Raw genomic sequence first — 72,089 nt, 5'->3', positions numbered from 1 at the left:
AGAAGAAGTTAAGAAAGTCACTTTCTCGCAAACAGAGCCCCTKATTTTCCTTTGCTGGTTTATTCTGTGCAGTTTTGTTGGAGGCTGTCAGTCCCCAGTATGACAGCTTAAGGCTCATTCTAGTTTTAACCCTGTGAAGCAGAGATCAGAATCTGGTGTTAGAAATAATCTGGTACATGTTTAGCAAAGTGCAGATGTTACTTGAATATAATAAACTTTTGCCTATGTATAGCATATAGGAAATATAATGGCATGATTTGTATGAGTGTGCATTATTTGGGTGAGATTGTGAGATCAGTGGGGTTACTTAAACAGGGAAAAGAGTGATGCTCCAATCCTGTATTATGTATGTTGGTGGTATTTGCATTTAAATGGACCAGTATTAGAGTTTTTCTAGGATACTAGAAAAACTACAAGGAAGGTACAAGTGAACATTATTACAGCTGAGAGAGGTTCCAGAATACACATGTGTTCAACCCTTTTTGGGGGGTTCTGTTGGGAGTGCCCAGAATTTTCCATAAATTCAGAATAAATTTTTAGGTGCACAGGGACAGCAACACAGTATTTTGCAGCCATGCGGTAGTGATAATGCATCTAACAATGTTTTACTCATGTCATCTGTGATAAGRCACTTGGAGAATGAAAAAAGTCTTATTCAGTATATATTATTAATTGTAATTTGCAGCAAGATTAGCCTTACTTCAAGCAAGAAAAGGCTGATCATGAAGCTTTTTTTTTAGTCTCTCCCTTTCCAAAAAAAAAAAAAAAAGGCTGGATCTGTAGTTCAGGGCACTCACTGACCTTGGTTATAGCAACAGGAATTTGGAGTATGTTGGAATCAATATGGATTTATGATAGCCTAATTAATGGCATAGTATATAGCCTTTGCATCTATGAAAATGATATATATTGCCTCATACCATGCCACAGTAAGTGGTGCACTATGGTTCTGAATAAGATAAAGGTCAAGAGGAATCGATGCACAATGAATGCTAGTTTTATGGCACTTATCCCATTTGCTGTAATAAATTGCATGTTTTATTGACAGGTATCTTATTAATTATATTTACAACTGTTGAACTTTTTAATGATTTTTTTCCCATATGGTTTCTTTCTATTAATGGTACAATATAATACTGCAAAGTACAGAATTCATTTAAAAGCTTTTATTTTGATCTTCTGATACCATATTCATGAATATGGTTAAAATAGCTGGAGACAGTCTCTTCTGTCTTTTCTGCCAGAGGGTGTTTCCAAARGAAATACTCACAAAATAACAGAGTAGGTATAAGGCTGGTAGAATTTCCCTGTACGGAAGGAGTTTAAGTTAACACATCCAGGAAAGCAGGTGGTTATTTCACTGTATTATGAAGATAATGGGCAACATGTTGTTATAGAAAACTTGACCATTACAAAGGAAAATAATTTAGCTTGCATAGTGCTGATCAAACAAAACGAAAAAACGATTTGGCTTACAAAAACCTGCATTGTTTTGTATTGGGAAACATTTTGTAAGTTCAAGGCTTGTATCTGAACATATTTATTACCTATGCAAATTTTTTATGCTTTCTGTAAAGTCAAAACTGGGCAAAGTATGTGAAGTCTATTTTAATATTATGGATGTTCCTCTGTTCTGTGGTCTCTGCAGATTGCAGTACACTGTGAAAATTATTTTCTTGTGGTGCTTTTTATGAAATTTTCTACTTTGAAATATTACCTTATTTTAAAAATACTGTTTAGACACTTGTCTCTTAATATTATATTTTAATATGTTTTAAGAGAACTTGACTGAGATAAAAATGATAAATAAAATAAAATKATAAAAATTCATTGGTATCCTTGTTCTGTTCTGAGGAAGACTAATGGTGGTTCTTGGGTTTTTTACCACTGACTCTTTTGGGGTCAGTACTTCACAGATGTTMTCTGAGTTAGTCACATGAGCTTGCTGAAGTGGCACTGAACAGGAATAGCAATAGTGGACATTTCTGGAGATATTGACTCTGTCTGCCTTTGTTCCCATGGCTGTAGCAGCAGATCTGAGAATATGAAAATTGTCATAAGAGCAGTAGAGTTTATCCTGGTTATGGCTAGTGCCCCAGTGATGCAGAGAAGAAATTTGTCAGGCCCTGGTGCTTCATAGGCTCTCTGTTGTAKRTGAAAGCTTTTATGGGRCTGTGGGGGGTCCAGATCAGATTGYTKCAGTAGCACAGCTATGCTTCTSTCAGGGTCTGGCCAAGTTAAAACTCATGTGTTCTCAGTAGAAACTTTACAAGTATTTTAAATTGTACATCTGTTTCTTCTTTTTGGAGATGTTATTGTTTATTGGATGTGAATGAAAGAGAGGTRCTGTCAAAAAGGGATTACAGACATCATTAACATACCCTAAATTATCCAAGGATAAAATCCAGAGGGAGGAGAAAAGAAGTAATTGTGAAATGCTGTTGAAAATAAAACCATCATCCTCCAGGCTGGGTCAAAACTGYCCCTTCTCTTCTGGCTCTCAGCAGCTGACACTGTTTATGCCCTTTCCCTAACAGCCCAAACCATCTTGGTGTTTGTCTGCTCTCCACAATGGCTCTCTCAAGAGTCACATTTCTCTTTGGGGGTSTGACATTCCCTTGTCCCACATGTACAGGTCTAGAAGCACATTGTGTGACCAGGCCTGGCATCCCTTCCCCTGCTTGGAGGGTTTTTCTTACAGTATGGCTCTAAAGATATCAGCTGTGTTAGTGGCAGTGCCTGTGCTGCTTTTGCTGTGCAGCCTGGCAAAAATGAGTACTGAGTAGGACTTGAGCATCCTCTGTCTGTACCTGTGTTCTGCTGTCTGCTTGTGGCTGTATAAAAGCCAAATGACTGTAAAAGAGGGATCCAAGAAACTCGTTTGCATTAAATAGTAGAATTGCTATTGCTAAAGCAGAGTTTCTTGGCCAGCTGCCGCTTGCACAGCCTTCTTCAGCCCTTCCTTGGAGCTCTGCAGGCACATTGTGACCTGCAGGATTCAATCACAGGCTCCTCAAACAGAAATGAGCTGCTCTCCAGACACTCTAGTGGGATCCACTTAAATGGCATCTCTTGAAAGTAGCCTTAAAAGGCTGGATGAAATTTCCTCTCTTGRGGGGTATTAATACCTGGCTTTAGCAGAACCTTCAAGTAAAAGCCTGTCATGTTTAAATACATACATACATACACATATATGTATGTGTTTATGTAATCTCTTGGTCTTGGTTAAATAGTATTTTCTTTAAAAGAAGAACTGTGGAAAAAGGMTTTAAAAAAGTTCTTGCATCTTCTCATACAATCAATGTCTTCAACTTTCTTCTTCATTTTTTCACTGAAAATATAGAAGAAAGAAAGGGAAATAAAGCAGTGAAGATAGGGGGAATGGAGATAGAAGGAGAGAAAAGTGGAAGAAGAAAAAAGCRATCTCCAGTGTTTAGGTAATTTAATGTATAGGAATTTAAACAAGTTTTTGTCAGAACTTTTGGAAAGAAATTCTTGGGCTTTCAATCAGTTGTATTTGAACATTTGTTCAACTGAAAATTTGATCGCATTTGGCTTCCTTTCTGTCTCTTCATTAAAGCACTTCCCACCCACCACCTTTTGTAAACTAAAGTAACATTAGAGTATCCTGARTATGCTAAAGTATTTTGCTCAGCTGGAACATTAGGTTGGGTAATTTTTGTTAATTAAATGCCAATTTATACTGGGAATTCTCTGGATATATGTGTGGGTTTTGACATGAAAACCTCCGTTTTCATCATTACCTCTTAACTCWGTTTATATTGGGAACTGCTTCTCATTAGATAAATGAGCCTTCTCTGAGCTCCACGTTATCATCACTCGACTGTTAATGGTACCTTTAATTCTCCTTTGGGCATTTTTCYATTATATTGCAGTCAATAATCTACACATGTACTAAGTGTCTTCAGGAGCTCAGTGCATATGGAATGTTGACAGAGTGTTCTGCTCGCAGTTGGTTTTTCCTGACTTGCTTCATTGTTTTCAATCACAAGCGGTATTCAGTTCAGAAGTCCATATGACAGAGCTGGGCTTTCAAAGCAAGTTTGGCCTGGTGAGTGATTTAGACTGGTAATCACATCTGAGTTGCATGATTGCAGCCTTCTTTTGCAGAGTACAAAAAAAACTTCTGAGAATACTCAGAGATTAAATGCAGGTGTCTTGAGCAAAGAGCTRGAGGTGCTTTACATCAAACTCAAATAAAAGTCTCATACTCTACTCAGAAGGTCAAAAAAGTAAAAAGGTTTAGTGTATACTGTAAAATACACTGTTTKTTCAAGGAGAAGTACATTTGTTGGTTTTATTAGGAGAGGAGAATGAAAACGTGTGCCTTATACCAAGTAGAAAAGACAAATTGCTTAAGACGCCTTTATGCCTGAAAATGCTCTATATTTCATTTCTTCTTAAACTTGTACCTAGATTTGTTTAAACCTTTGCTTCAAACTACTGCTATATGCAGGCTTGATTCGGGATAAAACCTGTGAGGGTATTTTTCCCCTGWGTGCCAGACAAATGTAATGAATTTCAAACACCACTGATCAATCCTTGAAAAATTGTGTCCAATACTGCAAGTGTCCCAAGAGATGCAAGCTCTGTGAGCCAGTCAGAGGCAGCAKTTGTTATCCTCAGCTGCCTCAGCCTCCTGAAGCCCTCATCCCAGGGTGCTCAAGCTTTCCCCACCTTTTGTCCTTRCTAGAAGTGTGCAGTGACAGCTGTGTTGGGGGGAACAGCAAATAYTTGGGTTTGACCTGACATAAATGTTTTTTCCCTCCAATTTTGTCCATTATGCCTTTTGTGGTTAGCTATGAGGCTGAAAATCCACTGTTCCCACATTTCCACCCGTGATGCGCACTTTTGCTTCTGCTCTCTCAGGTTTGGTGTGCTACTGGTGTTCTTGGTGTGTTAAATGGGGTTTCAGTTCTTGGYTTGCTGTCAGCAGGCTTCCCTCTCATGTTCCTCAGTGAAGCACCCCATAAACACCTCTGAAAGCTCAGATATTGCATAACCAAAGATGTTTTGTCCTGTTTGGACCTGTACAGCCTTAGGAGACAGGGAGGTGGCATTTTCATACCTAGAGATGACCTGTTTCCATGACAGTGCTCTTGCAGCATTTCACACCTTTTGGTATCACCGCTTGCTCTTGAAGTGTTGATGTCCTTGAAAACTTCTTTCAGGCTGTGTGTTTGCACATGCATGTGAGAATTCACTTCARTCCTGGGAGGAGAGGGAATACCTCTTTTTGTCTTACTTTTTCAATTGCTCCCAAAGCCAACTATGTAGAAAAGATCTGCTTTCATCCAGTCTTCCTGGCATTTGGTTTCTAGAGGCCAGAACACGAGGTGTGTTTCCTACCCTGCATATAAGGGTATWTATTAACCATTATTATTGGTGTGCTACCAATAAAATATATTTCAGAATTGATAATCTCAGAATTTGGCCAGCTCTGCGGGCATATTTAAATTACAATGCAGATATCAAAGTCTTTGAAGATTGGTTTCTGTCCASRTTGARCACAATATTCTTTGATAAGAAACAGATTGGARAGCACMTGGAAATACTGATGAAACACCCTGGGATGGCTCTGGRAGAGGGACTTTTGCTGAAGCTCAGGAGTTGACATGACTGAGGGTCCTGCTGCAGCCTGGTCCTTGTGGAAGAAGGAGTTGGTGGCACCTGACCAGTCCCTGGACATGCCAAGCTTTRGGAATGGGGTGTGTTCAGGCTGTTTTGCTGTTGCAGCATTTTTATTGCTCACTTTGGTACTCCTATGGGTAAATAATGCTTTCCTTGGAAGGTTGCCTCTATTCAGTGCTGTATCTAGCAGTAACTTAAGGGGAATTTGTTCCAGAAGCCCAACCTGGTTTGAATATCTGAACAAAATGCCTAGAAATTGCTGATCCTGTAGCATGGAGATCTTCACAAAGTGGGCTGAGTTTTCACAAATCAGTGGGAGCCCAGGACACATCACTTGGTAATAGAGATTTAGGCTGGAACTGTAACAGATACTCTTAATCTTTGTACTGTAAAAACATGCTAAACCCAATGCAAATATCCAGGCTGAGGTCTGTATTAGGGATCGAGGTATTCTCATGCTTAGTCCTGATAAATAAAAACTATTCCTGACATAACTCAGAGAAAACTTCATTCTGTCTGTACTGTAGCTCACCTCATCTGTATCCATGCCACAGTGCCTCCCAGGAAACCAGCAGATTGCAAATTTACTGGACTTGATGCTGATGGCAAAGTGTTGAGGGCTTCTGGTCTCATGCATTGGGATTTATGGAATGAAACATAAAATCTCTCCTGCAATCATTCTTTCCAGCCTTCTGAAAGATCCCCAGGGATTTGCTCTCTTCTAATAGATAACCATTTTGAATCAGGGAAGATGCATCACTGAGGTCTGGACCCTTGTTTCAAGGAACAGATAATCTGTATTCAAGCTCTCAGTCCAGATTTCAGGACTAGGATACCCTTATCCCTCACCAAAGCAGCAGAGTAGCCCTGTTAACAGTGGTGTCTTTGGGGCTGGGCAGTGGCCGTGGCTGTCCCGACACCAGGAGGATGCTCCAGGCTCATCCCCAACCCCAAACACCCCATGTCCCCATCTAAAAGCAGAAATTCTCACACCCAACACTGGCATCTCCTCTGCTACAGCAGCCCTAGCCCATGTGCAGGAATATCCCTCCGAACTTCACATCCTTGCAATCAAGCCCAGCCCTGGCTGCAGCATGTGCCCAAGCAATGGGGTTCCCTATGAGCAGGAAAGGCTGTGGATGGGGCTGCAGGAGCCTATTGAGGAACAGAGCCAAGAAAGAGCTTTTCTGGTGTCCGGGCCACTCAATGGTGATTGTGTTCACATTGCCCCAGAGGTGCTTCTGTGCCCATCAAGGCTGCCAGCAGAGGTTTGTCTGCTGGAGAGGACCTTTTATTTGTTCCAGTGAAAAACTCTGAACAGGGCAAGGTCTTATTTATCACTGCCTTGGCTAAGCAGTCATAAAAGTGGCAGTAATAGTTGATAAGAGCAGAGAAAAGGCAGGCCTCCAGCCCTGGGGAAGGTTTTGACAAATGGCTGCTCACTAGACTGGAGTTGCTGCTGGCTTGGAGACAGATGGRCTCGTCAGTTGTATGCAGGTGATGCTACAGGTAAATGAGAGAAATTACTGTAGGCGTAATTGAGGTCATTACAGCAACCTCTTTATCTGCTATTGGCATTTTTTGCCTTCATAGCTAACACATTTTTCTTTGAAAGACCAGGGAGTGAGGGATGAGTGAGCTCTCTGGGCACAAAAAAAAGGATGCCTTTTTGATTTTGGTGCCATGCATTAAAGAGCTGTGCTGGTGACAAATCTTTGCCTCAAACAATTTTGTTGCAAGTTACATGGACTCCTGATTTGCAATCAGTTAATGACAAATTCAATCTCCTTATTTTTACAGATTTTTGTCTTTTCTCTTTCTTTAGGTGTATCAAAATATGTATCAGCTGGTATTCACTATAACCATTAGTTAAACATTTCTGTACAGATTTTGATGAGTGGTAATTGAGTGTTAAACCCCCAGAGAYCCTTTCAAAAGGAGACAAACACACTGTCTGCAGCTTGTCTTGCACAATGCTTTGAACAGTACAGATTTGTTATTTCTGAAGAAAGCCAATAATTGTAAAAGTAAATGTGATGTTTCGTGTAGGTTTTTCAGGGGCTTGAGTCTGTTTCTGAATAGGAACATCCATGCTAACATGCCTGAGGTGCCCTGAGGTCAAAACTGAAGTTTTCAAAGACTGAATTAATCTGACAAAAGAAAATACTCAGAGTAGAGACTTTAAGAATGAAAACAGAGAAGGTCACAGTCACTCCCTTCCATCATTTTCTGTGGATTCCAGCTAAACCCTCAACTTTATTTGATACAACAATATGTGTTGGTTATTTTATTAGAAAGAAAAGGAGTGTRTGGGGGAAGAAATCTGGTAATTCTTACATCAAAGACCTTGGAAATGTTTTTTGATTTAAGCTTTAATGGTAGAAATATTTAGGAGTGTTTCAAAAGGCAAATTGGATGGGATTCTGTACTCATGACGTTTGCTTATTTTGATTTGTCTTTTTGCAGCTTGTTCATATTTTAAATTTGAGAGAAAATTGAGGAAAATATTTCTCATGGGCAGATGAAGAAGTTCCTTAAGCAAAAGTAGGCAGCAGAGATCTTCAAAGATTTTTTATGACATTTAGGACACTGGGTATTTTTCCCTTTTTGAGAGCTATTAGAACTAGGTCTGTATCAAGGAAGACAAATGTGTCATCTTCAAACATCTAAAAGTGAATTAATGTCCAGTTACCTATTTTGTCAGACCGGTCAAAAAGGAAGCAGCACCTTTGACAACCCAGCCAAAGACTGGCAGGACAGGATGTGTCACTCCCCCTTGTCACAGCTCACCTTGTGCTATTGAGTCACAGCTTAGAGAGCCCCATTTTGAAGAAAAGCTGTTGCCAGGCTTTTGGAGGTTTTCAGAAGAGGCTCTGACACTCAGAGCCCAGAACACTGAGCCCATCATACAGCCTRAAATCACTGTGGGCTACTCTGTGCACTGTGGATGATTATTTAGCTCTTTCTGGTGCTCTTTGTACTTATCTCCAGATTTCTTAAAAAGGGCTGAAAGCCCATTACCACAGCCTGTGTTTTCAGTGCACTTCTTACCATCCATAGCTTGCTCTGTGAGCTCTGTGCTCTTTCTTCTTCATAAATCTAAAAAATGTGTGTGTCAGCATAGCAATTTTTACTATAAGGGTAATGAATTCTAATTGTTTCTTTGTTCTAAAGAGAACAAAATTTGCTGGGCATGGGATAGACAAGGAACGAAAATTGAAATACAGAGCAAGGAAAATACAGCTTGAGCACRGGGTAGCATATCAGATGGTCTATTTGCCTGTAATTAGACCATTCCTTAATCTTCCCTAAACTGAGAAGACTATTGCCCTTCCTTCTCTTTCAAGATTACAGGGAGCTGTGCTGGTTTGAAGGCAGAAGTGAACAGAGCTTGATAAAATGTCAGACTTTTAAGGGTGATGTCTGGTCRTTTCCTTATCTCTGCCTTTCATATAAATTTCTGATATACTGATGAGATTATTCATGTACTGTAATTTGATTCTGAAGTGCAGAGTCTCGAACTACATTCACGTTTCCCTGCTACATTCTGTAAAGGAAGTGTTGCGTATCCTTGGAAATGAACATGGAACCATTCCCTGGCAATGATCTGGTGGCCAGTATCACCAGCTGGGGTTTTGTTACTGCCACAGCCCTCCCTAGCAGTTTATGGTTGACCCATATCAAAGTCACGGCACTGGCTGGATCACAAATGCTCTGTTCTCATTTAGATTTCAGGGATCTGATCACAGAGTGCTGGTGTGACTGCTCAGGTGGCTCAATCTATTTGCTTTCTCTGCATTTCAAAAATGGGATAAAGGAGCACTGCACCACTGCAGGGGTGTTAGGAGGGTAAAATCCACTCCTAATGTCTGTGAGGTACTCAGATGCAGTGGTAATGAGGCTATATGGATGTCTGGAGTATGTGCTTCACTGCACATTTGAAGCAAAACACGTCTGTTTCCTTGGCAACCCCTCTGCATCTGTACCATTGTAGCTGCTCTCCACTGGATGTGGAAATATCAAGCATCATTACTGAATTGTGCTCACATTTTCTCCATTCTTATTCTGCTGTTAAAAAGATTCTGTTTGTTACATTGACACTGTGGGCTCTGAATGGTGCAGGCCTATTCCTCCCTCTTCCTCCCCATGTCCTCCACCTCCCTTCCTCCAGCCCCCCTTTTCCTCAGCTTAGCCCCCTCCTCTGTTTACAGCAAAAGCCTCGAGGTCACCCCACCTTTGGTGGGCAGCAGCAGCATTTCTCTAAGCAGTGCACAAATGTGGTAATATGGAAACACATCATGTCCATGTCCRTGTGCTGCCCTTGAGGAAATTAAAACAACGTGAACTTTCTGAACAACAATTAGTGCTGCCATCTGTTACTGCCAGCAGACGTACGTGATAACCTTGTGTTCGCTTTCCTGGAAAGAGCTGTGTGTGTTTCACTTATGTTATCCATAAAATCCTTTCCTTTTAGCCATGTAGAGATAAGTGATATTATCAAGCAGTTTTATCCCCCCATGTGTCATGGTTGTATGGATGCCTTTACATAAACCAAAAGCCACAGAGATCTGCAGCTTTGAGCTGTATGTGGTCACTATTTCTAGACTGGTGAGAGTTTATATCCCATGCAAGCCAAGGACTGCTCATGTGGGAAGGTGCTCACCTCAGCCTGGAAACTTTCATCCTCATCCTTGCAGCCTCATCCTCCTMATGTAGCCGGTGTCTGTCCTTCAAAACGCCATGTGTTAATTGATGAGTGGTGGCTGCCAAAAATCCCATCCTACATGTGGGAAAAAGCAAATTTGTTGTGTTTAAATAGTTTACACCATTTAAAATAAAAACTTCAGGATTTAAGTTTTTGGTTCTTTTCACTGTCAGTCTGGCCAAATTGCCATGAGAAGATATAAGGGAATTATAGCGAAAAAAAGGTGTTGAAAACACACCTAAGTTCAAATGCTGGTGCTCTGCTTATTCCTTCCACCTGCATCCTTTCAATTCAATTTCTCTGGGTTGCACTGCTCTGAGCACTACTTCACTTGCCTTCATTCTGCTCATGAACAGGTTTGCAGTTCTGTGCATCTGCCATGGGTAATGTACCATGAAAAAATGCCAAACAAATGGGTTAAGGTGTTGCAAGACTGAACATGAGAATCAATTTCTGGTTAARAAATGGAAAAGGAAGCACAGAATGTGGGTCACAAAGCCTGTTCTGCAAATCTGCCCAGTCATTCAGTGYTTATCTGAGCATGATATTACCACAATTATACCTTCAGTGTGAGTGAGACCTCTGTCCATTTTCTAAAAGCTGGAATGTGAATACATACAATGGAAATGAGAATCTTGCTTGTTTCTGGCAAGCACTGAAGATGGATGAAGGAGACTTTTCTCTGTGAGATCTGGGAAGATTATTTTAACAGTTCCTCCTTACAGCTTAATGTTTATACATCTGCTTTTGCCYAAAATAGGTTGGTATCTACCAAAATCTCTTTCTTAGAGCAATATCTGCTGTAAATTAAGACATAAGGAATTGCTCTTCAGTATCCTGTGAGACCATTTTCCATTTTGAAATCAATGCTAATTAAGTGTATGCACTTTAATGTTGACATAAATCAGTTCCAAATTTACATGCTGCCAATACCTCACAAAACATCATTTACCTTGATGCTAATGAGATCTTCCCTCTGTGTATTTTGTGCAAATAAATTAATTGCCTTTGTTTTTACATAAACATAAATACATACACACATATTGTATCTACACATGAAGAGAAGGTAAAGAATAATGGGCATTTAGGTCCTCTGGCCAGATTTGATTGAAAATCCCCTTAGCTGTAGGACTCTTCTAAAATGAAATCTTCTAAAACATCCTAAGTAGRCTATTGGGAAAAATGAGAAATCTCTTTACATGTGTTTGTGGGAAATCACTGACACAGATGTCTAATTYCAGCAGAGCAGTCACTTTCTGCATCTTTCCAGTAAGAATTCAAATTCCTGGAAGAAATGGAACTTCTCCCCCCCACTTCTTACTGTTTCATGCAATCAGAAGTACTGATTTTTGTTAAGATGTTCGATTTCTCTGAAAATTATTAAAGRACCTGAACATTTTTCTAGTGGGTGTTTTAAAAAGCTGAGCAAGGACACAGCAGCAGAGCTGCACTATAGGAAGTGTACAGAGAACAGCAGAATGTTCTTTGCATTTGACAGAGGTAGCAAGAAAGCTTTGGCCATGTGACAAAGAGATTTTATGGTACACATGTTTGCTTTAATGAGGGGCAGGGTAGGAGAACATATATATATTTATACCCATATATATGTGTGTGTATATATATACAGACAAAAATATACCCCAGAAATATGGGAGCCATATGGGGAAACAGAGTAATTCCCTGTACTGGGAAAAAGGCTCAAGTGTTGCAGAAATCTCAGTGAAAATAAACTTTGGGATTCAGTAGGCACTTCTGCAAGGGATTAACAAAGCAAATGTAGACTTGCCTCTAACGAGAAACAGAGTCCCAATTCAATAAAAAGCAATTAGACTATTATATTTAGGTCATGGCAAAACTGTGAGAATCAAGGAAACAAACCCTTTCATATCATAGTTTGCTGTAGTTGTCCACCACATTTCACATTGATTGGACTTCTAGATTGCCTCCAATCAATAAAAAACCCAGCACTCTCCATTGTGTGGTTCCTAATGAACTACATTTCTTCAGGGAATCGAGTCAAGCCTGTGTGCTGCCTTCAGTGGGAAGGATGGTTTAAGAAACTCCTTTCTTTCTTTGTAACAGCCATGAACAAGAATTGCAATGCTATGCCAAAGTCTTCCACCTCCAAGTTGTGAAGTTATGGCTGTTTCTGAGGCCATGCTGCAAACCRGGTCACTGAAATGTTTAAAATAGTCACCAGAAGCTCCAGGGCAGATGGTTCTGAAGGCAGCTTTGTCATCACCACTAACACTGCATAACTGCACAATAAATGTCATAACTGAATGCAAGTCCATGAAAGAAACATGGATATCCAAGAAAGAACATGAAGAATGAAGAATGCAGTGTACCCTTGCCTTCCAGCTATATGGTAAGCAGCTACTGGGTAAAGCTGCCGAGAGGAAAAGGAGCAGCATCCAGACCTTGGTTTAGTTATACACAACACATCTGATCATACCACATCATGGCCAGCTACAGATTTGTTAGCAGTTCTTTCAGAATTTCATCTCGACTTTTAGAACTGTTGGTGGGAAACTCTTCTTTATGATTATTCTCAGGATGATTTATTCTGTCTATGCCTGAATAGAATGGTTACTTTTAATTAAAATGGCTTCTTTCAATTTATTTCAAATTAAGAAGAACCAGCAAATTTAATATGCTTTTACATATAAAAAGGTGTTTCATTGCATCCCAGCTCATCCTGACCCTTCTGCTGAGAGACTTTGGCGACTGTTTGAAGAAGGAGCAGCTTAAAAACTGATGTAAAATCTTGTGTGGACATTAATGATTCTTCTTTCAGAAAACTGCCTTTTTGCAAATCCAGCAGTGATCTTTAATACATTGACTTATACTTTGACCTATGATTTCAGCATCTTCTAAACTATAATTGGGAATAGCAGCTTTCTTGTTGGCAGCTCTCAAACACTGCTGTGGATTAAGSAATGCAGTCATAGTGTCCAGAGTTCTGATTTTGCAGATTTTACCAAGCTCCTAGAAATGTACACTGAAAGCAGCTTTGGGACATTCTCACTTGAGTTCCTGCCCCTACAAGCAGATCTGGACCGTGGAAGTTAAACATTTCTGTCCTTCAGAAGGAGAATCATTTAGTACAATCTCAGTGGGGACATGCCATAAGACACAAAGTTCAGTCTCTGTGTTACCTTGGACCAGAATTTACTTTCAAAGGATGCAATAATGCAGYAGTAACCCAAGTCCTTTGCTGCTGGTGGGGCTACAAACCCCTTCCAAGAGATTTCAGTGGGTGTGATGAAGGCAAGATATGGGCAGCTCAGGTCACTGTAGRTGTGCCCAGTTATAATGCTGGGTCATCACAGGCACACTGCGAATGGAAATTCAACCATGTACCAAAGGGTATTGCTTTCAGCCTGTGTTTTCCATAAGTTCATCTTCATTTTAAGTGACTGTCAAGTGCTATAATCTATCAAATTGAAAACTATTAATCCTCTGGGTCTATTCTTAAAGAGGACTCATCCTTTCCAGTGGGCTGAAAGAGTTTAACATCATCAGCTGCTCTATTCCTGGATCACTATGTATGGGTAATTGCCTGGAATCCCAGGCTTTCCCATCTGCTTTCWCTAAAGGACAGTGCTTTTCTGCCTTTAAGAGATTAAAAGCAGATGCTCTGCTATTTGGGYTGTGACCATCAGGCATCAGAAGGAGACGAGAAGAAAATTTTCTTTGAAACAAACGAAGTGTAACAGGTTTMTTGGGTTGAATTGCAGTGTCTGTGTGTGTTTAACACATAAATGATGCTTTATGCTTCATKGAAGCCAAATTCCAAAATATTCATAGTATTTGCACSATTTGAAACTGTGTCCAAAGAAATACCTTAAAAACTCAGTTGAGAGGAGTATAAATCTTCATTTTTCACTTTAAAGACAAAGATTGAGCTTTCCTGGGGACAAATATTAAAATAGACGGTCATGAAGGATTTCAGTTAGGGTTTTTCTTCAATTAATTTGTCTAAATTTGTCACAGAGCAGTAAGGAGGTTAAATGCTTGGTCAGGTAGAGTCGCTACCATTAGAGGACACAACATTTCACAGACTATCGAGCCTTTGAGAGACAGAGCCCTTGAGTGGTAACAGGGGAGAAAGCAAAACACACACACAAAATATTACCTGTATCATTTGATACACTGCTGAAGTTGTCCAGATCCCGTGGTATTCAGGAAAATACAGAAAATATCATATTATTTTAGCTTCTTCTTCTTCTTTTTTTTTTATTTTTTTTTTAATCACTCAAGTTAGGTGTTTTTATGGATTTGTACTTATACTTTGTAGTCTAATTCTTCTTGAATTCAGACAGAGACAACCTTCTTCATTTGCTTAAAAAGCAACTGCATCAGGGCRCTGAAGATACATGGAAAAGTATTGAAATCTCTGAGTCTGAAGACTTGCATTGTGGATAGTCCTGGTTTCCACCTGTCTTTGATTCCGACTGCTCCTTTTCAGTCAAACCTCCAGGACACACACATGGCCCAGAGGCACAGCTCTGTGTTTGCCTGACATTCACCTCCCACTTGCATTTTCTGCTTCCCAAAGCTTCCTCCTGGTTTCTTTGTAAAGCACTGGTGATATTCAGGATGGTGGTAGTTTCACAGACTTTTAAAATACCGTGATGGCAGATTTGTTTTTATAACAAAAAAGATTTTTTATAATAAAAAGATTTTTATTTTCTTCAGTAAGCTTTGAAAGAGAGGCTAAAACAAATTGATAATCAGTCAATCCCAAGCARGATAGTGCAACACATGAAAGTTTAATTCTGCCAACAAAACCMATGGCAGTGTTCCCATTGACTCCACTGGGGCAGAATCTGGCATTGGATACTTGACTTTTTGTCTTCTAAAGGCAAAGAGTTTTTCAGTGAATATAATGAACACAAAAATGGCCAYTAGAATAGCAGTACAGCACTCAGGAACTAAGAAACTCAATACTCCTTGTACTTAATTAAGAACCAACAAGAAAATAATTACATGTCATTTGCTCTGCTTAAAATAGAATCAGATTTAATTGTATTTTTGCAAAGTTTTTTTTTAAAATAATGACTTAAATATCATTATTCAATGAAGTTGAATAACCAATACTGCTACTGTTTCTGTTTGTTGCACTCCAGGGCATCACATGGGTAAGCAAATGAAAGAAGGCTGTCAATACATATATCTATTCAATACAGTACAAGATGTGTGTGCAGGTGTTTGTGGATATGCAACGTGTGTGTTATATATATATATATATATTCACATTAAAATTATGTGAATGAAAGGATATAAGCATTTGCTAATAATTGTTAGGAAATGTGCACAGTCATACCAATCACTGTGAGCTAGAAGGAAGCATATCTTAGCCTCTAGCTTGCAATGCTGCACTGGCCATGGAAGTATTTGTGTTTATTTCTGAAGTATTTGTGTTTAATTCTCTACACATTAGAAATACTACTGGTGTTTTGAGATACGCAGATTTCAAATGCTAATTGTTGTTACAACCATTAAATATACAAATATCACTGTCACTTTTTCACAACAAACACCTCTTAGAGTTCTTACCATGTCATAAATATCTGGACATGAGAGGTTCTTGCTTTATAAGCCATAAGAACAATAAGGTTTTGCAGTGRTTATCCAAGGTATCTCCTTGAAGAAAAGAACAGGTTAAGCAGCTGTTGCTGGCAGGCTTGTATCTACCTTGTGGATGCCCAGAGCCCCTGGAATAAGCTTAATACAGCTTGTGGTTGTATTGTGGAGAAAATAGTGTGTTGTAGATTGCCTTTTCTTGCAGCTTTTCTTGCCCAACATTTTTTCATTGGTGTCCCTTCATTTCTTGGTGCCCCTCTGACTCCRTCTCGCTGCTGAAGCAGAACAGGAACACAGGCAGCAATGCTCYCCTACATGCACCAATAACAACATGGAGGTTCAGAGGAGGAAACACAAATTTCAGCCCAGGATGTCACTTTCATAACAGTATAATTTGCAGTAAATAATGGCCTTGGCTTTTCTTTTTGTATCATTTTKGATTGATCTTTTTAAGAAATAGYTACTTGTAAAATTTTCCAAWKCAAAACCGATCAGTTTTTCTCCACGTAATTCTTTTTGTCGGTAGAAATGTGTCATTACCTTTGTCAGAGTCTGAGTGCGTTCACACTTGCCTTTGCACAGCTACTTGAGCTTTCCAGAGCAGTAGCAGGTAAGATGAGGGTCAGTAACCAGAAATTGGGGTCAGTTTTCCAGATATCACATTACATAGCTCAATCACTARCTCTCTCTAGAATGTTTCATCTAAAGACCATAAAGTTTAGCTGCCTTTTAAAGCAAGGTCACTCAGTTTCTCCTGATTCAATCTCCATCCTGTGACTTTTTACACAAAAACCCAAATAAGATTTGCTCACTATTATTTTTTAGCACGTGAGTGGATGTAGTTTGCTGGGAGGTGATTTGAATGTCTACAGAAAGCAGAAACAATGCTGGGTTAGTTTCACTGGACAATGCTCCAGTCCARTGTCCTAATTTAAAGGAATTAAACCTGAAAAGAAGCTACAATATCCCAGCATGATTTCTGCTGTGGAAATTTTGCATACAAGTCAAAATAAATATGTACAATTCAGRAAGCATATTTTCCTGCTGTCAGGTGGGAGAAATCAACACATGAAATAATTGGATGATGAATAAAGCACCAGCCAAGAAACACTTGTTCAAATGTTGTGAAGCCACGGGGAAAACAGAACTTTCCCTGCTGTGCTGTAATGTTTGACTTTTCCCTTGGGGAATTCCCAAGCCCTGGCCCCGACCCTCACACAGGATGGCAGAAGGCTCCATAGGGAGCTGCTGCACAGGGAGATGCTGCAGCCAGCCAGGGGTGAAGGGCAAAGGCAAAGACAGGGCTGAAATATCCGTRTGACTGACTCAGGGGGAACCCAGGTAGCCAGCTCCTCCTGTTCATTTGCATGCTGATCTTCAAACTAGTCAGCATTTTTCACAGAAGTTGTAAAATGACGGAGCCTTGAAATATAGTCATTTGGTGACATCAGAGCAGTGAGATAGAGCTCCTTGCCACTGCTGCCTGGATGATTTGTGCTTTTCATTACTGCAATATGATAATAAAATCAGGGTCTGGAGAAGGAAAATGACAGACAAAAGCAGACACTTGCCAGTAGTGTGGCATGACAAAGTCCCTTGTTCTGTCTGGAAATATGAGCCTTTTACATCAGTAGAAAGCTATTTAGCTCATGCTCATTAAATTTATTGGTAGGGTGACTTTATATAGGTCTGACAGAATGATTCGGTAAAGCTGGCAACTGCATTTTTCTWAGTGTCTTTTGTTCAAACACTGAAATAGCCCATCAGGCAGTAACCCTAAGTTTGGTGGCCGAATTCAACAAAGTGGGAGAAAATAGCCAGAAGAAGGTGAAGCAATTCCTTTGTCTGTTAATCACACCTTTATGGAAAGATGCCAAAAATCTGAGAATGTGCTACCACAGGATTCAAGCGCCAGTATTTTTCTTTGTATGCTTAAGGATCTGTACCAGGGAAATAAGAAACGCAAGAAAAAAAATGTTGCATGACTGATTYGGGTAGAGGGGAGAATCTTGACCACTGCTTCAAACAGAATAGTAAGAAATTGAAATGAAAGAAGGGTCAATTTCTTTTTCAGTGGAAAAAAGCTGGTGTCCAGCTCGAAGCAATTTGTCACATTCACCTCCGGGTAAGATTCATGAGTGAAAATCACAGCAGGGGTAAAACTACAAGGAGGTGTCAAACAGTGCTTGAGAGGGATATTGAAAGAAAGGAGGGTATCTTCAGAAGCAGAAAAAGAAGAAAAGCCCCTTAGGTAAATATTTGTAATGCAACACAGTAATAGCTCAGGAGCCAGGGGCAGAGTGCTCATGGTTTTATATTGCACATGACGGAGACGTCCCAGCACACCATGAGTGATGGAGGGTAGAGCTCCCTGACGTGCTAAATCTCCTGGGACAATTTCAGTAGCAGTTCCTCCCTCCACAGGGAATGGGGACCCGAACCTGTSGCACAGAGGATGAAACAAGGGCTGCTCAAACCCTGTAAAACTTCAGCCCCATCAGGGTGGCATTCCAGGGACCAGCAAGGTGGTCCAGCCTGGCCTCACTCCAGCCCTTGGCTGCTCCCACATTTTGCTTTTCTTGCTCACTAATCCATGTCTGTGCTCAGATTTTAAGGGATATTTGTTTCAACAGGAAAGCCTGTTCTTTTGAGAAGGAATAGTTTTTCTGCTCGGTATCCTGAGCAAYGGTGCTGGTGACTATGCAGGCTGAGAGAGGAAACACACACCTGAGCATGGACCACAGCAGCATCTTCTAGACCATCCACAGACACTGCAGCAGTACCCAGAATAYGCTCCAGAAGCAAAGAGTGAGCTGGGTTAATGCTGGATGATTTCCTGCTGCATATTAAAATGTCCCATTTAATTTAATGTTCAGTGTGGCACCAAATAGAAAATGAGRACTGGTGAGTGCTCTGAGCACACTAAGCATTATACAGCAAATACCCTAATGGCCACATGATTACTCAAGTGTTGAGTTTTGCAAGCAGATTTTGTTTCTGGCACTTTATCCAAATAACAATGAGGAGGAAAAATACAGTAGGGGATGTTGCAAAATAGGGGATAACTCTGAAAATAAATATTTCTCTTGCACCATTTCATAATAGTTTAGTTTACAAAGCAGATTAAACAAGCTGAAATMTATAAAAAAATAACAAGCGTATGTCTAAGAAAATAATTGCCCATAYTGGAATCAGACTAACAAAATAGTTTCCATTTGTAACTGCATATGCAGCCAAATCCTTGTAATTTTCATAGAATTCTGAAAACTAAGTCATGACCACCTCAGAAATATCTGTCTTCGCTGGGTTTACAGAAAACTATAATGAGTTTAAAAGTACCATCTAAAAACTGAACCACATGGGTTTCTTTTTGCAGAATATTGTAACTGGGAGCTTGTTAATACTTCAGTTCTTGGTTTTGTTTGTTTTTTCCCCATTTCATCTCTGTGTAGTAAGGTCTCTTGCTTACTAAATATTATGACTAAAGACAGCTGTGTTTATTTCTTTTTTAAAGAAAGTAACAGCTAGAAGAAAAATTCTTGTTCTCTTTTAATTCATCCCTAGAAAATGTAGTAGTGATGTCCTTGTAGTCTTAGCAGCTCATAAAGAGAAACAAATCTACAGCATACTTTAAAGTATTTTCCAAGTTATTTTGATAAAGATATAGAAAAGTAGCAGATCAGTCACTAGCCATGGAATGCAGCTSGCTTACTGGAGCTTGTCTGAATGCTAACAGTCATTAATGTCTGTTGAATAATAGGGCATACACAAATAATCCACTTTTTTTCTATACATGAAGACACATGGACTAATGTGTACTCCCAGGTTTTCATCATCCTAGTTAATCTTATCCTGATCCCTGTCCTTCTGCTTTAAACTTCTCAGGCACATTCCACCTAAAGCTCTTCTAATAGAAAACATCAGCTCAGGGTAATGAATGAAAGACAATGCTTCATTGACCCTGGCAGTGCTACTTTACTTTCATTTACTTTCAACAAACCCTTGGTTTCCATATGTATTTTGTGTATATATATCTTAGGGTCTGAGCAGTGCTGTTACCTATTCATGAAACATTTTCAAAAKACTTCTGTTATCCTTGCATTATGGAATTTTGTTGGAAATAAACGACCCTGCAGATTTAATAGAGAATGTAATCCCAGCCACACGGGCCTGCAGAAGGCTTCAAAAAACACAGGCAGGACCTCACAGTCACCAATGAATGCTCCAGTTTCTATTTTTTTTATATAACACCATGGTGCATCTGTATACTCTATTAAATTTTCCAAATGCTTTAAAAATATTATAGAGTAATTGTTTTTAAAGTAATTTAAAGTCATTTCATGCATTCTTCTCATATTCAGAAACACAAGGCCCTTGTTTAATTTTTGGTGAAGAATTACTCTGTCACAGGATAGCCCGCCCTGAGGGGTAATGGCTCACTGTGCTGTCCAGGAGCCRGAAAAGTTTACACAGCTCAGAATTTTCTTTCTCTTTGCCTTCCTAGGAGAATAAATCAGCATCCATCTCTTTGGAGGATGAGTGGCAGTCCTCTTCAGCCTTAGCCCAAGACAATGGCTCTCCAATCTGTCCATCTCTGTGTTTGCCTGCAGGTTTCTGCCCATCACTGCCTTGGAGCAGCAAGTTGGAAGCAGATGATTGTACMTCCTCAGGTCCTTTCTATCCTTTGTGCATACCCAGGATGGCTTTACAGTTCAGTTTTTAAAAGCCACTTTCAGCCTGTGGCAAGCCTGTCCTCTTGAGAAGTACAGGGTCAAGGGAGGGTTCCACGTTATCCACTGCCAAGTGCAGCCCCCTCTATCACTGTGGCTTGTGGCTGTGTAAAAACATCATCAAACCCACCCAGTTCTGGGGGCAGCAAGCAGCAGAGATTGGGACCCACTGAGGTCCTATGACTCCTGGAGTCAGCAGCACTTTTATCTCTGACTTCAACATGGTCAGGATTTCAGCCACCAAGTGAATTAGACAAGTTGTAGGGACTTGCTTGTCTAGAGTTAGCTCCARAGCACCTCCTGCACTTGCAAGTTTTAATTTTAACTTAATCTTCTGGCATAGACTGTGTTGGTCTAGAGGAAAGCACGACCCTGGCAGCCAGCTCAGTGATGTGCTGGGATGCTCAGCCCAGCCCCACTTTGCTGCGTGTGGAACTTGCAGCAGAAGCCTTGGTGGGACTGCAGAGATGGTGGGACTGCACTCTCCTCATTCCAGAGCAGCATCCTCATATCAGCTTGCCTTGACTTTTAAAAAACCTTCTCACAGGCTTAATTTTTATTGGAGAAGGATTGAGAGATAAAAGGATCAGGAATCTCTCTTCTCTTTGTAAGTGTCCACCAAAATTAACCCTCCTCCCACGCTTCAGCCACTCCTTCTTAGCGGCCAATTAATGCCTGAAATGTGAAAGCCTGACTTCATGCCCTGCCTAATCTCCCTGACTCACTCTTCCCCAAATCAGTCCACGYACCTCGCTTCCAGCTTTTCATTTTCAAGCTACATTATGTAAACTATCTTATACAGAAAAGAAAATGTTTCTGGGCAGAAAGTTAACTGCAAAGTATAGCTAAGGTGTCTTTTATTGACAGCTTAGTAGGTTTAATTTCACACTGMTATTCACTTCTGTTGTGTGCCTCATTGATAAAAACATTATCTTTATAGACATATGGTGGTAAAATGTGGATGAAGACAAAGTATGATATAAGTATAAATATGAAAGAAAAAAGAAATACAAGGAAATGTGGTACTGAGAAGAGACACATAGTCACGCCTTAGAAATGTGAAAAAACAAGATGAGAGAAACAGTTTTATTTAATGAATTTATAGATATTGGTTATTAAAACGCTTAGATGAAAATGTGACTAGGAAAAAATTAGGAATCACAGTAAAATAAGGTTTTATCATACCAGCAGCTTTCTCCTAGCAATAGCAATGAAGGATAAAGCATATCCCAACTGCTACCAAAGTATTATTAGTCTGCTTACAAATTTTACAATTTAATTGCCCAGTCCTGCATCACCTTGTCTCTTTTAAAAATAATCACATTGAAGGTGAGAATGGAACAAATAATTTCATGTTGCTAAATGATTCACCAGGGCAAAAACTCTGAGGTCACCTGAATGCAAGAGAAATACAGACACGTTACAGGAAAACTAACAAAGAAATTCATTTTCTTAAGGACATCACCAGTGTGATGGTGATGTGATTTACCAGAGGTAAATCCTTCAGGTCTTCCATGCTGGTGGAGCTCTGCATTCTTGGTGTCTATTGGTGCTTTCATCAGCTTTCTGTGCCTTCTGCTGTCAAATTCAGGCTTCTGTTAAGCAGTCAAACCTGCCACTCAATGAAGGTCTTCTTGTAAGAAGAACAAGATCAAAATTGTGTGATGTAGAAAACAACTCCCTAGCCTGGAGACATTGTCCTTTTCATGGAGAAAAACCCATCAAGCTCAGGAGGGTCAGCACATGATACCTTTCATTTCCCTCTGCACCCAAGKSCTGCAAACACATGGGAATTGCTACMRTTTGTCTCAATGTGAAGYTTAAAAATGCTTTATAGTCTGCAGTTGTGAGGGGAGGACTTTTTTCTTCTTTGGTAGATGACTGATCTCAGCACAACGGGATAGTGCAACAATTTTTATGCAATATGAGCTTTTCTTCCTTCTACTCCTTCAGCCAAATTATTGAAAACAGTTAGTGGAAGATATCTGCAGAAAATTAGACATCTTCTCCCCCTGCCCTTTTCTCAGTTTAGAAGAAACAAATTACAGTAAGTTAAAGACACATGAACCAATGGCAGTACRCGTGCGAGTGCCTGCTGCCCTCTGTCCTGTCTCCTGCCAGGGTTGTTTCTGCCCTGTGCATTTCAGCTTTTGCCTCTGATCTTTTCTACTCACTGGAGTTTTGAAATTAACCAAGAGCATTTGGCCACCTTTCTCTCATTTCTCTTCAGCCCCAAAGAGCTGGGTTTGTTCCCCAGGCTTCGAGTGGAGGGGAGGCTGCACGGTCACAGGGCATTTCACTGCTTCAGCAAATTCTCTGTGTGATGTGGGACAGCTGCCAGGCTGCCTCCACCTCTGCTAATGCACCTCCAAGGAAGTTGTCACACAGGATGAGAAACAGATTAAGATTTCATGAGGCTGCAGTGAGGGAATTTACGCTGAGGAATAGCTCCATCCATTTTAGATTACTCCAGACTCAGCTCCGGTCACTGTGTAGGGGCTGATGGGTGCTCAGGTTTAAGCTGCTTCTCTTCCCCACCATTTTGCCTTATCCTCACCAACCTGTCACAGGCAGAATGGTACAAAAAGACAGCTCTGACTCCCTTTGCTGTGTTCAGTGCACAAACATGGTCCCATCAGGAGGCAGTGTGAGATCTCCTCCATCTCCAGTTGCCTTCTGGCTGTGATGGACTTTTCGCCAGGGGCTTGGCAAGTGTCTGGGGCAAAGGAAGAACTCTTCTAGAAATGAAGTATAGAAGGAGAAAAGGGCCAGGTGGGCTCCAAATATAACTTGGATCAAACCAACTTTGATTGATAGTCTACCTATGCTGGACAATATAACTATATGGTTACAATTTCAATGTGTTTGAGATATGTAATTTCTGCATTTCTAAGACAAAGATGGGGCATTATTTAAGTTTATGTTAAAAACCTTACCTGTGTTAAAAATATAGTAAGTTTAATAGAGTAAGTAGTCCCCAAAGAAAGCACAATAGTTTTAACATAATTTGGTTGAACAGAAATTAGATTGTGGAGGGACACATATGTAGTTCTTATTTCTTCCGTACAAACTAATCAAAGTCAACTTGAATAGATTTTAAAAATAATGTTTCTCTTATCATTGAACTGAAAATCCATTATTCCTCATCTAAGTTTCTTAATCCTTATTTCTTAATTTTTGAATGCTTTCTTATTTGGACTGTCAGAGAATAGTGGCTGTCACCCATTTTCTGGTGCCTCTTTAAAGTATGACAATCATGTTTACACATTGAAATTTACCTCCAAAAATATGTGCAGGTCAGGAATCATTTCTTTAGTCCTGTAGTCATTTGTAATGGTTTGGCAGCCCCTCACCTGTCTAGAAAGCAGATGAGCACCCATCACTGGGCACCATCTGCCACAGGGCATGAGGACCCGGCAGGATGAGGCAAGGATGGGCAGCAGCTGCTTCCTCCCACTCCAGATGATCCCAAGAACAACTCCCTGTTTGGGCAGCCCCTTGACTGGGAGATGAAGGGTGAACCCGTGAGCACGGCCATGGGAAGGGTCCCTGTGAAATGGCTGTGACTGAGGAGGAGCTTTGCAGCAGCAGCCACAATCCAGGCTGCTGTTTAACATTGGCCTGCCAGGCCCTGCCTGGGCTCAGCTGATTTGTTAGGTGTCATAAATGGCATTGAAACAGATGGACATTAGTTCAGGCAGACAAGACATCCTGTAAATTATGTCTCTCATAAACTCAGTCCAAGTCCATTTGCAGTCAGAAGGAATTTCGCCTTAGACTTGGGCAGGGCTGGATTAAATTCAGCTTGTGTGGGTGGAGAAGGGTGAGATTTACAGCCACCTTCCTTCAAMACACATCTGTCAGGAACTGAGGCTMCAGGGATATTTTATCACCTGTTCACACGTGTCATGGGTTAATTTTCAAGGTGAGTCAGGGTGAGAGAGCATCCAAGATCACCCAGCTTTGAGTGAAATATGGAGTTGTCTTCAGAATGGCCTGGCTGCTGTATTTCATCCAGGCCTAGAGCAGGACTGTGCTTTGATGGGCAGCATCAGTACCTGTCCCCTTCTCCAGACCCAAGGGAAATCGTACCCCCTGCCCTGCTTGGTCCTACATCCATCCCTGCCTCCTCCCTCCCAGTGCCCTGAAGACAATGAAGGAAGACTGTCAGGTCCATGCCCTGTTTTACCTACTTAAAATCTTGTAATAGTTATAGAGACAAATTGTTGATGTGGTGAGAATACATAGGCAAAACAAACAAAATTTGAAAAAACAAATGCAGAAGACTGAGTTTGTTTCCCTGCCCCTGGTTTTAAGGAGTCAAGATGAGCACCCAGGCTGCTCCTCCACCAGAACTCTTGGGAGTGAATCCAAACTCACCCCCTTCTCTGTCCTCTCTCATTGTCTTTTTACTTTGTTACATTCAAAATTCAGTCACAATCTGGATTTCTGGTTCTGAACTGTCACGGTACTTAGATTTGGGAATTTTTAAGGGAATTTCTGCYGTGTTTTGCAACAATTAATGATTTAGGAGACAACCAGCTCTGTAGTWAAGGCAGGGTAGCAGCAGTCTGGGRAGCTGGYGGGTCAGAAGGTCACTGCCTTTGCCAAAGGTGCGCAATCAATGCCATTCCTTACACTTATTGCAGCACCAATTGCTCAAGATCTCCACAGCTTTCTTGCTACAGTGGATTTCCTAAAAATTAACTTCATGCTGATCCACAGAACTGACATAGTCTTGAAAACTGTCACTGAAAGGCATTGCAGGTAGTCACAGATTAACCCAGGGCTGCTGCCTTGAGGCACAGAAAAATAGGAGGAACTCAGGAGAGTCCCTGGTCCATGCCTGTGCTCAATGTGGAATCATCTGTTTCTTGCTTAACATCTGTCTGCCCTGTTCTGAAGACCTCCAACATCCCATGGTTTCCCAAGGTAATCTGTTTGGAGGCTTTATTACCTTTAACACTGAAAGGCTAGTTCTAATATTGATTTGTTTATTTTCTGATGTTAGTTTTGAAAGTCCCAACCATCAAAACACTGAAGAAGAGAAGGGACATTCTCTGTGAGCCTTTCTTGATCTTCAGACCATTTTGCCTGCTGCTCCTCTTCCTGCAGCAGTCCTTCATGATAGCCAACTTCAAGTCAGTTCATGTTCAGTGACTGTAATACAGCAGAGGGTGATGGACAACACAGTCAACTGCTCTGTCTTGGGGTTATGGTTTAGTGGTGAACTTGGCAGTGTTAGATTAGTGGCTGGRCTAAATAATCTTAAAGATMTTTTCCAATGGAATGATTCTGTGATTCTGAGAACCGAGWGTACCATGAGTACCAAGTTACAGCCTGTAGATTGATGTCTTTGTGCATGACACCAGGGTATTTTTGTGTACCCAAGACAGAGCAGGAGCATTTTTTAAATTGCGATGTCCTCTGTGATGCAGAAGTCAAACTTGGTGCTGCATTGCTGCTGCTTGCTTGGATTAGACCCTGAGGTGACCTATCCTTCCAAATGTGTCCAGTTTTCCATGGAAATGGTTTAGTCACTCTGAAAACAAGCCTGGGAGCAARTGAGGTTGCCTACAATATGAACAAATAGGAGGCTTTCTCTGCAGGAAATATGAAGGTTAGTGATCAATAGCTGCAATTTATTTAAGAGTTACTGCCATAAAATTGCTTTCAAGCACTGTAATATATCAGTAATTTCAGCTGTGTGGCAATTGAGGCATCTACAATCAGCTCCAATCTCTGGAAGGCTTTTTGAGTTTGGTTATTTTTATCTCTTCTTTCATAATGACTGTAGCTAAACTAACAGAAGAAAAGGAGAAAGTGATTGCAGATTGTCATCTGTGGAAGACAAAGTCTTCTATCACAGTGGCAAATAAAGGGCAGGCTGTTTCAGAACCAATGGCAAAGTGGTGAGGTGATCCATGCATATCTCTTGGGTCCCAGTGTCATGTCAACAATACATGATTTGCTTGTAGACTTTTCTGCAACACCAACTCATAACAACATGAATTAAGAAAAATGGCAAAAAGGGAAATGAATCAACTCAAACTGAGCCGTGATATGCTCAAGGCCCTGAGTGTGTGCCTGAACTGACGATTTTGACCACTACCATTAATTGGATGTATTTTGTATTTCACTTCAATGTGATTCTTTCAACTACTGACATCTACTGAAATTTTAGCAAATGTGAAATGTAAATAGACAGATCTCTGGTTATGCAAGGAAAACACTTCTGTAGTAGTAATATAGCAACACATTTGTATTGAAGGTAAAAGGACAGAGTGAGATACAAAGGCACTTGCACTATATCATAACAYTGGCATTTGTCATTTGCCTGTTGGACTTGAATTCCTAAGGCAGCTTATTGGATCTGGRTCTGTAGTCTTAAAACAGGAAACARTTTTATTTTAYYCAAAGTTATTACAGAAAATARCACAATGATAAAYKTGTAGTCYAAAAATTTCTATTAAAGCATCAATTCAGAACTGTCATGAATCTCACTGAGTAGTAGGATCTTACTTAAGGCACTCTGCATTTTATTAATATCCTGCTCATTAGTATCACTACTAATATAGTTTAATTCTCAATCTCCCAGATTTAATATGGACTGACTTACTTGGAGTAGCAGCCCAAACTRTTGGTGCAAGTGCCAATACCCATAGGAAAAGGGATGAGGATTCGTAACTCATCCCAATGTGTTCTGTTCCCAGAAGGGACATAGGTGCCTGCTGCAGAAGGAAGGTGCACTGTCCCTCCTGCCCTGGGAAGAACAACTTTATCCCTCCTTCCCTGGGAAGAACAACTTTACAGGCACAGTCTTCAGGAATCCTCCCTGCAGGCAGTGTGCAGAGCTGTTGTCCTTGATTCTTGGAGCTTGCTGCAGCCAGGAGGGTTTATCATGCGGGTTAAACATGCTGGTGGAAGTCATGCATCTGGGAACTGGTGAAAGGAAACAACCTACGTCCCAAAGCCAAGTTCACTGAAAAAGGAACCCAAACAGAAAATGCCTCAAAGCTTCACATTTTACTTACATAATCTCTCTCGATCAGAAGGAAATATTGGTGAAAAAGAAAAATCATCATGTGAGACAAAGTCGTGACACCRGCTCTGTGYCCCAAGTCCTTTCCATGCTTTCCARTCTGGAGCTKACAGTGTTACAGCTTTTRCTGTGCCAAGTTTGGGCTTGCACTGGCTGCCAGTGCAAGACAAACAGCAGTGGTTCATCTGAATGGGGAAATTAGCTGGAGCTGTTTGTCAGGAACTGCTGTGGAGTCACTCCCTTGTGCTGGGCATTGCTTCTCAGCACAGGAGCACCGGGGGAGCTCTGCTGGGCAGTCCTGGTGTGTGCAGTCCTCAACCACACTGCCCCAGCACTCCTTATAGACTGTCTGTAAAGAGCTGCGAGCTGCAGCTAAGCTATTTTAGCACAAACCATTTCCTTTTAGTTTCTCAGAGCAACAAAAACATGTTTACATCAAGTCCCAAACATCTGTTCTTTCTTCCAGAGCTGCTTTCATTGCTGGAACAGAGGAGGATGGGCAGGAAAATAGAAGTCCATCAAGCAGGCAGTGTAGAAGTGGGAGAAAATGGAAATGTACTGAYACAGGATTATATAAAATAACATAGAATATGCTGAATTGGAAGGGACCCATCAGGATCACTAAATCCACCCGAGTCGGATCTACTTGACTTTTACCCGAGTCGGGGCTACTCACTTTGGGTTTTTATTTCCTTCTAGCATATAGGGAGAAGAACTCGATGAAGTCCAGAGACACTGACTCATCCAAATGGAAAATATTCATCCATAGAAATTTGATGTTCATGGCACCTTTTTCACCCTGATGTCTTTGCAGGTTATGAATTGAGAAATTGCTGCACCTACACTGACAAACATGACATGCTTTGGGGCTGTAAACATCAGCTGTTGAGTAAGGGAACATGAAGTGAATAACATGATATCTAATTAACAGAGGAAGGGGCATTCAGTTAGACAGAATGTAATTTGAAGCTGTTTTAATTTTGTTTCAGTTAAGTTAAAAAATGTGCTGTGTGTAGAAGCAAGACCATAGTGGGACCCGGTGAAACTGTTTCAGTAATGCAGGCACAAGATTTCTGGACCATCACACCAAGGTGAGGGGGAAAGAAGACAAGAGTGTTTATCCAGCTGTTCCAGTTATGGCAACAGCYCAGTGATGAACACCTTACCTACATATTTTACATGTTGCTAGGGATTTATGTTTTTATTTAAGTCTTTAAATAGGAAGTTCCTTTCTGAGATTCTGAAGCATGGTGAATCATAGAAAAATTTTCCAGAGTAATGGTACAAATTAAGTACACCTACTCTTATTCTCCCTGTTCTGCTTGTTAGTTCAATGTTCTATCTTTCAGTTGCTATATAATTAAAATCTTCCATGGTTTTAATGTCCAGTGTAGGTCAGATGTCAGTAGCACCCTAGACCCTGTAATGTAGTGCATTACAGTGCAAAATCAAGTGTTTTACAAACACTTCCTTTCTATGGAAGATGAGGAATTTAGAAATTTCACATACTGCAGAGGAGTGCATTGAACTTACCCTTCCTGATTATTGGCCACAGACCTCTGGAAAATTATCCCAAGAGGATTATAGGTCACAGGCTAATATTGAGTACTCTAGAGGAGTGGGATTAAACAATCTGGATTAACATCATGGAAATGAGGTATTTGAATGCCTTTGGAATTCTCAGCATCAGCYATCAGCTGGAGTGAGAACATGTGCAGGGACCCCTGTTGCTGAATAATGGGAGAACGGGAGGTTTCCATCCTTGCTTGACTTGAGACTTTTCCATGCCTGGAAAAAGCAGCCTTTGCTGCGTTCACAAAATGGGAGTTTATAGAACGGGGTTTTTTTCACCTTCATTTGCAATTCATGAATTTCAGCAAGCAAAGCTTTCATTCTCTTTTAAAAAGAGATAGGTATTGCTTTTCTTCTAATCTTCTTCTAAACCCAATTTCTGACTCCAAAGTACTGTGTAAAATCTATACACCTGCATCCCCCATTTCAGGCATGAGGTTTCTGACTGCTGTGGCTTTAACAGCATAGTTCTGTTTTATTTCTCTGCTGCTAGCAGGCAGAACTTTCAGAGGATGGAAGAGAAATAAAGCAGATTGGTGGCAGATTTTGAAGGGAGGCAGGCCTGGGCTATGGGAGACATAAAGATTAAAATATCAGAGTTTTGTATTAGTTGTTTTGTCTATTTTACTTCATAGCCYTTTCAAATTGTTGCCATTGTATAGTCTGTGCTGTCCTGGCAAGTGCGCTGACTGCTCTCACTGCTGTGCTGATTTTCACTGCTGATGGCTGATTGGGGTCTATGGTTAATTTGTGGATAAGTACTTGTGAAATAAAAAGACAAAACAAAACATTAGAAAACTGCCTCTGTCTGAGGAGAAAAAATCAACTAAATCCATCTTGCAAAGTTAAGGTAAAGGAATACCAGACGGCAGGTTTACCCTTGTATGATGATGCTGAGTGTTGCCTTAAAAAAGGTCTGGAGTATTGCCTAGAAAAGGTCTGGCGATACAGTTGCTATTTTTATGCTACAGTTGTGAACAGAATGCATCTTGTAACAAAAAAAATACAGCAGGAGACATAGAAAGTTCCAATTAAACATTCTCTTTATTGGGGCCTTGCTCCAAAATGGCACAAGTGATAAACACTCAGAGTGCTCATCAGTGCTGCTAATGAAAAGACCCAGACTCACATTTTACACTTTTATTTGGATTTAGATCAACATCACAGATAAGATACTTTGGTCAAACACAAGAACAGATTGCTATGCCGCTCCTTCCTGGCTGCAATAAGTACAGTAATGTGTAAAAAAAAAAAAAAAGCTGGTTCTCCTGGAACACCAAATGTAAATCTTGGATTGGCACATACATCTAATAAATACGCTGTTTGCACTTAGCACTTTAAAACGTAATTGCACATGCAAGATGTAACCAGGCTGATCACCTTCATCATTGTCCCTGTCCTGTTGGTACTTTGTAAGTTCTTTGCCTGCCTTTTTCCCAGCAAGAAAAAAGAATATAATTTGCTGCTCTACTCAGTATTTCAGTGATTGCTGATTTTGACAGGTTTAGCAGAGGTCACTTTGAGGCCTCCCTGATAGGATTGGTATCTCCTCTACAGCTTGACTTGCAACACTATGCAGGTGCAATGGAAGTCCACTGAGGTGAGGTGAGAGCCTGCCCAGAAGCTGATGSGGAGAGGGCAACACCAAGCCAAGGTACAGGAGAGGGACAGGCCTGAGAGCAGTTCTTACAATATCAAGAGTCAATACTACTACCACACAAATAATGACATATCAATAATATATTGTACAAGCTTATACAGCAACACATGTTGATTTGCAACATTGTACAGTTTAAATCTAAAGTGCACAGCCTCAATCTGAGGTGACAAAACAGTACTATCAATATAATAAAGGCAACACAATTACAGACACTATTTACTTCCTCTTACTTCATGTCCTCATATTACATTGAATCAATACTCCATTTATCTATTTTAGATGAAATTAAAACCACATTGCACTTCTTTTTTTGTCTTCAAGTATTTTAGAGACAGCAAAACAATATTGCTTTACAAACACAAGTTGGCTGTTTAGGCAAAGTTAAAACCAAAACTTTAGTAGGGTTATAAGTAGACAGGTCTAAGCTGCAGAACTCTTACCAACACTTCCAGATGCTGGGGGGAAAAAGGATAAACTTCAGTTTCCATGCCAGAGACACCTCTAAAGCTAAGGAATGATGCAGCAAATAATTTCTGCAAGAGCTACGCCCATGGTTTCTAAAAAGGTTGTGAGGCTCTGTAGGGGCTGTTCTTTGGCAGATGAAGCCATATCTCAACTTAACTGTAGACAAGAACGGAATCCAGCACTGTGAGAATCCTTTGACAAAACAGTTTGTTACTTAGACCCCATCCCTGTCACTCAGATTACAGTCACATTTAATTTGGGCCTTGCCGTCACATTTAATTTAGGCCTTGTCTTGCAGACCTGTACATCTGTAAGAATTCTTTACCTTCTTAATGCAGCTGTGAGGTTTTCATTGTAATTTTGGACTGCTCACAGCAAAAACAGCTTTGAGATAAGAATTTACTCAAATGTGTATGTGACTTTTTTTTTTTTTATTGGCTTTTAAAACACAGAACACAGAAACCATGCAAATACAACCTTATTTCAGTCTTGGTTAGCAGTGTGTATTGATTGTGCGTCTGCTCAGGCCACATGGGAAACATAATCAGGAATAATGGCATCCTATTGTTGTACTGTAATTGATCTTATTAAGTGGTTGTAAGAGCTGCAGTCCTCTTGAGGTTTTTCAGTAACCAACCCTGGAGATGTACAATCCATATGACATGGAGAAAGAATGTGTTATGTGGGCTTATATTTTAAAATAAGCAGTAATAAATATTYGAGGCACCTCCATCAAAAGAAGAAGAATCCCAGTTAATTTTCAACTTCYGTCCTTGCAGTTTTATAACCCATATAAAATAAAAATATATAGTTTACAAAATAGGATTTTTTATATATATATATATATATTTCCTTTTGTAAAACTATACCTATTTAAATACATTTGCATGTTGCTATAGGTAAATTAGAAATTCTGTTCTAATACTACGAAAAAGGCAAAATCCTTTCACTTTTAAACACACAACATGTATATTCTGCATCTCACCACCCCCTCCCACTTCCCCCAATTTGATTTTGTCATATTTTTGGGCAACTTTGGCATAATTCAGTGTGATTGCTTTTAATTCAATTATTGTGTTAAAATTTGGGATAAAATTTAAAGTATCTTCTGGTCTTCCTTATTTGTTTCAATGAAGCTTTTTGTGCAGCTGATTATTAAGGAGGCATTCTAAAACTCAGGAAAGGACTTTAAAGGAGTCATGTTTCTTGATTTTAAACTGTACTCTACTCCAACGCCACAATATAGAAATAGATTTACTTTGGAACAAACTACAAATACATTCGCACAGTTTGTGACAACTTAATTGTCTACTTAGAGGTCCAGGAASAGATTTTCCCACCCAGTTATTATAAATCTTGTCCCAGGCGTTCTATTTCATCAATCAGGAAATCAATGTCTTGGTGAGTGGCTGCAGGGTTTGAGATGACCATCCGGAAGAAATTCACTTTGTCTCCCAGGGGCTGATAGCTCACCATGGTTGTGCCATACTCCATCATCCTGGCTTTTATCACCGGTGCCACCTGCAGAGTAAAAAAAAGCAGGGGATTGTGATGACTATTATCGATGTCATTATTATCATTATTTTCATTATTATCATCATCCTCAGTATTATTAAAACAGAGTCTACTTTCTTTTTTTATAGAAGACGGAGAGCTACAAGCAGATGAAATGAAATTACATCCAACATTAAAGAAAACATTAACCCCCACTAAGGAATAAATCTCACATTGAAAAGGCATTCAATTTATCCAGTTTCTTTGTCCTGCTCTTAAAATGACTGGGAAAATTTCCCTCTGCTACTTCCTGAATATTGCTGACAGGGACACAGTGGCTGTTTTTGGTAGTGTTCAAAACGTGGCTACAATTGTTTATATATGCCAGAGCGCTGTAGGATTGCTGAGCTTTGGCTGCCCTTGCTGGGTTTAGTGACTGCAGCTCACAGTAGCACGGAGCAAATGCCTCTGGAGCTCGGGCAAACCCAGGGAAAACCACAACTGGGGACCAGAGCAAGGTGGCACCAGACTGACCTGCAGTAAACAACCGTGGAGGTGCCTTTTGCCAAAATCTCGCCTTGCCCTGTGCCCTGGGAGACAATTTTGGGGACTGACTGCTTGAAGGGTTTCACTGCTCACTGCAGGATACCCCGGAGGACGCTGCTCACCTTCATCAGGCGGCTCGTTCTCTCTTCRTTGTCTTCCATGCCACGCAAGCTGGGAGGTATGTACCAGAAGCAGACATTTGTGTGCTGAGGCTAGGCACAGAATAATAAGAGTTTACTATGTGAGAAATGCTCATAATGTCTCAATTGCAATTAAGTTCATGCCTTCCCTCCCTGTCATATATCATCTTGTGACAGCAGTCAATGGTTTTCATTATTGTGGTCCACTGAGAGTCATCATCATTATTAATGCAGAAAAGATAATTTTAAGCAATTTATTCCCAGGGTGTCAGATGCAAAACACATCATCCAGCTGGGCAAATATATTTATGCCTTTCTGAAAGGCATCTAGATTTTGCAGATCCAATCCCCTCCAGGGGCTGAAGGGACCRTGTGGCTAAGACAAGAGTCTATTACAGATAATTTAGAGGTGAGGACCATGTCATTTACTTTTATTACATGGCACAATAATACAGAATCTGATTCTGTAAACAGGAGCCACAGGTGGTGCATAAGACAGTCTCAGATTTTCTTACATTTAATGAAATTTATTACTTCTCCATTTGATTCAGCTAGCTGCTGCATTAATACGCAAGCACCACAGCATCTTAGCTCRTTTAACATCTATGGGAGCACTAAGCAGAAAGGCATAAAGTAAGAACTAGCTGACATTGTGTGCATTTTTCCAATCTCCCAACAGCTGCCTGCCTTGCTGTGTTCCTCTTTGCTGGATGCTAAATGTGTCTTACAGCAACTCCTCCTGTTGCCAGTCCCTTTACTCATCATCAGATCCAGTGCACCAAATTCAGTGATGACGTGGGAGGTAAGGAAATTAAATTCCATTGTGGTATGAGGATATGAGCCTGTAACCTCTGAAGAAACGTAGTGATGTTCATCCTTGTTCTCTTTTACAGGCAAAGCCCCAGCTAACTCTGTAATGGAGATCCCTTCCTGTCCCCAGCCATCCCAGCTGGAGAGGCTGTCCACAAAGCGATGGCCAAACATGGGACAGTCCAGTGCTGTTCATGGGTACAGCCACCCAACCCAGGCTGCACTGCCTTGCCCTGGGCACTGTGCTGCAGCCAAGCTCCTGCCATCCCGGGCTGCCATCTCAGCTGGACTCTCTCCAGTACCATGCCTAGTGATATCTGCACCCAGACAGTGATGCTCCCTGWGTCTCAGGAGCCTCCCAAGCACCACCAGCCCCTGCCCTGCTGTGCTGCACCCCATCATAGCAGGGACCTCAGTGCAGATGTCCCTCCAGGTCACTTCAAGTTACCCCAGCTCCCCTGTGACTGCCCACCTGAGAAACTGCTCTGTACAGGCGTTCTTTCAGAGCTGTGTGGGGCACTGTACTTCCCACTCCTAAYAGACCCTGCTATTTATGAAACTGCAACTTGTTTTTATTACCTAAGACCTGGTTCTAATTGTGCCTCTGTGTGCTGTGTTTGGCTGAGATACCACAGGATTAMACCCTGCTTCTGCAGGGTTAAACTGGGCAAACCAAGCACTTATGCACAGCTGCCTCATCTCCCTTGTCCCTGCATTCCAGGAGGAAGAGAGGAACTGGCATAASAGGTTTTGTTACTAGGGTCCCTGCTTTGTCCCATGTTGTTTGATTTGACCTGTTGGTAGCATCCCAATAGGCAATGAAGCAAGCACTGTCGACCAGCTGAGAAAAAGAAGTTGCACTACATACCTTTCCATCAAACACCATTTTATACCCTTCTCTGTTCTTTATTTTATTGTATAGGTATTCAGCAAGTTCCAAACACTTATCAATTTGYGCTTCAAATCCTGTGGTTCCCTTTATAGAGAGATGAAGAAAAGAAGTTACGAAAATATCTGTTCTATGAATTAAAACAGCAAAAGGACCACTCARTACTTGCCAAGACGTCAGCACAAGTCACTTCTCAGAAGTTTCTGTGAGATCAGGTAAGGATATGATTCTGTGTGATGAAGGACACTTTGCTAAGCAGAGGTCATCTGTCCCTGGCTCTTGCCACTGACACCCCTATAGCCAACTCTGCAAATTAAGCATCAGGCACTTGCCTGGTTCTCAGGAATGTTTTGCTGAGAACCTGAACAGCACCTTTGCCAAAGGGTGCCTTCAGTAGATTTYGCAGAGAGGCTGAGGATGGTTTTGGACAGCTTGGACTGGCATAGAAGSGGGTCTTCAGGAGGTATTGAGTTTCAGCATGGGGAGTCTCCTGATATTTTCAGAATAGGGGATTTTAATCTTCCAGGAATGATGTGCTTGGGGCCTTTCCAAGAATAATATTTAAATTTTTAGTTAGGCACAGAATGGGCAGATTTACCTTTGGAGYCCAGTCAGATGCCTGTGAAAATGCACACTTTGTTTAGATACTACTCTGCCTTTATAGTGTTTTTTTGTCTTCTTTTCTAACAGACACCATATAAACTCAGAAGCTGTGTTTTTAAGAGCTGCAGAAAAGCCTGCTTTTTCTTCTCTGGCAGAAGTAATAATCCTCTCTGTGACATCATAATTGTTCCTGCAATAACCAACTGTGATGCCTTGAACAAAGGATTCAGCTTCAAGAGTGAGGAAGGGGAATAAACAGCTGCAATAGATAAACTCTTTAAGAAACACACATCCTCTTTTGTAATGTTAATATTACAAGCAGAGTGTGAGAAGAGAAAAAGCAGTATAAGGCATATTGAAAAAATGGGCTTTAGGAGAAATMTCTCTGAGTAATGGATGCAATGTCCCTGCTAAATCTGTTATGGCAGTGTAGAACTGACTTATATGCCTGTGTCATTATCCCTCTGTGTACAGAGATTTCAAAACAGAGTAAAGGTAGCCCCGGGAGAAAGGCTCAGAGTAAAAGAGACATGTGGCTACAATCACCTGCCACTCCGCAGACCCCAGTTACCACAACCGCTATTGCATCCTCCTCTACAGACTCCCACACCTCCTCAGAGGTTTAATGAAGCACATGAGAATCTTTAAAGCTTTCTGGAAATRAAAACAGTGATGTCATCTCCTCTGAACCAACCTTAGGCAACCTGACATAAAAGATTGGATRAATACACGCAAGAACTTATTTAGCAATATAGATAAATTAACTATTAGAGCTAGTGTTTACAATTTCCCAGTGAAGAGCTTTTGATGAGCTTCCCTCTACTCCTTCAAAAGATTACTTCATATATACTACATGCAATGAAACTAGGTATTCCAGTCTTGATTTGCCATGTTTAATTTCTGAATATAATTAAAACATCTTTTTATTTCCAGAAATCTTTGTAACAACATTCCTAGGTATATGATTTATGTCGTTAGACTCCTACAGTTACACAAAGCAAATGCTATGCAAAGCCAGAGTTCAAGTYTCAAAATCACGTGTGCTGCTTTGAAGCTCCGTTGTTAAAAGTATAAAACCCACAGAAAATAATAATGTTCTTTCTTTCATGTTATACATGTGAAACTCAGATCAGATATTTTCTAAAATTATGACTGCAGAAAAAAGCCCCAACAAGTGTATCTGGTGTGCATTATTTTAATGCAAACAAATGTGTAGCAGGCAGTCCTACCTTTGCCCTCCACATCAGCCATAGCTTGAAGACATCAACGTGCCGTCCGCACTGCAAAGCCTTGTCCCCCGTGTCGTAAGACAGGTCATAGTGCTTGTCTTGTTGAAAGAGGTAGGAAGCATGCATTTGATTGCAACTCTGCATCAATCCCTTATGGACACAAAAACACAAGCATGGTGATGTTGGCACAGATGAGACTACGGCTTTGAGTGCTGCTTTGGGTGAAGAATTACAAACACCCAAATTCAGTCAAAAATGTGTYCAAGTGCAAAAGGAAGATCATAAAAAATAACAAAACTAGACTTAGTTGCTCAATGGACTCACTCCTTTCAGTGCCCAAGATACCTCGGTACCTGATCCAGTAATCTATAACCCACTCCTAGATCCAAAGCACTTCTTAAAAAAAGCTGGGCATTGTGCTTCCTAGCATTCTTATATTTAAGCTCATTTTTGGATCTTGCCTTTTATTCTTTGTTCTGGTTCCCTTTCCTCTTTTCCTTTGAAGGCACCTTTTCTGAGTCAGACCAAGATGACTGGTGACTAATCTAAATAATAGCACTTTTCAATTGCTTTGGTTTCTACAATTCTCATTTTTATTGTTTTCCTTCTTTGTAAGAATAGTTTTTTCTGCAAAGCCCTCAGCTGCAGATTAGATGCTTAAGCTTTGAACAGGCAGAAGAGCATATGGCCTTCAAAAAGCCAGTTAGAGCTATATCTGGGCTGCAACATACCATTCTAAGAGGCAGCTTTGTGGGAGGGACAGAAGCCAGCAAGGTTTCCAGGTGAGGAAACCTGGCTCATGAAAGCATGAGGTTTCTCTTTAAGCTTTTAAGGGAAAATGCAGAGAGCCACATTCTGGCTCTAGTTAAGACCTCAACCAAGTTTATGGTATACCTTAGGGCTGTTGCCTAAAATGGCAATTTCCAGTCCAAGAAGAATCATAACATGGCTGTTTATCATCAAGTCTAATCTTTATGTGTAACTCAAAACTGAGATAGCAAAATGAGAGGGGGGAAAAGTTGACTTTCTCCTAATCTGAGCCATCTGTTCTCACTAGAAGTCAAAGATGGTATTGACTTCAAYTGGGCAGGATTTGTCTTGGGGAACTGACCCAGAGGGCAAATAAAAGCCAGTTTCTCTCTTCCTAAGTGCAATCACTTTGTATACAATCTGTTGTACAGCTGTTAGCAAAACAGCAACCAGCTTTTTGATAGCTGGTCTATTAAGTGGTGGCTGTACAACAGCTGTCCCAGTAACTGATGGTTGTATGGAAATTAAAGGCTTGAAGGGTAATTCAAATTCTAGCACTAAATGAAACGTCTACTTTTTATTCCGAGTACACTTAGTGTTCCATTTTTACTTCCACATGCCCCCAAGTGGATATATAGATCAAGGCTGGGTAGGAATATMATAAAAGTCTAGAAAGCATAATGATGCTTTGATTCTGGTCCAAATGTTGTGCTGCATGTAAACCATGCCATTCACCCCAAGAGGACCATTATGCCCCACAGGAACTAGAGAGGTTACACAGTTATGCACCCACAACTTACCCATGGACATTTAGAATGGAAAGTCACAAAACTCTGTACAGATATTGCCACTGATTGGCTCATTTCTGCTAGATGTCTGCTTTAATTCCTTTTGCAGTCACAGCCTAAGCATGTAAATAGAGGTTTCCTCTTATTATCCTCATCACCTTAGCAAATATTAGCTATGGCACAGTTATGAAGAAAAAGTCCAGGACTTCCAAGAGTAAAATGCCAGAAAGGAGCAGAGAAACGCGTATATTGTGACTTACCTCTTCTCTTACTAGCAGGGCTGAGCACTGCAGTGGGACACCCATCATCTTGTGAGGGTTCCAGGTCACTGAGTTRGCCCTGGGACAGCAAAGCACACGAAACTCATACATTGTACTATGTGATGAAACCCCAGAGACATTTAGAAGTAATTAGAATAATACTGAACATGTAGCAATACTCACTATTTTTCTTTTTCTGAGCAAGCAAAGCTGAAAATAATMATGGCTGATATTAGGAAAGCAATGCCTTCACAGGGGACCTAATCCACTCCAGTTGGCTTTTGGATTACAATCCTGGCAATTTATCACAGGATAATTGCTCTATCCACTAAATTTAATCACTATTAAACTTTCTGGGGAGCCATCTATACTTTATAAACATAGGGCAAACTTCCTAAAAACACCCACATGACTGATGAACTTTCTAAAATCACACTGCTGATTAAAGATGCAGATAGGAACTTGGCAACCTCACAGATCTCCCTCCCTCTGATCCCAGTTTCAGCAAGATTTTAGTAATTAGCTTATAGAGGCATTTTTTAAAATTCCTTGAAATACTTCTGAGCATCCCTAATTCTCTTAGTAACTTGGAAAACCTGGCCCAAAATAATTTTTCTTGTTGTTCTGCTGATGGCAAATTTTCATWGCTCTCTCATTTTTGCTTGGCTATGGCAATTCACACAATTAGAGTAACAAGCATGGAATCGACCCATCCTTCTGGAAAAAAGTCTGATCCTTATTCCTTTCAGGACACATTTGTTAGAAAAACTGTTGTCAGCCTAGATTTTGTGAACAAACAGAGCTGACACAAAATAGTCTAGAGAAGAGGCATTTGGGATTGTGGCAGGGGCTGAATAGAAGATTGTTCAGTTGTTTATTATTTTAATTTTGTGTTATCCTTGACTGGCCATTTTATAATTACTATTATTACATATGATGAATTAGCTGATAAATGTATATATTTGTACCCTGTTTGTCAGGCTGTCAAGGACACAGTGCATTGATTTCATCTAGTGCAGTGATTTGGATTTTGACGRTATAAATTGGCATAAATCAGTCAACTGAGGCTTGTGGAAACTTCAAGGACCCAGGACACACTTACAGGTAACGCTGATGTGAACAGAGGTGAGCATGTTACAATCTGGCAGTTTTTGCCTTTGCAGGGCTTGGAGACAGTGCTACAGGTTTATGCACACCCTGCCAARTTGCTTCCACTCCTTCAAAGCAAGCAAATTCAAAAATCGCTCTGACATCAGGCAGTACTTCTGTGCTTTCTCCTTTGCTATTTAAATGGGACTGTGCAAGTGCCTGATGCAATATCTGCAGGGAACAGTCTTCCACAGGCAACATCTGGCCACTTGGCTTGGCTTCTGGAGTATTTGGCAGCTTTTAATCAGTCAGTCATCTGATTACAACACCAAAGCTAATGATTCAGAACAGCTACTCAGGTCTATGACTTTCCCTTGATATGATACTCTTTAATTTTATTTGTGCCTATGCAAAATCAGACAGAAATTCTTTAAGAGACCTCTAAGTAACAATAATGGTATGCATTTTCTCAAGCAAAAGGATTACTTGCTGACAACATCCAGATGTGAATTATCTGCCTCAAACATTTAATTCACCCTATGGTCACTTATTTACCCAATTATATACCAATTACACACACAAAAAAGAATTAATTAGGTAATAGGAAAATCCACCATTTTTCATTACCAGTTATTTTGGGCTTCTGTCATCAGTATGTGTTTGAAGAAATTGCTGACYGAGACAAACTGAGGTAAATACATCTACAGGAATCCACAGATGTTTTCTAAAAGCATCTCATGTTTGCCCAAATAACTGAGCACYAAGAACCTATGTGATTTTTTGGCTGTGGGTCAAAGACARGAAAAAAAGGAGTATTTTTCCTTGRGAGATTTCAAATRGATGAYAGGAGAGATTCACAACTGGYAGWATTTGGTCCTGGGCCATCATTAAATACAGACTGAGGCACAGTCACTGACCAGCCACAGCYTTGGGAAGGATGTCCAGACCCTCTGCAGGGGCACTCACTGCACACAGGCTTTTCTCATGTAGCTGTCACCCTCTGCATGAGCCTCTGGATGAGAGACACCAGGCTGGAACTCCTGATGGAGGCCAGACCTATCTGCTCCCCACACTGGGGCTTGTGCTTCCTTCAGGGTGCCATSGACCTTGAAATCTGCCATGTGGGGATGGGAGGGCATGGGAAGGACAGTCCTGCAACTCATCTGGCCTGTGAAAGGAGTATTTCTGCTGGACTGACTGTACCAGAAGGATGGGAGTACTCAGAGCACAGTGTGCTCCAGTAAATGTTCCCTCTCCTATCCAATATAAGTACCAGCTTCAGTTCTCTTCTGTTCACACCTGCGATGACTCCATTATCTCCCATAAAACAGAAAGGTCCATAAAAGGTCTGCTCTAAAGGTTCCCTCACTTGACATCTGGACAAACAGAAATGAGTCCTTGTGTCCAGCTAGCAGAAGAACAGCATTCAAAATAACACATTTCCTTCATTGATTGCCAAACATATTGAGATGGTGCTTATAAAAGGACTTCATAAAATCCAGTGGAGCTCTGGATCTAAAGCGTATTATTTGGAAAATGCTCCAAAATAGGTTTAACCTGAACTTCTCGTTCCAGCACAATTTGGAAGGAAAACTCGTTGTTTGGTACTCTGCCCTCACAAGCAATGACACAGATTTTTCTAACTTGCTGGATATTTGGATATATGTCCTTTTAATGCATGATATGTAAGTCTGGAGTGCTGTAGGCAGTCTTAACTAAATCGAATTCATAGAACCATTGGCTGCTTTCCAAATTTTGAATGTGAGATGTATGAGAAAAGTACTGAATCATCAAGGTATCCTTGTAATCTCCAGGATCAGGATGAGGAAGTTGTTTGTAATTTTAATTGGCAAGGAACAGCAATTTGATTTAGCAATAAAGAAGGAGGAAGGGAGTAATGATTTCCTCTCAAAAATCATGAGCTTCAGGAAATACAGAAATGAGAGTGACTGCATCTAGCCCAGTACAGTGCCTCTAGGAAGTGCTCCTAAATAGGTGACTGGGAAGAATACAAAACAGGGCAAGCACATATGAATTTTCTCTAAATACTCTCTGAGCTTCCACTCATTTGTGGCTCACAGAAATCCTGAATGGTTTTTGTCTTTCCTTGAATGCAGATAAATCTCAGCATCCTATGGGAAGGATTTCCACAGCTTACCAAAACATTTCCGAGTAAGCAGCTGCTTTTAAGATCAGTCCTTCCAGCCTGGAGTACCATCACTTATGTTCGTCTGCATTATCTGCAATGTTTATGAGCTCAGGACTACAACTGTGTATATACCCAGGCACAGATTTACTGAGAAGACATCAATAACACAATAAATACAATAATAAAAATAATTTRAAATAATTATCAAAATAGTAAAAACAATAATAATAGTCTGGAGAGGGCTATGCTYTCTAGAAGTGAGAGGGCAGGACATCTGTCGTAACTGCAGGTACATCCACATTTTAGACTTAAGTCTTCAGTGTACAAGAYCCACAAGATTCACTTCTTAGAGAAATTAAATTGCTAATTCAGAGAATAATGCAGGAGCTGCTCTGGATCTGTGAATGTATGGTGGAAGGAACAGAAAAACAAGCATGGAATGTCTGCTGTTTATACTCCAAAACAAATAGCACAACCGTGGCACAAAGGCAGTCAGCAATGCTGCTTCAGCTGGAAGGACAGTTCATATGATTTCTCCCTAYTGGATCTTGGAGATAACATTGACCCTTAATTTTCATAGGCATTGCTATGGTAATCACAATTTTGTTAAAATACATTTAATAAACATCTTTCACTGTTACTAATAAAGCATACCTTTCAATGCCATTTAACTTCCATTTGTGTTTCCTYGACATCAGGAGCCCACCACCCCATGCTCCCTGGAAGGCAAGACACATTATCTTAATGAGRGATCTGCTTTTCTCTGTCATGACATCTATGCATTCCCATCAGTTTGGGAGCCTTTTTATCTTGCTGATGTGGCACATTCCAAAATGACCAGGCAGATGGGGCCTGAGGCATTAGCTGTACTAACCATTTTCTTCCAGTATCTTGGAAGCAGTGGTTAACAGCCCCTAGTCCAGGCACCCACCCTGACCATCTGCAAACCCCTCACTCACCCCCTCCCATACTGGGCTCCCCCATGCTGTAATTAATGACTTGCAGAGCTGCTCCTGGGTCAGCTGCCTTTCCTCTTGTAGTGACTAAGTTATAATAACACACCAAGCTGGGATCTCAGCTACTCTGGGGAGTTTTCATCCTATTTTGGACCCGCTACTGCTTGCCCTCTACTCATTTGCTTTCCTCATAGAGATCTGGGACAGGCAGGCGTTTCATGTGACTGAGAATTATTTAAGGKAAATACAAATTCTTCCTTTGAATTGGACTGATTTTGGCTGACACAGTAATAYAAAATCAAGGCTCCCAAACTTATGAGAAGTCAATTACCAAGCCTTTTTGGAGAAGGGATTTACAAAAATGACACAGAAGATATTCCCAGAGCTGAAAGATGATCCTTCAGAAAGATTTCTTGGCAAGAGCCTGGATAAAGCTAAGTAGCCAATCTGATAAATTTCCCTAGCACTTGAATTAACCTGATCAGCAATTTACAGYGCTTTATTCCAGACAAATGTAGCCTTTCCCTTACGTATTTATTTTGCAGCTGCTGCAGAAGCTGAGCCAGTGCTCAGTATGCTTCTTATGTATTTCTTTACTAATGGCATTTAAGATAAAGCTGAAAGCCAAAAGTACTCAAACTAGGTCATCTTAAGTGTCCCAGTTGCTGGAAGTACAACTACAGTCACAGCTCCTAAAATATCTCTATGACCTGAGCCTTTCAGAGGTGTGGGAAGTCAGTGCTTGGATGTTAGACTTAATTACAGGAACCAAATACACCGGGTTTTGTACAAGATAACACTGCCTAAAATGAACACATTAATGCTAATGCACCTTGTAATCCAGCCTGCCACATATGATGGTACTCACATCCACATGCATCCAGATTTTGTATTTCTTGCAGATGTCTGCAATGGCTATGAGAGGATCAAATGCCCCATACACTGTSGTCCCAGCCGTGGCACTCACCAGAAAAGGAACAAATCCCTGCAAGAAAGCAGAGACATTATGCGTGGTCAGAGTGCTGCATCCCCCTCATCCCGCGGCAGCCCCAGCACCCCTTGTGCTGCCCCCACAAGTGTCTCCCAGAGCAGGACATCTGTGCTAGGTTACACCGGTTTWCTCAGTTTAAATGCTAGCGATATTATGGTTTCTACCTTAAGGTGGCAGCAAACTTCCAAACCAGCATCCTCCATTTATTAGGATGCATGAGACAGGTAAGGGCTCAACAGAAMAATTCTGCTTCACACCACCTGCCTGAAACAAATCTGCACTGCAGGATGTCACATAAACAAACCTCAACCAGGCACCACAGTGAGAGAAGCATTTCTGGTGGACTGTGCCCTGGGCTGCACTGCAATTATCCCAGCGAGTGTCTGGACATGTGGTGTCCCAGTTTTGCAGCGGGAACATCGTGTCTGGGGGTGTCTCCCGGGGCAGTGGACAGAGGAGTTGGGGGGGTTTGCCTCCAGCCCTATCCCTCATGCAGAGCAGAGACAGCTTTTCAAAGTTAAAAACAGCAGCATCCACAGAGGCCAGGCACCATCTCTTGGATTCCCTCTGCTAAATGCTTTGTCTCACAACAGAGCACTCACTGGCCATCATTTCTGCACTATAAGGTTTGGGGTCTCCTAAAAATTATACCAGTGTTTAATTTAAATTTCATTGGTAGTTCTGTTGATTTTATAAGGAATACCTAGAGGTCAAGAGTGGCTCCTTTAGTTTTGCACAACTGGGGTTCAAACCATCAAAAAAGTCCAAACTTCCTTCTGCAACAGTCATAGGTTTGAGTGACACTCTATTGTCATTTTGCCTTATTTTTTTATCTACTGTATTGCTTTTCTTGGAAAAGGTGAGCTTTTAATGAAGATTTGTGTCATTGATCAGCTTTGACTGCTGTGTGTCYAGTGAATATAAATGTTGAAAGCACAGGGGCAAGTTCATTGCATACTTTAATCTGAAATTTTAATTCTAGCTTCTCTTAGTGAATATGTACAAGAGTGAGTGCATTTTTAGAGATGTGAGGATTTTAGTTTACCTACCACTGATTTGGTCAGTCTATGAGAATAATTTTCAGTGCATTACAAACAAAACAAATTCCCCAAAATGATTACTCTGGTTTTGACAATACTCAGCCGAGAAACTGCATCATAGGATGATAATATAAAAGAGGAAGGTGTTATGCAGAAAAACATATAAAAAGAAAGCCAAATATCCCATGATATTATACAATACCTCTAAACCTAATATCCTAGCAACTCTTGCCTCATTAATTGGCAGGCTACATTTCTGAGAAATAAATCAAAACTTAATGGGCAAGTCTGTGTYGTTTCACCAAGGAAAGCAAACAATTAGCTTTAACATCCTTCAGGCTTTTTTCTTCTTTGGAAGCAGAAAAGCTGGTAAACTTACTTTTTGTTTGGCTTCAACAATTCTTCTTTCAAGGTCTGATGGGATCATTTTCCCTCTGGAGCAAGAGAGAGTTATATCAGTAATTTGATCTTGTATTCAACTTTTGCTGTTACTTCTTCAGTTTATAGAAAACCCAAAGAAGCAAAGTGATTTTTTTTTGCCCAAGAGTTATGCAGGAATGAAGTGCACAGAAAGACTCTGTCCATTAGTCTGAGCTTTTACCCTAATTATTTAGTCAATGTATTTGCATCAATATGGTGATGGTAACTGAGAGGAGCTATCTCATGGCCATCCCATCAAAGACTGATGCTGTTCCTTGGAGCCTCTTGATCCTGTTTGCAGTTACAGCCCTGGGAAGAAGCTTCAGGCTCCCAGGGAGAGGCTCAGCCCAGCACCCCAAGAAGCTCACAGAGTGCCAAATTCCATGGTCTTCTCCCAGCAGGCACAGAATATGCCAGCCAAGCTGCATGGTCTTGAGCAGTGCAACTGAGCTGTGGTATCAGCAGTTGTCTCTGTGTTCCCTTGCCAGGCATGAACTCATTTCAGGGTGACTTTTCCATGGTTTAGTGAATTACACGTTGGCATTTTCTTGAAGCAGGGTGTGAGAAGCTGCCAGTCTAGACTCGCTAAATGCACTGTCAGGCTCTCTGCACTGACTGTATTTACAACACCTCTAGTATGAACCATCTACTTCAGATTCAGACTCAGTCRTATAAGGCTTGAAAGCTAATTCAGGAAATCCTGCAGATGAACGAGGCACAAGAGAATATTGAGGCTAGAGTTTGCTTTAGACACAAGGAAGCCTATCAAAGAAGAGGCAGTATGAAAACCAGCAATACAAACATGACAGGTTCCCATGTTGCAGAAATAAGTCTTCACTGGCTTTGAATGTTGTACATTTAGATTAATATTAATTTTTAAGACTTTTTCAGKTTTTTTCTTTCACTAAGCTGCTATAAAAGAAGGAACAACCTTTATTAAAGCTCAAAATAAAGTTACATGGAAACTAATAAACCCGTTAGTTTTAGTTTCATTTTGCATAAAAACCCTTGAATTGTTTTCATGACATTTGGATGCATATCCTTTAAAAAAATTATTTATTTATTGTAGTAAGATGCTGTTGGTTTTGTAAGTTTTCATCCTTACATAGTTCATACTGTAAGATGGTATTTATTTCAGTAGACATGTGTTTGTACTGCTGAGGTTTTTTTTGCAAAATCTCTCTTGCATATTCAAAACACTAAAATACTRAAGAGAAGAACTAAAAATAACAAGCTCTACAAATCTAAAAATTAGCCCTGATTTTTCTTGCAGAAGTGCAAAGAAGCTCTAATGAGTATTCAACTCTTTGTGATCTCCCCTGAGACACATGGACACGTTCAGAGAAAAGTAKTTTGTCTTGTCCTCAAAARCAGYTCCTGGGATCATTAGAGGAATAAACAAAATAAAACTATGTCAAAGGAGGGCAATGAGCTCCTCTTCCCAACATAATTCAGATATTGGTCTTTAAGAGTTTCTAATTGAGTGAGCTTGTGCATAAAAACATACACAGGACTGGGCAGATGCTTTCACTACCAAATTTTTTACCAAAGCAAGTGATTATCCAGCCCCTGGTTACATCAAACACAAGCAGGAATTCATGGCCAGGAGAGTGCAATACCCAATGTCAAGSTTTACCAGCTAAACCAGGCAAACTTGGCAGGTGGGGTCAGAAGGGGAAAGAGCCACCAGGAAGAATGCTTGGTCATGCTGAAAACATCAAAAAGATATCAARGTGCTCCTTCACCCTTCCACAGTCCCAATCTTCACAGAGGGTCTTCTCAACCACACCAGCCCATGTCCTGTGCAGACAATCTGTTGTGTCCCTGTGGTGTCTGCTGAGACACACACACTAATCCTGCTGCTCCCTTCAGCGTGGGCAGGCYAACCATTGTGGGCTTCACAGAAAATCATCACGCTGAATTTGCACCAGAAGAAAAGGAAAACACGACTTCATTGATCCACATCCATCTTCAGTGAATAGAAACAACTGGGGATTTATTTTGATGTGTGCTGGTTGTTTTGACGTCATTAAATCCTCTTCAAGGTGTGTTCAGTCTTTTGTTAATAAAGAGATAATAATGCCATAAGTCAATATGCAGGCACTGTGATTAGCACTGTAAATTGCTTACTTGATGCTTGTTTTTAATGTGGGAACAGAGTATTCTGATAGCAGCAAAACCTTCCATTTCTGCTAGAGACATAATTAATCCAATACCTTGTAACAATGAGGGACTCAAACAGCATTTTCTACTGAAAAGACTCTCAGTTAAACCAGTAYGAGTTTCTGTATTAATTTTTGTCCCATAGAAAGTGTTTTTTTCCCCTAAAACTGAAAATTTTTGTTGGAATATATGTTGATTTTGTTAATATACTTTTGTTTTCTGAAAATGGATTTTCACAGGGAATCGAAACCTTTTATTTGGGGGAGTTAAGCAGGAAATTATCTTCCATCCTTTTTTGGAGCCTATGTGACCTGCAGATTAGTCGCCTCCTGTGCTGCTGRCTTCCAGAGACCATCATCTTCCTCAGCCTATGCTTCCCACAAGATCCTTCTCTTCACAGCCARTCACAAGCATTTCCCTGTCAAGGCCACTGAGGGAAATGTATCCATCTGAGAAAGATGGTGGGGGCACGAAGTAACAGAATTACATTAGCAAATGCTCCTAAATATTTTATTCCCATAAACGACCCACTTCAACTCATAGTAATGGATCAAAATTTTTAGTCTATTTTGACTAAAACAAGCTTCCTTCTGGTTTCTAAGCACAAAAAAAAAAAAAGAATGATATTATTTTGATACCCTGTTTCACTTCAGATKGAAAGAAAAAGAAGTATCAGAAACCTCTGAGGAAAAAAATTTTAAAGATTTTTTCATGAACTCCAAAAATGGACCCATAAAGAAGCTACTAACAGAGCCAGTTCCTCAAGAGGGATAAATTAGTATAAGGCTGCTGAAGATGACAGTGCTATGGCAAATTATACCAACTGCTGACCACATCTTGCATACTCTCTCTGAGCTGAGCACCTGCTGATTCTTTCCCATGCACCACAAAATGAGCTGTATTTGACATCTTCACTTACCTTTCATCACATCTAATCAAAATCACACTATCTGTACCAATACCCAAGGCTGCAGCTCCTTTCTTCACAGAAAAGTGACTCTGAAAAAATACATTTATTATTATTTATTGGTTTTATTATTTCCCATCTAATTTAATAAAAAAAAAACACCACCCTCTTGCAAGCCCTTCTGGAAACTGGTCACTGTAATTTGAGGCTTCAAAGCAGATCACTACATTTAACTGGAGAAACAGCAATGCCTGCAATCTGGGCTTCCTCCTGAAATATTGCATACACAACTGTGGTGGATGCTGGACCTTGACACACAGCTTCAGCTTCTACTACTCGTACAGATTCAGCTATGAGCTTGGTTTACTGAAACAAAATAGTCTTCTCTAGAGAATTAATTTAGTTTGTGATGTCYAGAGTCATGTGCTACAATGTATCTTCAGTCCAAATAATATACTGAGAGAAATTAAGATAGGAAGCCTAATTGTGATCTCATGCCAGTGAAAGCCAGTAATAACTTCTGCTAATAAACAGATCTGCTGCAGTTTAAAATCAGAACAGAGCTATTACTGATATAGTAAGACTATTAGTTAATCTGTATGTACAAAATAAAATGTGGAAGTTACATACTGGAGTGAGAGTCGGCCTAATTTTCTCTCCCTCATAGGACTTAATGCCTGAGCCAGTGCTGGTTTATAATTCTAAATTAAATCCCAGTGATTATGATAATACAACAGTTTTATATCAAATTATAGCCCAAAGAATCTGATTTTGTATTAACTGAAACCCAGCTGTTAGCAATATTGTCCAAAGTAATTTTAACTACAGATTATTAAACATTAAAAAAATGATAATTCTTTAGGTATACTACAGTACCATTAGCTTAGGATGTAACACTATAAAAAAGATCCGAAGATAAAAATCTAACAAGGCTTTTTAAGTGTCCAGACGAAAGGAAGAYCTAGTCTGCAGAGGATCACAAAGCAGAGAGGTAATTTCTGCTGCTTTGTCAAGGGAGTATTTGCAAGCAGCACAGCTGTGGGGAAAGAGACTGGCACAATGTGGGCTTCACTTAAAGGCCTTGGGGGCACGGATTCACTGCATACTAAAGGGCTCCATRCATAATGAACACTTTGAAAATTACAGCAATTCTAAGCCAACTTAATGAAAGAGGAAGAAGAGTAGAACTGCAACATGTATGTGCAACTGAAGAAGGTAAAAAACCTCTGTGTTTTAAAAATTGCTTGGGGAGTAGTTTTCATTGAGTCTTGACTGCTATGGTTAAGATTGCATASGAGTTTCCACTACAAATTTGTTTTATTACATGCCTGTATCTCACCCTTTTTGGCTGAAATTCTTTAAGTTTTCATGATATYTGCTGACTTTTCAATATCCAGACATTTTGAAGAAGTCAAGATTGCTCTTTAGTCATGTTTTGTTGATGATACAGAGACAATTTGAAAATACTTCCTCAGGTAAATATYTTTCATACTACATTCACTTTTAAAATGCAGTGTGTTGGTACAGCTTTTCWCCATGGGACATGGCTGCAGTGTCCTGACAATGTGTGTTGAGCAGGCACTGAACACTTTGCCTAGATGCAAAATCAATTTTTGAAGTCCTAGTACAGCAAACCACCCCAGTCCCTGAACTAAGCACTCTGAAATGTAAACATACACCCACTGGACTGACTCTCACATAAACTGATGATAAATGAAATGCACATTCATCACTTAGGTGAGCTACAGGYGATTTGTGCCCGTGCTTCATTGTTCTACTCTCCTAGACCGGGTTCCTTGCACCTAGRTTAACCAAGCTGACATCATCCAGGAGGCTTCCCTTGCATTTTGGGGAAAACAGGATTCATCCAGTGTAGGGGCTGCTGGTTTGGAGTGGATGCTGAATGTCATCAGATGTTATCACCCCTCTCTGAACAAAGTCCTGTGATATCTGCTGTGTGTGAGAATGGGAAGTGTGCAGCATCTGCAGCCACCAGTGCTCCAGACACTGCAGATGTCCAACACCCTGACATCGCCCAGCCTATTAAAGCCACTGCCATGCTCATCTCAGAGAGGGAGTCTGCTCTGTTGTTTTCCTAGCTGGGAGTCACAAGGTGCTGGAAGTATTTATACATTGAACATCACAGCTMAGCCATCATGCTGGTATTTTTCATGGTGTGTTATTTACTTCATAAAACTGAATTTTTGAACAAACACATTTCTGTGAGTTTCATCAGCTTCACTAAATTCAGTGGACTTTTCACAAGCACTGTAGATGAAGGCTTGGATTGTGACCAATCCACAACCTCTAAACATCGAACATACAAAGGTCTGTTCCCAGCCCTGTGGGCGTCCCTGAGCCCTATGGGGCAGCAGTGCATTTCATGAGAGCAGGGAGATGAGGCCATGAGCTGGCTACTAACAGGAGGAGGCCCATAAAAAATTCACAAGTTTAGGAAAGTATCTTTTAACATTGCAAAAACTGAAACAGAGCAAGAATATTGTCAGCATAATGACAGTTCATTGATATGCTCTATGAAACTAGAATTGAATCCATGTATTTAAAAGAATTAAATCTGTTTTTTATTCACGTATTATACAAACTGATATGCACATACTGGGTAGCATAAAGATATAAATGAAAGTAGAGACTTAAGAGTAAAGAGTCACAGGTATATTTCACTGGGGTTTGAGTCAATGGCATTACATTCATTAATTTTGCTCCTTATTCCACACTAGTTAAAAAAGATTTACTGTTGCAATTTGTTTTTCTACTAGAAAACAGAACTATTCAAAGTGCCTTAAAAAAAATAAAAGACAGATTTAAATGGTCTTCTATGAGGAAGAAAATTAAGCCCATGTGCTCAAAGGCTKCTACTGGAATATGGCCAAGCTCAGCTGCCTTGCTGAGGTCTCATGGCACTGCTAAAAGAGCACTGGGGAAAGAAAATGAATGTAGTGCTGATAGCTCAGTGGCCTGAAGGCTTTTTACAGACTGAAGGGAATTCAGTGGTTAGGAACCAAAACTGGTTTAGGGATAAATTGGGAAGAAATACAGAAGTCTGTGACAGAAGGGCAAATGCAATTACAATTTCTAAAGAAACTTTGAATATGAAATGGCTCAATCTTTGTATACAGTCACAGATATATGACTGCTGTTATGTTTTTGTGTCTTAGGGCAACACCACAGGAATTACTCCAAGTGCTTGAGAGGCTCTGAAAGAGCAAGGATGAAAGCAAAATAGAAAAAATATAGTTGTAGGAGYAAGTAAAACTTTCACAATGATAAATATTAAATTTTGGTTTAATATTTCTTTGATGGTGCTGAAAATTTGGTTGCCTGTGTAATATAATGGTAAACACAGAGAACTATAAAGGTCAAAGAGATGAAAAGGTTTGCAGAAATAAGCCTGATCAGACAGAACTACTCACAGATGATTTAAATGGGCTAACAAAGGACATTAAATGTGACCTCTTCGCAAATACCGGGGCCACAGACTTTTCAGCCACACCAAGAGGGGAGTTTGAACACCATCTCTCACAACACAGCTGCGTAAGGATTGCCCAGATCTGAAATCTAATGGTGGGAGAATCACAGTAACAAAGGAAGGACAGGGCACACTGCCTGATGCCAGTCCTGAAGGAAATGCCAGGCTTGGAGATGCTGCAAGGTCTGGAGTTTCAGCACTTGCTGTGTTTGCCAGAGAAGACATGGGTGGGAATGGGCTGTCACTTCAGCTCCCTGACTTCCTCCCCTGCTTCATGCACTGCAAAAGGGTGTGTGGAAGACTGCAGATATATCCCCAATAGAGATTTCTCCCCTAATTTCTAACCTAATTTCTCAATGGAAAGGAATGTGGTGAAGTTCAGTGGTGAAGAAGAAGATATGGATATTAGTGACTAAGAGAATATTAAAGGTCAGGGGGAAAAAAATGATTCTGAGCCAGGGKAATTTTCCCTTTGTCTAAAATTTTAAATGTTGTTAAGTATAGGTTTCTTCCCCAGATAACCATTTTTACATGGTTAGCTCTGTAAGGCAGAGACAGTGCAAATGTATTACAGGTGCAAAAATGAATAGACCCTCTGAAAAATGGAAGAATTAGAATAAGTAAAAATGTTMTGATGCTGRAAAGTATGGCATTGTTATCTAAAGMGTTTCAATACACAGATGCTTCTATTTTTATAGCTTGCTAAATTACTTGCTCGTCATCTGGCATGGTTGAAGCTGTCAGGAAGAACCATCCTAATGCCATGAGCCCCAGAGGGCATGGCTGTTTTTTCAGATTGCTGTTTCCCCTTGCTTACATAAATCCAGAGTGACATGAGCTTTGTGGAGGTGGCTTATCAGTAACCAGCTCCCAAATGCTGAGCAAGCCAAGCCATCCCGCAGCTGAACCTCCCCTGAGGTCTGGCACTGGCAGCCTGGTGCCCAGCAAATCCAGACCCCCAACCTCACCCCATCATCTATTCACCAGCAAAGAAGGTGACCACACTTTCCTATTCAGCTCTCCTGGGATTTAAGCACTTTAGAACTCCTGGATGTGTATGCTGGGCTACTTCTCTCTAAACTAATCTAATATGATTAGAAATAATTATTTAGAAATAATCTAAAAATGTGTGGCTGGTCCAGGCTTGGTGTTTGGGCTCCCTCAAAAGAGGGAAAGAAAAAGTACCTCTAGAAGGCACTGCATCTCTAAGACTTTGGCACCTTTTTTAGACTTGAGTTGTCTTCTGCAGATCTTGCTCTTTTTTTTTTTATTGGCTATAAAAAGTGTATAGAGTAACTCAGATTAAATGTTTACACTTTAGGTGATTAACGTTAAGCAACATGAATCCTATCTTTATCATCTAATTTCAAGCTACAGCTTCTGTTTCCATTACCTAAAAAAAGAGCATACAGTGTCCTATCCAAATTTTAAATACACTGTGATGAGATATATATTTGCTGTTGTTTTATTTACCTACTGCTATTTAGATTTTCAAGTCATTTGTTAATATCAGGAGAGAAATGAGGATATTAATGYTTCTTAACATACTAGTATGTACATCTTTGGCATTTTTTGAAACACACACAACTTCAGGCTGCTTTTCTAATCAGCAAGATTCACTAGCTTTTTTTCCAGTGCAGGTAGTTTTGCAGCATTATATGCAGTAAGAAATGTTGCACGGAGATCAGGAGGATACTGTGGCAGTGTAAAAGCCACAAGATATTGACCAGAAGAAGGATTAGACCCAAATGATGAATTTCTCCTTTAGGACGAACTGCCCCAGAGCACTACTTTTTTTGGAAAATAGTTTTACTTGGATTTGAATGATGCTGCTTGAATTAAATTGTTCCTCAAATACGACCAAATTTTCAGTGTTTCTCCCTGGCTTCAAATACCATCAAAAATAATGTTGTAGTTATTATGCAGTAAGTAATGCAAAGAAACAATGTGTGAATCCATCTGTTTTTAAATTTTTTAGGTAGAAAATCTAATTTCTTCTTACTCTGTATGCTCAGAGTGTAATTTACAGCTTTGTAATCTGCACTACCAAATAGAAAAAARGACTTCTAGGCTCCTCAAATCTCTTTCTGGAAGCTGCACCACACACAAYACCCCTTGGGCTTCTGGCAGTTGTGCAAAGTGTCTCCTAGGTTATGGGGACAGAGGGCAACACTGTGTACCATGGAAGTGGTAGAGCAGAGATCAGATTTTCATTCGTTCTACGCAGAAACCAACCCAAAATCTTCCCCAGCCTGTGTGAAATGGTCTATCRAGCTATAGACATGGAAGTCACTTTTTAATTTGGTTCTGCATCAGCACCAAGAAACTTCACAGTAGGTTTCTGAAACTGTTCAGACAAAAACTTCCCAAAGCCACTCTTCTCCCACAGATACTGGTGGAGTCTGACACATTCCCTGCAACTAATGGGGCTTATCCACATGGGAAAACCAGCACGAAAGAAGCTGAAGAGGTGTGATTTATGGCTAACTGCCTCCTCTGGTCTAGCTGCTGTGTGGAGGATAACAATTATGGCTGGGAAGGTGGTCCCCTACCACCCCAGGGCCACCTCTCCAGGGCTCACCCAGGGGATGAGCTCATTCCAAGTGTGTCCAGCTGTCTCCAAGGCTGATCCCTTCAGAGCCAAAAGACCCCCCTTCAGCTGGTACTTGTCAGAGCTACACTCCTGGTGAAGTCTTCAGCAGCMGCTACTTCAACACAAGAGCAGAGCAGACAAGGAGATGCCAGAGGCARGGAGAGCCTCTTCTGTGACCTCTGTGGTCTCTAACTGGGTGAAGAATTCCTTCACTGTCAGATCAGATCCARTCACCTGCCAGTTTTCTTTTCCAAACCTATGATAAGGAACAGTATTGCTACTTCCTAGCTGAGGACCTGACAAGATGTTCCTTCTTAGGGGGCTTCTAGACAAGTGGGAAAGTAAGAAAGCTTTTGTGGACTATGTGAGAACAGTCTTGCTGGGTTGGAGAACAGAGAGGATGGAAAAATGTCTATGTCTTTCCAATTATGACCAGCCTTTTTATCATTCTCTGAACTGTGGGTTAAGCTGACACAGTCCCTAATTAATCAAAAAATCCACAGAAATGCTGCAAGCCTCTTTAAGCTATTTTCGTACTATCATTCAGAAGGACTAAAAGCTGTTTTGTGATTTGAACCCACCAAGTTCTCTRCAGTGAAACTTTCTCTCTTCACTTTTCCTCCTCAGGGCAGCATGACTCTGTCCTTTTGCCTGCTAGGTGTAATCCCTGCTCCCTACTACTCCCAGCTACTACTGGGTATTCTCTAACACAGTGCAGGTCAAAATCACAACAGAGAAAGGGTTAAAATTTGACACGTCTTGCCTCATAGACAAATGAAACAACTAAAATATTCTGAGAAGACAGCTATTTCTTTCAGCAGCCTTCCTCATCCTGAAAAAGGGATGGAGTCCTTTGAACAATTACAGCAGYCTAAAGCTGATATGTGGAAACACAGGAGGAGCCTTTCACTTYAGATTTTTCATCGTGTTTGAAATGATAGACTGAAATAGGTTTTTACAACTGGCATCCATCACTTTTTCCCCTCTGAGTCAAGGTCTCTTGCGTCATGTGCAGACCAGAACAGCTGCCCTGAAGGACATCACTGCTCCTGCACCAGTGCAAATGAAAGAAGACTGATGATGTCCTGGTGAATACAGAGGACTGAATTAAATCCCGAGTGCAAATGCATCTCAGTGAAGTTAAACCTTTGCAGACTGACCTAAGTARTTGCAGGGTACTTCACCATTATGGGTAAAACAGAAACAATTAGAAGCAGAGTGCTGAGTTGTGGCTTGGGGAAGGTTTGCTGGCTAGGRACGTGCAGAGTTGGAATGATCCCATAACCTATTTGAGGCACCAAATGTAGGCTGTGTAAAGGAGGCTCTTTATGGTCAGTGCACAGAAGTAGGTGAATCCCTCCCAAAGGTGATTCAGAACATTTAAATTAAGGAATATTTAGTTCCTAATTTGGATGCTCTGTGTTTCTCTCCAGAGATGCTTCTCTTCACTGGTTGTGCAGAGAGTGAGGCTCCTAATTTTGGAATGTGATGCACTCCTGAATTAGGSAGGTAATTACTTAAAAACTGTGAATTACTTCTCCCTTCTCTTCTCCCCCACTGGCAGCTGAACCTATCATGGCATCAGACTGAGCCCAGATTCTGATTATAGCAGTAGTGGTGGCAACYGTTACACAACTTCATTCATTTATAGTAAAAGAAGCTCTAGACTGGTAGTAATGAAAATAGAGTCTCATCTGGGATGCTGGAAGTSTTGGCTGAGGATTGCTGATATCTTTGCATCTGACTGAAAATTTCAAGACCAAAACCTCCAAGCTTTTCAACATGTACAGTTACTCTAAGCTTTGTTTACTATCACACCATGTGTGCAGTGCATGGGGAAATGACAGTATGGAYCTGCTGCTCCAGCTGGATSCCTACAAATCTACRGGGCCTGATCCCTACAAATCTATTGGGCCTGAATTCTCAAAGAGCTGGCTGAAGTCATCACAAAGCCTCTCTCTGTGATTTTTGAGTGGTCCTGGGAAGCTGGTGAGGTCCCAGCTGACTGGAAGCTGGGGAATGTTTTCCTGATTTTCAAAAAGGGCAAGGAGGACTCCAGAAACTATAGGCCTGTCAGTTTCACTACACAGAAAAGATTATTATGGGAAGTATTTGAAATAGAACACCTGGAGGACAATGCAGTCACTGGTCACAGCCAGCACAGCCTCATGAGGGGCAAGTCCTGCTTCTCACACCTGATTTCCTTCTATGACAGGGTAACCCACCGAGCTAACCTAGGAAAGGCAGCAGATGTAACCTTTTGGACTTCAGCAAAGCTTTTGATAGTGCCTCTCACAGTGTCCTTCTGCAAAAGCGTCCAGCTCACACTGGATAACCCCATCACACAATGGGGGAGCAATGGGATCATGGGCTGGGCACAAGACTTACAGTCAATGAAGGGACATCAGGCTGGGGACTGTCACTAGCAGGGCTCCACAGAGCTCCATGCTCAGCCCTGTGCTCTTCAACAGCTTCATTAATGACTTCATTACACAGGGCTGGAAAGAATACTAGGTAAGTTTGCTGATGACAAAAATTGGGGAGAGCTACTGACTCCCTCAAGGGCAGAGAGACCTTGATAAATTACAGCTCTGGGTAACCACCAACCACAAGAAGTTCAAAAAGGGCAAGTGCCAGATTTTGCACCTGGGACGGAGCAATCCTGGGTGTGTGGGAACAGATACCAGTGTGGACAACAGACTGGGGAATGACAGTAGTGCCATGGAAATGATCTTGGGGGTCCTGCTCAATGGCAAACTGACCATGAGCCAGCARTGCCCTGGTGGCCAGGACAGCCACCCGTGTCCTGGGGGGCATCAGGGACAGCATCACAGCCGGGCAAGCGAGGGGATTGTCCCACTCTGCTCTGGGCTGGGCCAGCCTCACCTTGGATGTTGTGTGCAGTTCTGGGTGCCACAATATAAAAAAGACATTGAGCTGTTAGAGAGTGTCCAGAGGATGGTGAAGGGTCTGGAGAGGAAGCTGTGTGAGAAGCAGCTGAGGTCACTTGGTTTATTTACCAAGTGACTGAGGGGAGACCTCGTTGTGGTCTTCAACAACCTCATCAGGGGAGGCAGAGGGGCAGGTACCGATCTCCTCACTCTTGTGACCAGTGAGAGGACACAAGGGAATGGCACAAAGCTGATCAAGGGAGACCTAAGTTGGATCTGGAAAAGGCTTTTCACCCAGAGAGTGGCTGGACACTGGAACAGGCTCTCCAGGGAAGTGGTCATAGCACCGAGCCTGACAGAGTTCAAGAAGCATTTGGACAACGCTCTCAGGCACATGGTGTGACTCTTGGAGTGTCCTGCACTGTGCCAGGAGCTGAATTTGATGATCCTGATGGGTCCCTTCCAGCTCAGGGTGTTCCAGGATTCTATGATCTACATTCTGCTTGTTCCTTGGCCTTTGTCTTACAAGAGCATCCAGYTATGGCAGAGGGAAACCTCAGTCAGGCCGAGGAGTCTAAAAGTAGGTAGATCATCAGCATGATGTGATAAATGAGACAAATGACATTCACATATCTTAAGTGTTTGCTCAGGTCCTGCATGACACTTCTTCTCTTAAGAAGGATTGTACTTTTAGGCCTCTGTAATTCCTGTAACAGCTTCTGGTGTTTTGAGGGTTAAACTATGATCCCATATCCTTTGGGCAATTAAGGGTTAAAGGGTCCTGTCCTCACACAGTGTTTCTTAACATCTCATACTTTATAAAAAGCTTAATTGACAAAGGGACAAAACCGCAATATCAAGATACTTTTAAAGTGTAATGGATTTCAGATACCGTCCTATGAAACCTCTATATATTTGAGTTTTGAACGTTTAATTGGCTAAGGGAACTGCTTCTTCCCTGGCATGAAAACACAATTATTAAAGCTCATTTCATTATTTTGAGACTGATAGCACATTTTGGGTCATTGTTTAACACTCCATTGCTATGAAAACAATGCAATTCTCTAATGATTAATAGGATTTGTTACTTTAAATAATCATGCTGAACCTTATTTGCTATACTTAGGCTTGTAACTTCCATATGAATAACATCTCTAGGTTTATATCCAGCTTTGGAAAGTTGCTACTCATTTGTAGAGTGTCCTCTTTAACTACTATGGGGACAATAATTCTGCAACGTGGAGCCCACARCTGTGTATCACATCTCATCCTATCCTACTGCTATGGAAGGCATCCTCATGGAGATTTCCTCCTGCACTTTTCTGATCAATTTTTAGGGTATTTTGTTCTTCACACTTGCAGGGAATGGAAACACATTCTACTGTAAGTCAAAAAAGGCACCAATTGTTACCTAACATGGACAGTATCCTGCTGAGCCYTGGCCACCAACAAGTCCTTTCCGGCTGAGCCCATGCAGATGGGAGAGAAATTTGGAAGTGGACACTGAAACCTGAAAACCACTCACAGCCCCTCCTGAGGATAACCCTTCCTCTTTCCTCCTGCACTCACATTCCCCACTCTCAGGTGTAAGGAGTTTTAAATGATCATAAAGCTGAAAACAACCCCCAGACAGAGACTTCTGTAYGGCTGTAGAAAGAGCAGAGAACTCTCACACAAGGACTACTCCTGTTGTGCCCATTCCCCTCACCTCTGGCACTCTCAGGTCCCAGTGGTGACTCTAATGAATCCCTTTTGCTGAAGCTTTTGCTCACAGGCAGAAACTCACAGCAAAGCCCAGTTGCCCAACAAACACTGGAGCTTCTCTGCTGCACACACACASACAGCACTGCCATACAACTGTCTTCATGTATGTTATCACCTTCTCATTAAATAACAGCAGAAGTGGTTTCARACGGAAAGGTTTTGACTCAAAAGGATTTTCTGTTGCCCAAGCATGACCCGAACAGATGACATTCCTGGCAGAAAGTGCTCAAGCCCAATGACGAGCTCTCCTCGTTTGATSTAGTCCTCCTTACCACTCATATCAACACTTATATGGACACGAGTGAGAGCAAAGAAAGAGCAGTGGTTTGCAGACACTGGATCTCAGCCACAGGAAAGTGCAGAGATCATCCCTCTCTGTATTAAAAAAACAGCCTCTTCCCATATTTTTATTCCCAGTGAAGGAATAACAGACATGAAGACAGTTGACAACAAATTCCTGTTCAGCTATTTTCTTCACCGTAAGTTCACACAAGCAGATGTAACAGATAGGAAAAAACAGAAACACATACATGTTCTGATGTGAAGGCAACCAGTCTGGGAATAGCTGCCATTCCTTTTTCTTTAACTTCTGGGAACATCTTGAAACGTGCAATCAACATAGCATACATGTTAGATATGGCACCACCTGGAGTCCACAGTAATACACTGTTACTTTTTCTATGCATTGTAGTATCATTTCAGAACAAACAAATCTTGCTACAGTTTTTCTAACTGTAATGCTAACGTCTCTGCCTTGTGGCAGGAACACAGGTTCTTCTTCCTGAGGATCCTCACGGCTAGGCTTTGTAATAACAGGGTCTACTACACACAAACAAAAACTTATGCAAAAAATACCATTGCAAAAAATGGCTGGGGCTTCCTTTCACCCTCATTCTATCTACCACCTATCCTTCAGTCCCCAGTCTTAAGCTCTCCATATGCCATCAACACATAATCCCCACTCTATTCCATCTCCTAAGCAGACTCCCCCACAAGGCAACTTCCTAAAGGATTTCCAAGTGCCACCTAATATATATTCACCCCTCCCAAATGAGGGTGGTGTTTCAGGCCCCAGCTTTGAGCAAACCCACCGAGACCCAACAGCCACTATCTTCTGGATAACTGGAGTGGGAGGAGGGAAGAGAAAGGAAAGAGGACCATCCTAACAGATAYTTTTCATTTTAATAGTCCTCTGATGGGAACTAGAGAAAAAGACTAAATGTCCCTAACGCTTGCCTTAAAATCACTGGCATACATTCACTTAAAATAGCTATTTCAAGATGGGTGTTTTACCCACTCCAAGATGGGTATCAGATGCACAGATCTGCAGTGGTCTGTTTTTCCTTTCTGAGATTTTTACAAACTAAGTCTCTGTGTCTACAGTGAAACAATATTTGGCTTTACATTAATGCTGCATGAGCACTATGGGAATATAATGCAGTACTTGAGGCCAAGGCTGAGAACTTTTACATCTGTACATAAAAGTTTTGTGTGCACATAAACACACAGACAGACAGACATTTACACATGAAATTCATCAGGTTTATCCTGTGTGTATATATATATATATATGCACACACAGAGATTGATTATATTGATATTTATGCACATATATTTATACAAAGCAAAGGTTTTAAATGAACAGGTCAAAATACTGCTGAGGTAGTGTTCAACCATTGCAACATTCATCCATCTAAAAATGGAGTGAAGAGCACAAGATGTGCACCTCCAGGGGATGGTTCGGCTCATCCTATGGCAGCTGTTTGTGGTAGGTGGCACTTGCCCTGCAGATGCATCCCCCTCTCTCCCTCTAATATTCAGGAGCTGCTGTAACTAGCCCAGGGTAAGAAACCCAATGCTTGGATAGCCAAAGAAAGRTAAGCTAAAATCCACCCTTTAAGCAGATGAAGGAAGCACTGTTAGGTATCTGTGCTGGCAAATTTGGTTTTGACTTTTGTTAGATTTGTTTTAATCTCACTGGAGATCTATATACTGTTCCACAGCCCACAGAAGCTGTGCCCTTCATTTCTGATCAGTATTCTAGCTCTGCTCCTGCACTGAGCCTGCCCTGCCCTGGGCTTTCCCTGACCTCACTGGCCCTCTTGCGAACCCAAGGGAAAATGCCACAGAAGAATGGCATTGCTGGCATACAGGTCAGTACAGATCAGGGTTTTTTCTCCCCTTTCAACTATCTGGAGAGATAAAAACATATTTCTACACCTCTCTTCAGAAATGATAAAAAAAGAAATGGAGAGATTAAGATGAAATGCTCAGGTACCTGCCCCCAAAAAATGCAGATGACATGCAACAGTTGCTCTTGATGATTTAGGCGACTGGACTAAGGTGTTCAAGCTGAAGCAATTTGGCCTATCTTGTCCAAACTCATTGGCTCAGTGTCAAAAGAATCAAGACTGAAAGGTTAAGTTTCTTCAATACCAGGCTGTCCTATTAGTATTTATTACTCAGTCATTGCACCTTAATTTTATTAATAAGCCAGCATTCTGCTTTTAATTTTGTATCTGTGTTTACATCCACAGTTAACTGCAGGTAACAAAACACACCTGGAGAATTTGGAGAAAATAATCAGGCTTTTTTGCTTTACACATATATTTCATTCCAGAGAATGCAGAGAGAAAGAACCTCTTTGCAACAGTAAGGTCTCCAGCTAAAGCCATGACAGTTTGAAGGGAGAAGACAGCACAAAAATTATTTTGATTATTGCCTAAAAGAGCAGAACCTGCACACTGAATATTGCTGCCTTATGAGAGAAAATTAGAAAGATGCACTTTTCACAAACCAGAAATTGCAGAGAAAGAAAGAATCAGAGGTGGCAGCCCTGCAAACACCAGCACGCTCCTGCTGGAGAGCCCGTCCCCACACGGGCTTAGCTGGATGGAGGGAGCACTGACACACCAGCAACGCCCTGGCCCCACRTCAGGGAGGACCTTCYCCAGCCCCAGCAGGGCCAGCAGTTCCTCTGGAGGCACACACCTCTCCTGGCTCACACTGTCTCTACCTGAGTTTGCCAGACTGGGGCAGATTCAGCACACGCACTGAGCCTTTCACCCAAGCTGCGACCATGCTCTGCCCTCCAGAGCTGGCTGGGCAGCATCCCTATCGCTCTTCTGTCACCCTGAAGGGCTCTGCCAGCCCAGTGGGAAGGCAAGGAACCGAGACCAACTGTACCCAGTCAGGTCAGGGTTGGTAACCAGCCACCSCTCAGTTTCCAAAAGCTTCACTTGGGTGCTGGGCTCCTGAGCACCAGATGCCTGGTGTGATGGAGGCCAAGGTTTTCAGGGAGATCTCTGAACAGCTGTCAGAGGTTTTTTTTTTTTTTTTCTCAGTGGTTTTTAAGAAAGAACTCATCAAAAAGCAATATCAATTGCTCTCATCTGTTTCTCTGCATCTGTTGAAAGGGCCAAAAAAACCTCCCACACCACTTCTCATGTGTGCATTCAGATGTGAGAAGTTGAAGATGAGCCTTGCCTGACCTTCATGGCCTYGGACAGCTGAATGTTTGAGGCTGTGATCAGTGAGGCCTTTCCTTTATTCAACAGTGCACTCTGTCCCTCTCCAGCAGGCCAACTAACTTCCCTTCCAGAAAGACTCCTTCTGCAACAGGTAACAGTCTCTTCTCTTTTGACAAGCCAAGATATTATACCCAATGTAAATTCTTCCAATATTTTGCCATTTTGTAAGACAGACAGGCCAAGATTTTTGAGCAATGAAATTACAGAATAAGAGAAGAGGTGACAAAGACTATAAATCAAAAGACTAAGTGTAATGATTAAAAAAAAAAAAATCTTAACAATGTTTGTCAGTGATTTCTCTACACTAACTTTTTTGCCTTATTGACTTTCCCYGAAGGAATCAGGTTTCTAAGCCTTTAAGCACTCAGATTAACTAGCTACCCAAATACCCCACTGAGCAAAACAGGTCAGCTTCACATGGAAAGCCAACAGTAYGCTATAATGCTGGCAGGGTCATACTGACTCCACTAAAATTGCTGGAAGGGATGCTACGTCTTTCCCTGTTGGCTCCACGTTCCCCTGCAGTGATGGAGAGCTTTGTTGTGTTTCTTCCCTCCATTATTAATACAATAGTCTTTCTATTCCATGTAATCCATAAAAAGTGGGGGCAAAGAAAAACTGCAAGGCAAATGTCTCTTCTCATTATGCTTCCCATGTGCCATTACAGCTGCTYATCATGCAGTGCAATTTGCTCAAACAGACCCTCATAATCACATCCCTGAAATTCATAAACATGCAATACTTTATCTCAAAGAGGCCACTGGTGTTTACTAGCAAGTGTCCTCTCAAACATGCATATTTAATTATGTTTACTCTTTAGCTACAGGGGATGTCATACACCACAGTCTGAAAAATAGAGAAAGCTTGAAATGTCATGTACCAGGTGAAAATATCCCATCGCCACAGCCCCCTGGCCAGCCAACCATCTCTCTCATTTTCCTTAGTGTGACATATTCCAAAAGTACAAACACTGGAGCAATTTCATAGGTGAACCTGAAATGTAGTAATGTCCATATTTAATGCTTTCATCTCAACACTAACATATCTTTCTCCAATATTACATTACATCATAGCCACAATACACTCCAGCTTATACATTATAGAGTTCTGTTTCACAACRCTTTCCACAGTCTTCCTTCTGGTTTGACATCAAATGTCTAGAAGGAGAAATGCAGAGAGCACTTGAGAATCCATTTCCACCCACTTCAGTGAAAAAAATCTTGCCCCCCTCTTCCAGGTTCAAGGCTTTGCCCTATATCCAAGAGGCAAGGGGCAGAGCCAGCCCTTTGCCCTGCCCAAACCCATGTGCATGTSCAGAGGCACAGGTCAGCAGTCCTATTCCGAATGACCAGACAGCTAAGCAAGTACAYAAACATTCTTCCTAATCCCAAAGCAAAAAAAACCCCACACATTAAATTCTGCATCTCTTTCTTACAGCTCTGCCTGCTCTGAGTATGGATTGTACATAACCCCTCTATGTGAATGCAACTGCTCATTTAGCACACCTTTCATTTTGTGTATTATGCATGCAAAATGCTAATCTGTATGTATTTTTTGTGTGCTTCTAAGAGGTAGAAAAACCAACATCACATCAATATGATGAAATTTTATAAAAGACAGCGTACAGGACAGTGTTGAAAGTCTTTCTGTAAATAATGGTTGTAACCATTTAAAAAACAGATATTTTTTCCCCCAGAAATTTTAACATTAAATTATTCTTTCATTCAGATACAGCAACTAATATTTCAGAGTACTATTGTAAAACTGTATTAAATATCTATATATTAAATAAAAAAATCTGCTACTTACATATTAGTATTTGCTGCTGATGTCAGCCAGTCTGCCGCCAATCCAACCATGTCCAATCCAGTTGAAAGTTGATTAAAATATCTAGGGTGCCCTGCACAGGATGGAAAATGTTATCAAAAGGCTGATGACTCTGAATGAAACTATTCAGTGCTGAACAGCATATTTACCTCCATATTTCTATAGAGAAGGAAGCGCTTTCAAGGTATGAAACAAAGCAAACAGCAGTAAATACATTTCTTGAAAAAGGCAGGATAATTTCTCTTCTTTCTCATTCCAAACTCAGTAAAATCAGAGTAATTACACTGAACACAGAATAATGAATTCCAACATTCCCTATTATCCTTTCAATATGCCTTGAAAATTAGCACATTGCTGCCTCACAAAAATAGCTGTTTGCTCCCGTTAGTGTGTCACATGTTGTCACTGGATATGGTTTTGCCTGACTAGGTTTGAAAGGCACGCATGAGACACCATCTGAAGAGCTTGCCAGGACATATAACATCAGTGATGAATGGCTAATGATTGTAATAGACAGGGCGAAATGAGAAAATGGAGTATTTTGGTGACTGCTTTGCACATGACTCAATGGCTGATGATTGTACGAAGATGGCAGGGAAGGTGGTGGTCCTTGTCATTTCTTCACTGTCAGAGTGCAATTACAAATAACCTGGCTACTTGCAATTGTAATTTTAATCAAACACCATGAAAACCAGCACTGCTGCCCCAGCACAATGATGCGCAAGACTATATTCAGTGAACTGATAGTCCATTTGCTTGGTTAATCGAATTCGCTCCTATTTTTTTCTAAAATCCTCCTAGAGATTTTCCTTAAAAATGTGCCTCGAAGCATTAAACTCAGGAAGCATTAAAATTCCATTTTTACTAGTTACTCCCCGCAAGCCCCTGATAAGTGGCATAATTACTAGTACAAATTATGGATGGCCCACAATTACTTAAATGCCATCCAACTCAAAGGAAGGCAGCCTCTGCTTGGAAAACACCTGTCCTGACCCTTAGACGATGTACTGTTATTGCMATCAGAGAAAACAAAAGATAGAGCAAGATGATTGAGGAAATGCAGATCCAGCACTGAGAGAAAACTTATCTTCGGTCTCCCGTGGCCTCTTATCAGGCGTGGACACATGGCTGGCAGAGCAGCACGGGGAATTGCTCCCCAGCTCCCACCCCGCAGCACACAAAGGCAGAGTAATCAGGCTGAGCAGGCAGAGCAGAGCTGAGGATATGGGGCAGGGGACACACATGCAAATTCCACCTCCCTGTGCCCTTAACCTGAGACCAGCCCYGTGCTATTGCCATCCAGCCAGATTGCATTTTGCACTGAGCTCCCCTGGCCCAGTGACAGGAATTGCCACCTTTCCCTGATCTGTGCTGCCAAAGACTGGCAGCCAAAGCCCCCGAGGCACTGAGGAATGACGCTGAGATCCAGCAGAATGAACTGGATCGTGCTCCCTGCTCTTCGCACTTTTGAGTGGGGTCAGTGGACCTAAGACACTCGTGCACCACCACCACCACAGCCTCAGCGATCCTGCTCCATGGGCTCTGCCTGCAAACGACTGCCCCTCCCCTAACCGAGAGATTTTGAAAGAGATTTCCATATTTATAGCTTAGATTCCACATCACAGCTGGATCCCAAATTTCACCTGAAAGTAACAAAAAATTAGCAGCTAAAAGCCTTAGTTGATCTGGGCTACAGGAAGGCTCAAATAGGTCACACAAACTCCTGTTTTGGAAACAAATCCACGCCGAAAAGCTGGGGAACAGCAGAATTTGAATCTGCAGCTGCGGTGTCTCAGCGGGTCTCTGTCAGCCCCACACCCAGCCCCAGGCGACAGCCCTGTTGTCACTGCTTGTTTCTTCAAGCGAAGCTYCCAGCGCACCACCCGCTTTGGGAGCCGCCGCACGAACGGGGCCGGGCGCAGGCGGGGGTCGGGCAGCCGTACCCTGGAGCGAGCAGCGCTGCATCGAGAGAGATCAGGACAGAGGGAACAGGAGCTGCTGCTGCTGCTGGGAGAGCCCCCGGCACCCACACCTGTGACACAGCCCCTTYCGCTCCATGCCCTTCCCTTCTGCCGCACGGCTGTGACACGGAGCGGCAGGGAACTGCCCCAACCTCACCCCGGGCCCCGCTGCAAGGGTTGGTCTGTCCTGTGATACCTCAATATATGAGCAAAYTCTCTTCTCTTGGCTAGATGGCCATGGAAAATGGAGGCTTTGCTTAAAATACAGGCTTCACTGGCCAGATAAGAAGAGTTAAGAAGTGCTCAAAAATCACTACCCGGGTGCGTCTGCCTGAAATACACATCCTTTGTCGAGGTTGTTCTGAACAAAGAGGTACTGGAAAAGAGACTGTGACAGGGTGAAGAATGGGGGGAGAGGTGAAAATAGGAGATTATTACTTAATGATTTAGCAATAAACGACGTTTTTATAGATATCCCAGAGACAAATCGCGAGATGACAGCCAAGAACCAAGGCCAAGGACACCTGGGGCCTGGCTTTCCCTACCGAGGGCGTGCCTTCGCCCCATACACCCTGTCAAACACATCCCGCCAGCACGGCTTCGAGGACAGACATGCCCAGCACGAACACAGCCCCCGCAGCCGCCGCAGGGAAGCGATGAGAAGGGCTGGGCATGGCTGGATAAAGGCACGGCTGGCAGCACTGAGCCAACCTCACTGCGTGCTTGGCCAACACCAGCGCCTGCCAGGGAGCAAGGCTGGGCCAGAACCGGCTCCTTGCGCCCTTCCTGCAGCTCCCAAACCATTTTTAAACATTCGTATTTTAAATCCCCTGTTCAATTTCAGGGGAATTTCACACCCATCTTTCCCTGCATTCGCAGTCACTGCCTTTTACATTCTCTCAGCCGGAATTCTGTCTCTGCTGGTAAGGGGGCAGAAAGTGTGGCATTCCCGGGCACCCCAGCGAGCCGTGGCATGCAGGCAGCGCCTGGGAGCAACCCACACCTGCCCCTCGGCCAAAAAATCAGCCATCTGCCTCGTCGGATCCCTGGACCTGGGGATCCAGCTGTGAGGCTAATCTGTGCAATACAATTTATTTTTCARTCAGCCTCCCGGGCCCCTGCAGCCAAACCCTGCCCAGGAGGGGCCGTGTCCGAGGGGCTCCTGCAGCAGGAGTGGGGGCAGACGCTGCCTCCAGAAACCTCACCCTACTGTCCTTCCTCTGGGCATAATTCCAMTGTTTTACTCTGAAGCACATGCCGAAGGGCTCCAGATGTGAACCATTTTGTGAACMCCCACCCAGGCTGGGGCTGTTTACCCCACGGTGCTGAGAAGCAGCAGCAGCCAAGCGAGGCGGCTCTGCACCCCCTGGGCTGAACCTGACCACGACACTGCATGTCACAAAACACCCCAGAACCCGTTCTCAGACTTCAAAGACATTATTTTCATGAAAACAAATTCTAAAATGCCGAAATTGGAAAGCCTCCAATATTTAGAGAGAGGAAGAGAAATGGTAACATTGTTTATAAGGGTCTTTTTTTGGATGCACAAAATTAAATAGGTCTATTATATGAAAACAAGTTCTAACAAAAACCAATTAATGAAAATCACCTAAAAMCCACTATTTTCTGATTTCCCAGGATCAGAGATCCCACATTCTACATCATTCCGTGCAAACATGTTTCCTATGCCCTACCCAGACACATCACATTGATCATTGAAATGACCGACTTTGTTTCTGTGGATATTATAATTTTCTAACTATTTATTGCAATATTTTACAGACATTTTGATAGCATCCAACTCATGCATCAAAAACATGCAGCTGGTCATTTCCACCTCTAAATGAGGAGGATTACACAGATTCCTCACCATCTTCACCGGGATCGCTCTGTTCTCAGAATCCGGATTTTTTTGTTTTCCACTCAACCTCTAGTCACAAATCAGCCTTTTGTCTCTTTCAGTAATTGCTACGCACTTATTTTTAAGCTATTTCTCAGTAATTCAAATTCCCACTAAGAGCTCCCCGGACTCCCTATTATTTCCCAATGACAGCCGTAATTGCGGCTCCTTTCTGCCTGCTCCGCCGCAGTTTATTTAAGGTGGTCCCGGTGACGAACCGGGCGCTTCCCCACGCCTGGGAGCCCCATGTCGCTTTCCCTCCACGAAACCCACAGCGGGGCACGACTAAAGGGGTATGCCAGGCAGGATGGTATACCCATCCCTGCTTTCCCCAGTGAAAAACAACAAATGGCTGATAAAACAAATCGGACTTTGGTTTTACTGCTTCAGCCTAAAGTTGAAACAAAACCCTCAATATTCCTGTGCACGGTTCTGCTAAATTCTCCAATTTTTATTTTACGTTCTGCTGGCGAAGTGAGAGATACGGCAAATGACCGCTCAGAGGTCGCACTTACAGGCCATTTACTGCGATTTTGGATATTAAATGGGCTGGTCCCTGCTGCCCCTCCCCGTGCAGGAACTTCCCTCTGCCCCGAGCTCCGCGCCCACCGCAGCTCCGCTCTGCAGGGAGCAAGAGGCCATGGCCAGGGCATCACTCGTGAAATGGATGGAAAGGAACGGCAGAAAGTGGTGAAGGTGGTGCAAAGTCTGCTCAGTGGCACGCTCGGCAACTCCGACGCACAGACACATCAATTTTAAATCGGAAAGGGTGTGCGAGGCTGCCCTGACAGCTACAGAGATGGAGCTGCTGGAGTGTTTTATCATTTTGGAAAACGACTTCTGTCTCTGCTAGAAATTGCTTGGAGCTGACAAAATACAGTTGCTGCTTCAATCTTTAACGTTTCAAGCTAAATTGAAATGACACCTTTAATCAATGGATGAGACCATACAGGGTAGGAAATGAGCATTGCTATTACCTGTTTTAATTGCATACTTCAGAGTTGTTCTGCAGTTCGATAAAATTTCTTCCAAGGTCTGTGGCTGGTCTGCCAGTTCCCAGTTATATTCCTGAAGCAGCTCATTTGGATAATGGAAATCAATAACTTTTGTTGATCTATCAAAACTTTTCACCACATACTGAAGTAAAATGTCCACAACGTCTTGTAGGAAAGACATAGTTGTTATTTCTCCATTGCATGTCGGCAGAAGATCTGTGAATGGAGAAATTTAAAAGTTAACTTCGTTTTATGACCTCATGCACAGATTTTGAACAACGGCTCCCATTTATCCCATTTATGTTTAGAAAATCTTTACATGGTGTTCAATACAAATAGGCTTTGTTATCATTTARTAAACAAATTGGTAGGGTTGTATTTCAAAAAATATTCTGAGAGATAACACGATTTAATATCCCATCTCAATTSGCCAATTCCATCCACAGTATATTTCAGACCAATTTTTAAGAAGGAGTAGGGAAACAAAAAAAGAGAAAACGAATCTCAGGAGAAATAAAGACTGAGCAACAAATGCYGCAAGCAGCACACTAAAAACTCTCATTTGCCTTGCAATAAAATACCTTTATGGAGACTCTCTAATGCAAGTGACTTGTTGACAATTTAATGTCTTTTTCTGAGGCAATGCTGCACGGGCTCTCGGTGTACACAAATCTTTTGTTTAAGCGCGATGGCTCMGTCAGAGCCTGACTGTAGTGGAAGCCCCTAATTTGGGGTCCCGGGCTGCCGAGAAAACGGGAGAATTCCTGGGCAGTGCATGTTGGCGGGAAGCTGGGATGTACTCACTAGCGGAGACGCTACCTCCAAGGTCAGAAAAGATAAAGTGCAAGAATAYCTCGAAATAAAGCAACTGAGTAAGAGAGCGCTCTATCTCCCTCCTCCCCCCAACCTTAATTACATCGCAGGGTCTTCAAAGAGAAGGTCGCTGCTGTAGGTGCTCCTTAGAAAGAGAAAGCTGCAGGCTCCAGCACGCGGGATTTTACTGCTTTGGGTTTTTCTTTTCGGGGTTTTTTGTTGTTTGAATGATTTTTCGCGGATTTGAGAAATGCCCGGCGGGGGCCGGGGCTGAGGGCGCAGAGCTCCGCCGCGCACCGCCCGGCCCCCCACGCCTTCGCGCAACGCGGGCGAAGGCGATTTCCCGACCTGAATCGATGTTTTTTTCTTGCTAGTTTTAGAGAAGCAGTGTGCCCCGGGAGCGCCGTTACCTGTTGAGTGCAGAAAGGCGTAATTCACGTCCGCTTTTTGGCAGCCGCAGGGTTTTTTGTCGCAGGTACAGGTCGGCCTCGGCTCCACTACCCCGGGGGCTGCTGCCCTGGCGCCGGTTTCCACGGGCTTCTCGGCATCTCCGTAGAGCAGGGCTTGACAGCGACACGGACACAGGGCCTCATTACCGGGGCCTCATCGACCCTCGTCCCCCGCCCCCCCAGCCCGGGGCAGGTCCCGCGGCGCTCCGAGGGCGCGCCCCCGCCGCGGGCTACCGGGGCCTCCCTGCCCTTACCGCAGAGTTTGTTTCCGATCCCTCCCGTGAACTTCTGGGCAACCTGACACCAAGCTCTGGCTGTAAGAGAAAATCGAGCGGAGGGTCCGTGGGGACGGCCGTGGGCTGGGGGAGTCCCGTCAGACCCCCGGCCCCGTTCCCCAGGAATCCCCTGCCCCGCAGAGCCCCGCGGCGCTGGCCCGGGCTCGAGCCGCCGTTGGTCCCCGCCGCCCGCACCGCTTCGTCCCGCCGGTCGAGCTGCCACAAAGGGAGCTCCGGAGACCGGGCAGCGCTGTCACGGCGGCTCCGTCGGGCCGGTCCCGCCCGGCCGCTCGGCGTCCCTCTACCTGTGCCGGGGGTCTCGGCGGCCGCGGAGCCCTCCTCGGCTCCGAAGTGCCAGAAGCCGGAGCCGGGGCTTGCCATGGCGGAGGCGAACCGGCGGGGCGGGCGAGGAGCGGCGAGCTGCAGCCCAGGCGGCCTGAGCGAGTGTGCGTGAGTGTGAGTGTGCGGGTGTGTAAGTGCGCGCGGCTGCGCCAGGCGGCGGCAGGCGAAGGGGCGGGAGCGCCCCGGGCACGCGTGGGTGGGAGCGTCTCCCGTGGGCGCCCCCGGGGCGCGCTCCGCCGAGCTGGAGCTGCCGCGGCCGCGCCCCGCAGGAGCTGCTGCCCGGGACGGGRCGGGCGGCTCCACGGGAGGAGGTGCCCGCTGAGGAGGCTAGCGGCGACGGCGTCGGCTATTCTAAGGGGTGTCCGCACCATGTATCGGAGGATCGAGGGACGGCGGTGGGCAGACGATAATGCTCTCGGCAGACCCGAGCTATAGGGGCTGCTTGTAGGGGGGCGAAGGCGAGCGGGGTGGCCTGTGCCGCCTTCACCCCACCGACGGTCCTTGGGGCCGCAGCCCGGCGGGGCGGGAGGAGAGCCCGAGCTCCCCCGGCGCCGCCGAGCGCTGAGCGGAGTGGAATGGGAGTTTTCCAGGTCTTGGCGCGGGTGGCCGCGGTGGTCCAGCCT

At 42.1% G+C, this 72,089-nt stretch overlaps 1 protein-coding gene across 1 annotated transcript; it reads right to left on the bottom strand.

Moving 5' to 3' along the window:
• Positions 1-30,321: 30,321 nt before the first annotated feature.
• On the bottom strand, positions 30,322-71,154 carry GAD2 (glutamate decarboxylase 2). Its single transcript, XM_057384073.1, has 15 exons — positions 71,104-71,154; positions 70,811-70,963; positions 69,570-69,803; positions 64,714-64,804; positions 63,785-63,897; positions 59,905-60,020; positions 48,652-48,731; positions 45,529-45,583; positions 43,987-44,103; positions 42,817-42,881; positions 38,925-39,003; positions 37,127-37,276; positions 35,274-35,381; positions 33,578-33,667; positions 30,322-32,936 (listed from the first exon to the last, which is right to left on the bottom strand). The coding sequence occupies exons 3-15, from the start codon at positions 69,766-69,768 to the stop codon at positions 32,763-32,765; spliced, it is 1,437 nt and encodes a 478-aa protein (XP_057240056.1). The 5' UTR covers positions 69,769-69,803; positions 70,811-70,963; positions 71,104-71,154; the 3' UTR covers positions 30,322-32,762.
• Positions 71,155-72,089: the final 935 nt, after the last annotated feature.

The sequence above is a fragment of the Malurus melanocephalus genome, unplaced genomic scaffold (genome assembly GCF_030028575.1).
Source record: "Malurus melanocephalus ecotype Western Australia unplaced genomic scaffold, MMel_1.1 scaffold_14, whole genome shotgun sequence".
Lineage (NCBI taxonomy): Eukaryota > Metazoa > Chordata > Aves > Passeriformes > Maluridae > Malurus > Malurus melanocephalus.
This window is presented reverse-complemented; position numbering and strand designations above follow the sequence as displayed.